Consider the following 72,089-nt stretch of genomic DNA (forward strand, 5'->3'; position numbering starts at 1 on the left):
TAAAGACATAAAAAAAGCTACCGGTAGAGAGGAAAGAAAGGGTTATATGTCCCATCCACACAAAAGGTGATGAGCTGGAATGTGAGAACTTTCGAGCGATCACCATCCTTAATGCCGCCTACAAAGTGATATCCCAGATAATGTTCCGTCGTCTGTCACTATTAGTAAATAAGTTCGTGGGAGGTTATCAAGCCGGCTTCGTTGTCGGCCGCTCGGCCTGGGAAGCAGTGTTACGATAGATGGAGATATCTTCGAGGTGGTTGAGGAATTCATCTACCTTGGATCCTTACTAACGGCTGATAACAATGTTAGTCGTGAAATACGAAGGCGCATCATCTGTGGAAGTCTGGCCTACTACGGGCTCCAGAAGAAACTGCGGTCAAAAAAGATTCGCCACCGCACCAAATGTGTCATGTACAAGACGCTGATAAGACCGGTTGTTACGACGGGAATTCATCCCGCCGCGTTCGTTTTCGGACGTTGGACAGAAACGTGTTTTCCAGTGTTGCGTTCCGCCAGACACTCGAAACTGTAAACATTTATTAACAATTATTAATTACAAATATAACAACGGACAAGCACTTACACTTTTGGTTTCGTCCAGACGTCAGTACAGTACGGATAATTAATACAAATTTCTTCATACAAAGACAATCAAATCTACAGTGAGGTCTGAACATATTGGTACGAGCGAACATTCCCCCGCCCGTAAACCAAGTTGAACTTCCATAACAGTTAATTGGTTTACTCCGCATACATTCAACACTCTATATACAATACATTCACTAATATGCATTCAGTTTTACATTACTGAAAATATCGAACTTAAAAAATATCACAACCAAAGCACAAACAACTTGCAGATGACTCCGCCATCTCACAAGTAATCACGATTAGAGTTCACCAACACAGATCGATTACTCCTTTTCCTCGAAACCGATTTAGCGCTCTCCGAGAGTTCTCCGAACTGTTGATCTCAACCACTAAACTGCGGCCAGGCTAATCAGATGGAATATTTCTGCATCATTTGGTCCACTCGATTGGTCTGGTTGCGATTAATCATTCGGAATATTCACCAGATAGCAGCTCGACTCCGCCGACGCCATCTTCCAGCAATAATTGTTCCGGCTGTTGTCCTGGACGAAACCAAAAGTTTTCGAGAATGTTACGACGGGAATTGATCCCGCCGCGTTTGTTTTCGGACGTTGGACAGAAACGTGTTTTCCAGTGTTGCGTTCCGCCAGACACTCGAAACTGTAAACATTTATTAACAATAATTAATTACAAATATAACAACGGACAAGTACTTACACTTTTGGTTTTGTCCAGACGTCAGTACAGTACGGATAATTAATACAAATTTCTTCATACAAAGACAATCAAATCTACAGTGAGGTCTGAACATATTGGTACGAGCGAACACCGGTTGTCCTCTACGGTACGGACATGAAACATGGACAATGCTCGAGGAGGACTTGCAAGCACACGGAGTATTCGAGAGACGGGTGCTTAGGACCATCTTTGGTTGTGTGCAAGAAGACGGTGTGTGGCGGCGAAGAATGAACCACGAGCTCGACCAGCTCTATGGTGAACCCAGCATCCAGAAGGTAGTTAAAGCCGAAAGGGTACGATGGGCAGGGTATGTTGCAAGAATTCCGGACAGCAACCCTGCAAAGATGGTGTTCGCTTCCGATCCGGCAGGCACGAGACGGCGTGGAGCGCAGCGAGCGAGGTGGGCAGACCAGGTGCAAACGACTTAGCGAGCGTGGGGTGCATTCGAGGATGGAGAGATGCGGCCTCAATTTTTGAAAACGTCTTAAGTCCAAAAGAGAGGCTCTTTTTGTTTGCTTTCTTTTTCGATTATTACGAAGCCATACTTTAGATCGGATGGTTCAACAGAGATCTGAAGAAAATAGCTTTGTTTAGCGTGCTGAGGTGGAAATATTGCAATAAATGCAAAACTAGCTTCGATATTAGTGAAAGAGAACGTAATGAAAGAGAGTCTCTCTTTTGGACATACGACGTTTTCAAAAATCACGTGAGATTTGTTTAAAATAGGAAAAACTATATAAAGTTCTATGTACTATACTTATGCAAAGTAGCAACAAATTCTAGGGGGCTAATTAAATCCTAGGTATGGCTAATTTAGCTAATTTAAAAGCCCCCCTATAGTTACGCAACTGGCTACGGGTCCTAAAATATTCCTAAATCGAAGAAGCTAAACTTAGAATACAAACAAAGGGATTTTTATCATTTCTAATGAAACATTAAAAAAAGCCAGATACAATCATAGTTTCGATATATTTATATGCATCAATGATCCGTTCATATAGTTACATAAATGGGATAGTTTCTAATAAAGCACACCTAACATTGCATAAGTTCTAAGACACAGTTACGGTTGCTTCTATTTCGTTTTTCATTTTCCAGCACAGTAGTACTCGGACAGCCGAATATTCTTCAAATCCCAGTACCTACAATGTGTTCCAGACTCGTTCGTACCGTCACCGTCGTTTATCACTACTGAGAGGGATACACATTTACCAGACACTGACCACAGACATTCACCATTTCCCGTCCCTATTGTTTGATTTTTGCTTATGTTGTTGGACCATCGGTTGTAGAGGTGCAGACTTAGCCAAAAAAAAAAAACATTCAGTTTTGTTACGCATTTATGATATTGGCTATAAACAAGATTTAAATAATCTAAAACCTATTATGCTATTTTCAAATTGATATTTTGGCGCAGCTAAAAACAACAAACCAACAAACAGTGCAAAAATGTTTCCATTTTTAAGTTCATAAAAAATAAAGAATTCAATGCCAATGTCTTGGGTCCAGTCTCTGACGATAGTCTAAAACATATGTTTTGAGAGAAGTTTTTTGTGTTCCAATATTACACAACAGCTAGATAGACGTCAACATCTTATCACACTGTTAAAAACGAATTTCCTTCCATTATTGTTACAACGTATTCTAACAGTCTAACAGAAGTGCATTCTTTTTGTTTCTTTTTGCTTACACTAAACACTAGCGCTAGTACGTGGTACGTCGATATATCGGTTTAATGCTGTTGTGTGGTTCAGTTGCACTCGGCAATTTCCGATTCCACATTCGGCATCTGTGGTTGACTTTTGGATTTGACCACCATGCAGGAGTTGGCTACTGATTCAAACAGTCTGAAAGTAAATGTTTAGAAGTTAGTTGAGCGTTTTCTATTAAAAACGAGGAGATCTAAGAATCATACTTTTCAATTTCCGGTGCACAGTGGACGAAGTCGTGGTCCCAAAACTTGTAAGTTGGGTTTTTTATCAGCTCGATGAACGTAATCAGCAATCCCCACGGGTGCGGACGGTTGACAATGAGTCGTTCCAGCAGAACACGAGTTATTTGCTCCTGCAATAAAGTTCGAAAAAAATAACGATCAGTGCGAAGCAATCATATTTCCAGGGATGTTTTGTATAATGTTATGCATTGGAATAATCAGTACCTAAAATCAATACATTTTAACAGTTTGGGAACAGTACCCAACATGTTTAGCTCTATGGCTTATTACCTCTATTGTTTCACGTGATAAACATAATGAAAATTGAATTGTCAACTAAAATAAATTGCAAGAGTCGAATTTGCGCCTAGTGCCGGAAATTTAAACTCATCTGTACCCGCTCAACTGCAGAGGACGGCGGAGGTCCTCCGTAGCACACCCCACCGAAGAAAGTTATTACATATCTCCAAAGCATATTTTGCACAATTTTTTTTTAAATGTGCCCAATAATGGACCCCCAACAAATAGTGGACCCTCCAGCCATTTTGGCATTATTACAGCACAATGCAATGTAAACATTTTGCTATGAAATTCCATCGGAAGAACCTACCTTACAGTCCTATGATTTGATTACATGCATTGGAAATGCTATGGAAAGTAAAATTATATGATTTTTCACAATTCTATCTATCTATCTATCTATATCTATATCTATATCTATATCTATATATCTATATATATATATAAAACTCAATGTTTGTATGTTTGTATGTATGTTTGTATGTATGTTCCAGCATAACTTCTGAACGCATTGGCCGATTTCAACCAAATTTGGAACACACATTCTTTATCTTAAGGAGACGACGATAGGGGGGTTAGGGATGCTCTTTAGAAAAGTGGGAGGGTGTGGGGGGAGGGGTATTGCTAAGGTATCGATCAACTCAGTGTACCTTCTGAACCCTTAGGCCGATTTCAACCAAATTTGGAACACACATTCTTTATCTTAGGGAGACGATGATGGGGGGTCAGGGATGCTCTTTGGAATAGGGGGAGGGTGTGGTAGGGAGGAGTATTGCTTAGTTATCAATCAACTCACTGTACCTACTGAACCCCTTGACCGATTTCAACCAAATTTGGAACACACATTTTTTATCTTAGGGAGACGATGATGGGGGGTCAGAAATGCTCTTTGGAAAAGGGGGAGGGTGTGGTGGGGAGGGGTATTTCTTAGTTATCAATCAACTCAGTGTTCCTTCTGAACCCCTTGGCCGATTTCAACCAAATTTTGAACACATATTCTTTATCCTAAGGAGACGACGATAGGGGGGTTAGGGATGCTCTTTGGAAAAGAGGGAGGGTATGGGAGGAGGGGTATTGCTATGGTATCGATCAACTCAATGTACCTTCTGAACCCCTTGGCCGATTTCAATCAAATTTGGAACACACATTGTTTATCTTAAGGAAACGACGATGGGGGTTAGGGATGCTAAGTTAAGATTGGGGAGTTAAGATAGCTGTTTAGAAAAGGGGGAGGGGTATTGCTTAGCTATTGATCAACTCAGTGTATCTTCTGAACCCATTGGCCGTTCTCAACCAAATTTGGAACACAAATTCTTCATATTAAGGAGACGACGATAGTGTGGTTAGGGATGATCTTTTAAAGAGGGAGAGTATGGGGGGAGAAGTATTGTTCTGCAATCGATCAACTCAATGTATGTCTTAAATCTAATGACCGATTTGAACCAAATTTGGATCAAATATTGTATGTCCTAAGGAAACAATTTTACTGGATGTGGGTAGGTCATTTTAAAAGAGGGAGGGTGTGAGAGAGGGGTATTGTTTAGTTATCGGTCAATTCAGCATAACTTTTGAACCCATTTACCGATGTCCACCACATTTGCAACCCATATTCTCAGTTTAAGGAAGACTATGTCAGACTGGGTGGGAGTGTCATAGCTGAATAAGAGAGAGGGTATATTTAGTAAACGAACAGTTTAGTATACCTTTTCACTAAATGGGTCAATTCACACAAAATTTGTAAACACGTAATCTCTGCCCAAAACTATTATAGAGAGGCTGGGAGACACTTTTGGAATGCGGGAGGTTATTGGGGTTGGGTATTGTTTAGAAAACGACTAAATTTAAAATCCCTCTCCGGCGTTGAACTTAGTCTGTAGATTAAAAAAACACCTTAACAAAGATTAAAAAAATAAAATAAAATCCCTCTTATTTAGTTCATTCGAGGCTCTTTGACATTGGACAATGCTCCGAAAACAAATTTCCTGAATTCCTCAAAAATAGCAAATCTTCGACAATAACATTTTCCCGGTAATAACATTTCCCCGAAAATGACTTCAACGAAAATGATATTTCCCAAAAATGATTCTTACCGATACACATATCCCAGAATATGACATTTCCCTGAAAATGATATATCCTTGAATGAAGCAGGCCATTAACATAACACTATTTGGCCTAAGGTCATTCGTCATGAAGGGCATTTGGGATATTTATGAACAGCATCAGAAAAACCTTTCATAGAAAACATGCTGGGTATAGAACAATGGTAATTGTTACCCTTCATCGGAATCATGGTTTGCCCAGTGTCATTTGTTTCCTTCTGGATGGTGGATGTGATTGCTTCTTTAAAAGTAGGCATTTGCCCGGAATAAGACAATGGTGAGTGTGATCCCTTCTTTAAAAATGGGGGTTTGCCCGGAATAAAGCATCGGTGGATGTTTTTCCTTCTTTAGCAATTGACGTTTGCCCGGAATAAGGCTATTCAAACCAACGATCTCTTTTTCAAGATCAGTCAATGCTTCCAAAAGCCTTCTTTAAATCAAATGATGAAGTATCAATAAGTATCAATAAGTTACTCTGTTGACCAATTGGTTTTATCTTTTTTTGATTGTGAAAAAACTGAAAACCAAACTGGCAATTCCGAGCAAGGCCGGGTACATAATGCTAGTAAAAAATAAACACGAGAGTGTCCATTATAGGAATATTGTGGGGGGGGGGGTTTATAATAGGGAAGAAGAACGTCCCGAAACGAAACATGAAAAATTGTATAGCTTCGCGGAAATAACGCTCAGAGGTGAATCCCCGCTTAGAACAAATCATGCATAGCGTGCGTTGCATTGATGCAAACATTAAACCGAATGAACTGTCATAAAGTCCAATAATTTGAATGACATGTACCTACGTAGACATGGTAGAGTTCAACAGAGCTCATTGTGAAACCTCATCACATCTTAGGAAAGTTTCACAACTCACAGTGTCCAGCCAGGGGAGATGTAGACAAGCCCTTACTCATAGTTTCAACTTCTATTCCCCATCCCTTGAAGTTCAGTGGCAATTTGATTATTTAAGGTCACTCCTCACGGAATCCAAGTTTCAAAGTGCTCGCGTTTTCGGGGGCACAACACTCGATACGGAAGCAACGCACAACTGTCATTTTTATTATTTCACGCATTCTGCGACACAGCAAATCTATTGTCTACCCGGAATAAATTTATAATGCTTTTTATACCGAAGTTGAATTTGTCTCCGGATACAGGCAACTTTCCCAACTTCGAAAGTAGTGCGCTGGATTCGCCAAAAAAAATGCGATAAACAGCGCATCAATTAGTTTAACAGATAAAACTTCGGAAGAAAGTTCGGTTCGGAAGTCCCGACTTCCGAATTCTAACTTGGTGCTACGCCGACAATAAATCAACAAAAATGACAGTTGTGCGCCGCCTCCGTATTGAGTGGTGTGAGTGGTGTGCCCCCGAAAACGCGAGCACTTTGAAACTTGGATTCCGTGAGGAGTGCCTTTAAGGCACGTGCTCGAAATTGTATTGGAAAAAACATTAAAACATTGAGCTTTCCTAGAAAATTCCCAAAGAAAACTGAAGAATTCTCCAATTTATCAAGTTATTAATCTATTGCTTATTTGTCATCACCTTCATTATCCAAAGCCTGGAAAATATTCATTGGAGGCGCTATGAATTTTCCATGATTTCATTTTTTTACAATGCGTAATATATATTTTTTGTTCTTTATTAAAGAGGCTTTCAGCCTTTGGCGGTGTGGTGTATACCACCCTTGTATGTATAAAATATTATATTATCACCATACTGAAACACATAAATGAATAAACATTCGAGCTGGTGCTCGAGGTCTTTTACGTTTGACTCTTAAACGAAGCACACGCTTTTGCCATCTCTCATCCGAACTAAAAGTGAAACTATATTAAACAGACCAATATTCTATTTGATGAATCGATAAGTTTGAACATTATCACAAGGATATAAAAGGCTGGTCCACCTCTGGAAAAGGAGAGAAAAAAAGGAGGGGCCAGAAGGGCTCAACCTTCGCTGTCAGTCACTGTCATTTTCAGCTAGTCCGTGGTTTCGTGCCTGGTCAATATCTTTTAATCCGTGGTGGGTATATCCAGTGGAACGGGCCCTGGCCGGAGAAGTCCTTGCTCAGCCTGGAAAGCCCGTCCGAAGCCGGGACAATGCGCGTTGTTCTCTCCAGTCCGCTCGATCCTTCCATGCTCTGGTCTCTCACTTAATTTGCAGGAACAAAAAGAAGTTTCCCCACCATTCTGTTTCCCACAAATCTTTCACTGCCCTCCTTATTTCGTTTCTGGAATCTGGCCCAGGGACCTCTCGCGTGAGGTAGGCGCTGCTTCTTTGCAGGTTGGCCAGCTTATCCGCCTCCTCGTTTCAGCGGATTTCGGCGTGGCCGGGTACCCATAGGAAGATGATGTTGCTGTCAGCTGCTTACACGAGCTCCTGTGTGGCTTGGATCCACGGGTGCTTTGTTCTGGGTGTTTCCAAAGCCAACAGGGCGCTCGCTGAGTCTGAAACGATCAAAGCGGATGCCGTATTTGTATCAGATGCTGCTTTGGATAAGGCCGCTGCTTCGGCTGAGTAGACCGTACACTGGTCGGGAAGTCTCAGGTGTATCTGCAGATCTGAACCAAACCATTAGCCTTAGATCCGTCAGTGTACCGAATCTCCGCATCTTGGTATTTGTGCCGGATCCTTTCACAGAAGACTGCTTTGGCTCGAGTCGGGTTGGTACCCTTCCGCAGCTGCGACTTGATTGCCCAGTCAATGGTTGGGGCTTTGGCCTTCCAGCTTCCCGGTCCTACTCGGTGAACCTCAGCCACCGGGGGAAGCTTAGATTTGGCCACCGGACTTGGGTTTGCAGAAAGCAAGCTTGCCCATTTCCCCATGTACGTTCCAGGAATCCAACTGCTCTGCATCCGATTGTCGCTGCTAGTTTGGATCGGAATTGTAATGCTCCGGTTTCCGCGCAGGCTGCAAGTGGAGTTGATGGGAGAAGCCCAGAGATGGTCCGGATGCGCACGTTATAGGTTGGGGAAAGTTTTTGCACCATTGCGTCGAAGGCCCTGCTCGTGATCTCCGATCCATACAATAGGCGGCTATTGATAATAGTGTCCGCCACACGGCTCCGTATGTCTCGGTCACTCCTAGTTCGATTATTGGTGATTGGCCGTAGTAGATTGATCCGAGTCCTACATGCCTCCCTAATCCTCTCGAAGTCGGAAGGTCGGAATGTTAGGTACCGGTCGAGTGTCACTCCGAGAACTTTTAGGCTCTTCTTAATAGGGATCGGGTTACCTGCGTTTTTGATGAGCTCACGCGGTGGTGTATGCCTCAAGTCAGAGATGTGAAGCCTGGCACACTTACCTGCTGCAATGTCGAAACCCACATCTTGGGACTAACTGGTGACTGCTGTCACTGCTGCTTGTAGTTTCCTCCTAATGCTCCTGGGGTGCTTACCGGTGACGATCAGGAGAATATCAGCAGCATAAACTAGAATAAACGCCCTTTTTGGAAGCACCAATAAGACGCCGCTCATCGCCACGAGGAACAATGTAACCACGATCACCGATCCTCGCGGGACCCCTGTTTCTTCTTATACCACTTTGGACTTGTGGTTTCCCATCAGTACCTGACTCGTTCGTCCATCTAGGAAGTTCCGCAGAAAAGCCAGCATACTTCCAGTAATGCCCCATTTCTATTTGTTCATTCCTTGCAGGAATGCTGCTTTCCCGCTAGGGGGAGCCTTTTAAGCATTGGGTAACCGAGTTCATCTAGTCCTGTTTATTTCCTTTTCGCGTTCTGTAGGGCGAATTCCAGCTCTTCCATGGAGAAGGGACGATTGAAAACCTTCGTCGGGTCGTGAGGCACTACGAAATTCAGGGTTTGACATGGTGGTTGGAAATCTGGGCGTAGAGGTGGTTTGCTCAGTCATTTCCTGTACCATTGGCGTGGTGAACTTCTCTGGAGGGGTGAAGAAAAGAGTAAAATGAGTTCACTTGCTTGAACCACTTAGATTTAAAGGGCGAATGAGAAACGATTGGTTCGAATCTCAACGGTGAGATCCATTTGCGTTGGGGGAGCAGGTGGAGCCGGTCGTGTCCGTTTCGATTGACGAGAGGAAGAGGACGTAGTGCCTTCGTCAGAAGAAATATCGCATTTTGGACTTCTTCTTTTACTTCTTTCCTTTCGCTGGTGCGGTGGCTTCGTTCGTTTCGGACATGTGTTTTTCGAACTATTTTTCTATGTTCTCTACGGTTGTAGGCGCGTTACCTTTTGAACTGAACTGTGTGAACTGTGAGATTAGAGCGCGATTGCTATCATCAGACATAGTAGCAGCGGGAGCGATGCACTATTGAGATTCTCACGTCCGAATGTGTGAGTGGCGATAAAAGGAAAACAAACACTCCATCTAGGTTTTTGCAACTCAGCAAAAATTGGATAAAAATGAGTATATTTCCATATATTTTTTGACTCTTTTGAAATCATTGTGATGACCCGATCATTTTTAAGGTTATGAGCAGAAGGAAAACAAACATGTTTTTACACATGACGAATTGCACATTAGTGTGCGAGCGCTAAACGTCACTCATCTCTATGGGGAATTCTCATACAAATAAGTGGCCAAAAATATTTTTTCAATGAAAACTGTTTCTATGCAACATATTTTATGTGCAGAAATATTTAAGAACCTTTTTTTAACCCTTTAACGGCCATCGTTAAACCCTTCAAAAAATGTCACCCGAGAAATTTTTTTTTTTTAATTTTTTTTTTTTTCCAATACAGCATGCATAAAATAGCAAACACTAATATTTCTAGTAATAATGTTGTTCATTTTCTAATCAATACGAGGTTTAGAGAATAAAAGCCACAATTTTCAAGAAAATTTTGATTGCAGCGTTTTCGTAAACGCGCAAATATGCGCAAGCAAATCACTCACTATAACGTGGTACTAGGGTTATATTTCAATCCCCCATTTACAGATCAGAGGACATTTGGGGACATTAGGTTTGCGGGACCATTTTATAGCAAAGAATTATGATAATTAAAGTTTTTCTTCTACAACTTTTGAAATGGTATATAAAACCTTATATTTGGAGAAAAAATGACTTCATAACATACAGTTCAAAGTTAGTAATGATTTTTTTATTTTTATCAGTTTTTTTCACTTCACCAGCCAATTTCTTTTGACTGAATAAACACAGCGCTTCAATATTTTCAGATTCTCTTATCTAGGGTATATACTTTCATATGATATATAAATTAGACAAATTGGAGATAGTAAATTTTCCGATTAATGGCCACCCTTTTCCCCATAGTGCGATGGAATCAGCCTGATTCATCAGCCTCCTGATCGTCTCATCCTTCCTCACAATCAGTTCATCCCGTTATTCGAAGTCAGTCTGCATTTTTGTTCACTGTGGTGGAAAGTTCAGCAATATGCTTGACCAATTCCTCGATTGTTCCGTGCTCCTTTACTTTGTCCATTCGGTCGCCAACGCTTTTGTGGTGAAGTGCCTTCTCAGTTTCTGCAATCTTTTTGTCCCTTTCCTTGGAATCGGCAAGGATCTGTACGACCATGGCTTCCAGTTCTCCGATTTCGGTGTCCTTGCTGTTGGCGACTACATTGGCGTACGCGTTTGGACTCCGGTTGGTGGCTCAGAATAGAATTTCGTGTTCCCGGCGGACTTGTGGGTACGAGATGCCGAGATCCACACGGAGATGTTCGATAGCAACCTCCTTTCCGTATACCGGGCACTTACGGCTTGATACTGCGTGTTCATCGGTCTTACACAATTTACATAAGGTCGAGTTTGTGCAGGGCGGTCGTTCGGAACGTTGTACCTGTGCGGCAGTTGCGGGGGAAGCGGTCTGGTCGGTGGATGGGTTTTGTTCTGGGACCAATTCACGGTCCTCTTCGTGCACTTGGCTGCATTTTCCGCACATTCTGGATGGATGTGTGCATCTCTTGCCGGTGTGACCATACTCCCCGCATCGGAAGCACAGCATCGGGGACGGATAATAGTTGCAGGTTCTGCATCTTGTGTAGATGAAGTCGATATGTGGGGGAATGACTGTTCCAGCGATCGTAAGGATAATCGTAGCCGTGTTTTCGAAATTACCGCCAGGCATGCGACGTTGGATGCGCCGAACCTCCATAACGCCTTGAGGCGCCAGCTGCTTCCGGAGATAATCGTCCTTTAAGCCGACGGAATCGAAGTTTGTCACAACGCATTGCCTTTTATTTAGTTGGGGGTGTCCGGAAACATGGATGACTGTACCATCGTGCAACTTCTGCAACTGGCATAACTTGTCATACTGTGCCTTGCTACGAATTTTCAGGACGTAGCTCATGCCACGATTCTCCTTGAAGGCTCCGAAAACCTTAACAAGAAGGCGTCTTGTGGCATTGGGCCATTGGTTGCCTCCATCCTGAGGTACTGCAGGGGGCCTGCGGTACCAACGGGGTCCATAAACGCCGGTAGGCGTGGTTAAGTGAAATCTCCGTTGATCCACGGTGGCTGCTACCACCGTGGTCCCCAGGGTCTCCTGGGCGGATGTGTTGACCGCTCGCTAGCGCCATGCTGGCAGAACAGGACGGATATCGTTCTCAAGAGTATTCGCGACGCTATTGCACGTATGTCTTTATGTCGGTATTTCCGTAGGTGTCCACAAAATTTTGTTCCACACTGTGGTCGGATACTTGCGGGACACACTGTAGTACGCCATATGCGTCAATTGACAACTTGACGTTTTTTCGTATTTTCTAAAACATTTCACCCCTTTTTTTTTGGGAAAAGTTTCCTTCTGGCACACCGCAACCCACACTGCCAAGAGACTGAACGAAAGAACGTCAGCCGGGCAGTCGGACCACTTGTTGTTTTGTTTCTCGAGGCACGTTGAGCACAGAATAAACTCGCGTTTTCGAATGTTTTTGCACAGAATTTCGTCAAACCTTCACTGCGGATCACTTCTGTGGTACTTTATGAACTAGCACGGAGAGGTTACGACCACCGCGATCGCAAAAAACCGGAAAATTTGCCAGATTTTCTCGAGCGCGCGGGCAATAAGAATCGAGCTAACGACCATCAAAACATGAACTGATGCGTAATATAGTGGGTTTTTAGTAGCCTTCTCCAGTAGCCTTGCGAGCAAAGGCGTAGGAGTGCCAATCCGGAGATGGCTAGTTCGATTCTCAGTCCGGTCTAGGATGTTTTCGGGTGGGAAACATTCTCGACACCCTGGGCATAGTGTATTCAATTGCCACACAAGATACATACTCATGCAATGGCAGGCATAGCATAGAAAAGCATTGAATTAATAACTGAGGAAATGCTAGTAGAATACTAGTTGAAAAGCCGCCCAAGTTCCAGTAGGAATGTAGAGCCATTGAAGAAGAAGACTTCATCTGCGAATGTCCCGCACTGATGAATCTAAGACAACACTACGATATAGACAGCATCCCCAATGTTTGTTTCGGTTTAATAGCAATGGTTAGGATTTAAATGTAATTTATAAGTATATCTAATGTATCAGAATAGCCTTAAGGAGGCATTAATTAATTTAGAAAATTTGATAACCTAACTACTATGTACACTAATATTTACAATAAACACGGTGTGTTTGTCCGAAGAGGCTTATTTTCAAAAAATCAGTATCTCTAAAACACTCACTACACGAAAGTATAGGTTTTCCTCTTTCACGTAAGTGTATTTTTAAAATGTTCTATCGGGGGTCATTTTTCCATACATTTTTGGTAGGGTTAAATCGGCTATCATTTGAGATTTCTATGGAATTTGCACCAAAAATAGTGAAAAAAATAAAAATTGTTCTAGATCCCCCGATAGAACATTTTAGTTTACCCACTATATGAAAGAGGAGACCATCTGCTTTCACGTGGTGGGTGTTTCAGAGATACTGATTTTTGAAAAATAATGTTTCCCCGTAGACACACCGTGTAAAAATTTGATAATTTAGATTGGAACTAGCGCCCTAATTTGAGCCTGATCCGAATGCAAGCAACGGACCCTAAACTTTTCTCTACACTCACCAAAGCGTTCATGTAAGGTTTTTATGCCGGCCAGACGGTGGACCTCCGATGTTCTTGTCCTGGGAGGGGTGTTGAGGAACATCCTCAGGAATTTGTTTTGGAACCGTTGAAGTTTGAGGTGGTGGGTTTTAGCGCAGCTCTCCCAGTCCGGCATGCCGTATTCGATCACAGGGAGGATGATTTGCTTGTAGACAGCAAGCTTATTTTTCAGGGACAATGACAACCGGCGGTTGATCAAAGGGTACAGTAGTTTCAACAAAACGTTACACTTTGTCACCGTTTTGTCAACCTGTTGCCTGAAAATAAGCTTGCTGTCGAGGGTCAAGCCAAGGTAGTCGGCCTCATTGGCCCATTCCACAGTCGTGCCATTGGGGATGATTTTACAGTCCCCAGGCGGAACATGTTTAGGGGATTTAGAGTGGGAGAAAATGATGACCTGGGTCTTCGCCGCGTTGATACAGATCTTCCAGCTGGTGAGGTACTCTGTCAGGGCATCCAGGCCTCGTTGGAGTTTTGTACTAGCGCTCTGATCACTCTACAGTTGTAGACGATGGAGGTGTCATCTGCGAACAGAGACAGAATGCCACCTTCTGGAGGTTCTGGCATGTCGGAGGTGAACAGATTGAAAATCAGGGGGCCGAGGATACTGCCCTGGGGGACGCCTGCGACGATGTTGTGCGCATTGAAACTCGCTCCGCTGATTGAGACCCGGAATGTCTTTGCCGACAGGTAATTGTTGATGATTTTCACCAGGTAGCTGGGAAGATTGTAGCGTTGTAGTTTGTACACCAGGCCATCATGCCATACATTGTCAAATGCCTTCTCGACATCGTAAGGGAATGGCGGATGTTTTTGAGACGTCTGAGGACATTGGTAACTCGAGTCAGTTGGTGTACAGTTGACCGACCACGTCGGAAACCAAACTGTTCCTCGAGCAAGATGTTGAGATTTTCGGCAGACTCAAGTAACCGGTGATGAATAGCTTGGATAATCCTGAGAGAAGGCTGATGGGACGATAACTTTTGGTGGAGCAAGGATCCTTCCCAGGCTTCTGGATGGGGATGACTTTCGCTGACTTCCAGGACGATGGGAGGTAGTTGAGCCGGAGACACTGATTAAAGATCAGCGAGAGGTGCTCAAAGAACGGAGCACTCAAGTGTTTGAGCTCGAGATTCAGGATGCTGGGGTCTTGGGGCCTTCATGTTCTTCGATGATTTGATATAGGCCGTCAATTCGCCAGCTGAGATCTCCAACTCCTCCGAGAAGTCGTTGGGAATCAAATGGATGTTGTTAGCATGCTCGTTGACGGCTGCTTCGTGTGGACTGACGATGTTCTGCCCAAGATTGTGTGAGCTGATGAAGTGACGACCTATTTCAGCGACCTTCTCTGCAGGAGTTATCAAGCGATCCTTAGAGCCATTATTGTCTAGTAGGATCAAAGGTGAAATGGGCCAAGGCTTGGATTTTAGTATTTTGGTCATTTTACAGAACGGCTTAGCATAATCTGGGAGAGTGCGGATCTTATTCAAGAAGTCATTATTTTGAGGTCCACCATTCTGGCCTTGATAATTTTTGTGATTCGACTGCAGCGTGCCTTAAGCTCAGGCAGTCCAGTACGCTGAAACTGCCTGCGAGTGACATTCCGCAATCGAATCAAATCTTTGGTGAGTGTATCGATGTTTAAGGAGTTGCTTACCTTCCGAGCCGTCGGGACATGCTGCTCTCTGGCCACCGAGATTGCCTCTTCGATGGCGCACAGCTGGCGGTCGATACTTTCCGGCGTCTCCGGACGCACCACGTAATTGATAGTGTTCATTGTCTTCAATGCCACAATGACCAGGAACCCAATACAGGTTCACTTTGTTACGACTACCCAAGGTTTGGAGTGACTGAAAACATTCCCAAACGAGTTTAGATCTACATATTGCTGATTTCAAAGCATTCAATGCTGCTTGACTGTCAGACATTATGCAAATATTTGAATGCCTATAATTTCTGCGTAAGCATAATTTAGAGCATTCAAGAATAGCCTGAACTTCAGCTTGGAAAACAGTTGGCCAAATATGGGACTCCGACTGCCGACGGAACCCAGGAGGAGGGAGTGGGGGCCATTCGCTGGTGGATGGTGTCGACCATGCTAGAGCTTAGACCGATGCAGCTGCCGCTGCCAGTCGCTTGTGCGGCTGTAGCGGTGGGAGTATTGGAATCACACGACGGGGAGCCGGGATGGCTGGAAAGTTCACCTCGTTGATTACAGGAACACGGTTCTTCTTCGGCATGGTCCTGGTGGAAGCCTTCTTCCGGATTTCCAGGAACTCGGCTCGCTTTGGACAGCCCTTTGTGGTGGCCCGATGTTTGTCGCCAGTTGGCGCACTTGGGATCAGCCACCTCCATTTTGTCGCACTCGTCAGTCGGATTTGGTTCGCCAGACTTGTTGCAGTGCGGCTTCATGCGGCAGTTCCTGGTGCCGTGCCCGAAATTGAAGCAGTTGGTACATTGCGTGACATCGCGGTGCACTGGCCGATATCGCTCCCAGTCAACGACGGTGTAATTTATAGCGCCAACCAGCTTCAGGTCCTTCCAAGTAATGGAGCCGTGCTCCAGATGGATCAGGTAAAGCTGGTCGCGATATCTTCTCGCCTTGTCGTGACGAGCGATCTCATGCACGGCTACTGGCTTCAGTCCGCAACTTTCAAGCTCTGCTTTGAGCAGTCTCCTTCATGTCGTGGAGTCCTCGCAGCAAAGCCTTGATCGGCTTCGTACCGGGGTGGTCATGAGTGTAGTACTCATACTTGTGGACTTCGAGGAACTCCACGACGGATTGATGATGGTCCTTGTTTGCCGGCATCACTTTCACGCCCTCGCTGCAGAGCCGAAAAGTACATTTCAGCCCCTTAGCGATCAGCTGGCAAATTTTTGGGTGTAAATCCGGCGGATCGCCCTTTACAAACACGGGCGGGCACCTCTCCTTCCGCTCCGGTTGCACCTGCGGCAGCTGCGATTGCTGCTTCTTCCTCTTTTTCGGCGGATTGCCGGCGTCATCAAGCGGAAACGACGAGAACACGTTGCTTTTCAAAAGCTGCTTGGAGGGGTTACCCGCTCCTAAAAGAGCAGTGCGCTTAGGAGCTTTTCCAGCGACCGAATCGGCCACTGAGTCTTTCATGACGGGTCCGGGAGAAAATAACGCCAACGCGACAAAGGGAAAACGTCAACAGCGAACGAACGAGAAAAAACACTTGGAAAAAATGCGCGAGCAAAAAACACGTCCGTACGTGCTGCTGGCTCGAACTGAGATCAGTCTGTTGATTTCTTACATGAAAGACACAAGATTAATCACAATAATCTAATTTGTATTTTTGATATAAATCGCAATTCCAATTTGGGAATTATTCTCGGTGGAACTTTGTGGACACGCCAAAACTACCCCGCGCTATTATAACACACGAAGAAGGAATAAAAAATATTTAACGTGCACCAGAATACCATTTTCGCTATCAAGTTACACAAAAACTCCAAATCTGTAAAATAATAGAAACCATGAGGTTGAATCCCCAAGGTTTTTCTCCTTTTTTTTTAATATCTGTCACCTACTCATTCATGTTTGCTTTTTTATACCTGACACCCATGCCGTAGCTCTCCCATTTGAATCAAATGATTGATTCCCTTATGAGACGAAATCGACTCATCTCATTCATGTCTACTGGTAGGCGAGTCCAAATATCTAAGGTTCGCGTAGAGGACATATTTTCGTATGTACCTATTCATATTGTTGGTATAGTAATAGAGATCCTAGAATAACTTACCTGAATCGCTTCAGAGTTGGCTTCTACGAACAGATACAAGATCGCACAGCTGAAATAGTGCGTGTGGCTGTTCGGATACCGCAGCTGGTTGGCAATCGCATTCAGGAACAGATATCGACCCTCGTTGTCCAAATCTACCGCTAGATTCTGGAAGATATCCATATGGGCACTGTGGACGATGGTTGCCATCGTGGGACCCAAATTTTTCGACCTTAACCAAATAGAAACAAGCATTAGGGATCAGAATGTTTAAATTCTTTTTTTTATCCTACCTAATGTGAGCGATTGCCTGAGTGCCAACATACAATACTAAAGCATTCATCAGCGGGATGTTGTAGCGAGATCCGGGTTCGTTTGAGATTTGCAAGTTGCTACGCAGCTCCGAAAGGAACGTCACCGGTGATCGTGCTTTCAAATATGAATCTAGATCTTTCTTGAAACTGCTGGGAGTTATTGCGGCAGCATAATTCGTAAAGATGCGTGGCGAACCTCCTATGTCGGTCAACATGTCAACCTGTTTCGAAAGATAATGAAACGTTTGTATCAAAATTTGACAAAAAAGACTTGACTCTGTTTACGCAAAAAAAAATATGAAAAACTTACTTTAAGATTGGGAGTGAATGGATCCGGCAGACGCATGTTCCGTGGATATGCCGACAGAATCAGATTTCTCATCTGAATACAGTTCGGTGGTATAACGTCGCAAAAACCAAAGTGATAGTCGCATAAAAATTCTGGGAAGTCATGCAACAGAACAAGCAGCACCCGCAGTGTTCCCTTATAGAGATGTTGAACCGGCTTGGCCAGTTCGGCGTTGCGTAGGAACGGAGCCAAATACTTGAACAACTGGATCAACAACTGCGAATACATGGACCAGCCCTTCTGCTGTGGAATGGACGCCAGGATGCGTCCGATGAATACCCGGTGCGAAATAAGCTCCAACCAGGAATAGCAGAAGCCAGGGGCTAATGATGGTCGCAGAATGTGATACGTGTGACAGAAGGCAGTGATCACGCTGAGACTGATATTTTCTAGCACCGGATCATGTGCACTCAACTCCAGGAAAAGCATAATGAAGATACGGTGGTAGCCCATCTGCTGGAAAGCAGTGCCGTGCAATTCTTGATCCTGCATCAGGATGCCAACCACGATGCCTAAGACCTAAAAAGGGTACACATTAATGCCTAATTAGCTCTAAACACGCAATGCATACAAACCTTATTCAACAAATTCAATTTAGTGCTGGTGCTACCACCCTCCCCAGAATGCTTCACAAGCATAGCAATCAACCTAACGTAAGCATCGATCCACTGGAAGATTTTCGTTTTCCAGTTCGGATCGTTCATGTTGCGATAGGTCAGATCGATACAGGATTGCGTGGCATGACGGAAGAATCTCGTCAGCGGTTCGTCTCCTTTCAGTATTCCGTATACATTCATCTTGTTGACGAAACCTCCGAACGCTTTAATCATGTCCTTCGAATTGGAAGGGGTGTGAAAAATTGTAATCCAGTCTTTTAGCAGGTACTCTGCTCGTTCGGCAAATCCCGGCGGGTCTTCGATGTCGGTGGCCTGTGTTAAAAGTGCAGAATAATGCGAAGGTGATTCAATAGGATAACTAAAGGTTACTCACCCTGGCTATGATGATACCAGAATGAATGTGCGCCGTAGGTCCAGCGTGGGCTCGATCCACGAGGAATGTGTTCGGATCATGATTCGATCGAAGCATTTCCATCAAATGAGCTAAACCTTCCGGTGCTCGCGGATGAGCCGCTAGTCTGGCCAGCAATTCGATTGTATTCAGCAAATCATTGTCGGTAATAACCGTATTTTGACGCTCGTCGATAAAGTACGTCTGCACAAGCTGCATGGCAAACACAACGGCTACGTAATTGTTTCCGTTGTCCATCAGCTGCATCAACATCATATCGTATTGTGGCATGTTAACAAAACTCGAAGAGATCAGCAGATCGACCGCTTCGACATTGTAGCGGATTTCCTCTCGACATTCCAGCATGTATCGGGTGATGGCTTTGTTGGTCCAAATCGGTCCAAAGGCGCGAGGATCCTGCAGCAGCCGCATCACACGTAGGTGAATGTCGCGGAACAACTTGATTTGATCGATATGGTCCGGGATGTTCATCAGGCCCTCCATGATTCCTTCGACCGCTTTATTTAGCAGATTACATGCAGTGAGATTGTCCCGCGAACGACGTGCAATGATGAGACATTCCAGCAGCGTGTGCATGTTGTTGACGTGGACCTAAATTTAGGAAAGGATTTATGGTTATTTTAATTTTGATTTTCTGATATTTATTATCATGCGATATAAAGTATTCGTCTGTGCTTACATGCAATTGAGGTACATTAACTGCGCTGCTAATGAAAACTTCCATTTTGCTGGCCAGCTCATCGTAAAGCACTCCTATCTCATCTGGAGCAACAGCCGCCGGTGTGGGAAACTGGGCGACCGTTGGGAGCGCTTCCTGCTAAAATTTAAACAATCAATTTCCATTTCAGTTACCACAAACCTAATAAGTCTTACCAACTTAGGAGCAAACAGAGCATTGTCACGATCAGTAATCGGCTGGAATCCGGGAATATTCCTGGCAAATTCTTCATACACCGCCAGCTGACTGGGCGACACGCCACCGACGCTGAGACGAATTCTCTCCGGCATCCGTTCCGCTTGATAAGTCAGCACACTGGGATCGCAGTAGCGACGTCCCTCCTGGCGAGCCATCTTACGCATTTCATACTCCGTTGAGAGCAGTTTGTCCATTTCCGGCACAACCTTTTCAATAGCAGTCTTTTGAATAAACGCCGAAACCAGTTCCATGTTATCGGCTGCCAGTTGATTCGCGGCCGCTTCTGCCACTTCCTTCTGGGCCGGGCTAAGCGTAGTCATGAACGCCGTCTTGATGTTGTTCTGAATATTCTGCATCAGTTGATCCCGGCAGGTTATCATCGCCATACCGGCAGCCAGATTGCGAGCAAGATTGTGCGACGCCGTTCGCATCCGTAGCTCGTCGGGGTCCAGTGCAAAGTCCTTTCGGATGATTTGTTCGCATGTTTTAGATGCGATCTTAACACTGCGTTCGACTACCAGCGTGATCCAGTCGGTGATGGTTCGTTCCAGGGCGTTCTTGATGATCTGCTTGAGATGAGGATGGGTGTGCAGAAGTGCAATGTTGGGGGAGTATATGACGTGCTGATTGATGCAAGCGAAATTGGTGATGTTGATGTCCGAGTAGTGGAATCGCGGTTCCGGTGGACCAGTGACGGCTAGCGATGGATCCATTACGGGCATGGCTGGTGATCCAGATGGTCCGGCGGATGCAATTTCTTCTGTAACTTGGATAACTTGGATCGGTTGCAGTTCCTTAGCAGGTTTAGGCTGCGATAGTTGATACTCGATGTTCTGTGCGCGCTCCGGATCCTTCAGGTAGATGGCAGGTTTCAAATCTCCTACATCTATGTTAAGGTTCTTGCATAGTACTTCGATTTCGAACTTCAGATTCAGTTTTAGATCCGGCTCTTGGTGCAACTCAGCAAGAATATTCATAATTGCCATGGTCCATGGATTAGGTGGTTTGAAGACCTTACTTTTCGAGCACGATTCCAGTACCTTGGCAACAAATGGAACAACATAAAGCAGCTCCTGTTGGCCTTTATTGTATGCCTCGACAAGTAGGGATTTCATGTCAATGTCCAAGTGAAGAATAGGTCTGTTTCGACCCAAAGTCATCATTCCGAGCCAATGTCCCAAATTTTTCAGCAGACTTCTATCGGAGAAGTTGGCGATTGCTTTGTCTGATCTAAGCAGGACCTTGATGTTACGGAAAGTTTCCTTCGTTACTAGTTTGTTAACATCCTGAATCTTCAAAGCGTCCAAGAAGTTCGAGTACAGAACATGGAAATTCACTTCGATTGATGCTCGCTTCAAAACTAAATACTGGGCCAACCACACGTAGTAGTCTTTCTGTAGAATATCTTTGATTTCCTCACACTTTTGCTGAAGATTCAATTGACTGAGATTATTGAAGATGAATGCAGTTTTGTCCTGAATAGCATCCGGTGGATTGATGATCTTCTCTTCACCTTCCTGGGTAGCCACTAGCAGGGTGTCGATGTTGGTAGCATTCGCAATGGACTTGACCCTTGGAGGCTGGTTGGTAGTACCCAGTTGAGATCCAAGATTTACTTTGGGTGCGGCCGGCGGAGCAGCTGATGTGAGATTACTGGTTCCCGTGGCGGAACTGGTACGATAGAGCGGATTTCCACCACCTACTCCGGAAGGACCCGGAAGAAGTTGAGTGATTGATGACGGCAACGGTCCCGGTCCGAGGGTCTTGTTCGGGGGCTCTTGACCTTGCGCTCCATACTCGATGTACTCGATCAAGTGCGGTGGGAACTGATCAAAGTGTGGAATTCCATGGACGTACTCGCAGTATTTTGGATACAGATGCAGCTTATTTTTGAAGCGATCGAGAGCCGTGATTCCAAAGTAGTACATCTTAGAGCCTTCCGGCTTCTTGAGCGCGTCCAGCACACAACGCAACGCTAATCCGAGAGCAACGTAAGTTGTTACCAGGTTTCGTTCTACCATTCCACCGAATAATTGAGCAGTGATCTGCAGCTCTTTATCAGGATACTGGGGGAAGAATTTGTATTCCTCGAAAAGATTACGCAGCATGCATTGATACACATCACATTCCCGACGGATGGGGGAATCCTTGAATCGCTGCAACATATCCAGAACCTCATCAATAGACAGTGTGTTATGTGGCGGATGGTTGTAAATTCGTTGGAAGTAGCTATTGGCTTCATCTTCCACCTCCTTGGAAACAGCTTGCATTCCGATTTCGGCAAAATTAGTCTGCCCGGCAGTAGCCATAGCGAGTTTGTCACCAGTTGGAGTTTGTGGCAAACGTCCAATGTTTCCGACGGGTGCCGTCGGAGGCATCGACATCAACGGGAATGGACTATTCGATGGTCCGGCCAGCAGCCTAGATGGCGATGCTGGAGTCGATACCAGATTGCCAAGAGCACTTCCGAAGCTGAATGCACTGTTGCCTGGTCCTCCCAAATTGAGCCCAGCCATATTATTTGCCAACCCAGATAAGGATTCAACCGACGCCCCTGGAAATATTTGACCTCCCAATGTCGATGCACTGAAGGGAGCTTCCAATACACGATGCGGTCTTACAACTCCAGGTGGCGGTGGCTGTTGTTGCTGCGAAGCTTGCTGTGCTCTTGTCTTACTGGTCAAAAGAATGTTATATTGAGTCATGCTCATGATAATATCAGCGACTTCAGGACTCACATTTCCAACGCAGGCCTGCAAACAGGACAAAATAGTGCTCAAGGTCTCCGGAGGTAATTGGGCCGATTTAGGGATCTGCTCGTCGGCGAATTTTCCCATCATTATCTGAGGGAAACGACGCTGCAAAAACTTGATGATCGTCTTCACGAACGGTTCCCCATGCTCTCGAATCTTGTCCGCTAGCCATTTTTCCAGTTTTAAATATTCGCGACGAGATGCGAGACATGCCAAATCAATGATGAATATGAACGATCTAACGTTCAGTAAGTTAGACAAGGCTTTCAAATCTTGAGCAACGTCTAGAATCCGAGACAGTCGTGACTGATCACTCTCTCCACGCAGATACCATTCGCTCATCGAATGCAGAATAATGTGTCTCAGCGAGGGATTAAAGCTGGTGTTGTTCCATGCGTGATGCAAAATCGTACCCGAGTTTGGATGATTGCCGAGAAATATCGGGATTAACGTAGTGAACAATTCCTGGCGAGAGACAGTTACCGGTGGATTGATTTGCAGTAATGCCATGAAAAGAATGTCCGGACACAGTTGAATTGGTATCTTGAAAATCTCCATCGCCTGTGCGTAAAATCCGTTGTCAGCAATGTACAACAAAACGTCCACTAGATGAAGTGACAACCACGATGCAACTTCCTTATTATCCGTTTCCGGTGGAGTCTTCAGCAGATCAACCGAAACACTCGTGTAAATGTGGTCTGCAAACGAGTACAGATCGGGGCTCTTCAAAATCATTGTTATTAGGGACAATTGTCCTTCCACATTCGTCCACCGTTGATAGACACATTCCACGGGGAAGTTCTGCCCCAGACCGCTTGCCTGCATTCCCATTTTGACGATAGATAACAGCAATGCTAATCCTGGTCGATCCTTAATCAGAAAATTGGAGTGATCCAAACCCAAACAAACATCCTTCCAGTTCAAGCTGGGAACCACCTCTTTCAAAGCCTGCACGAATATCTCCGGCTTCCAGGTGCTGTTCTCAGAACTGGACCCGCCATTTTGGCCGTCCTTCCCTTTTCCTCCGGGATCGCTGCCCTGAGGCCAGAAGCTACTAGGCGTCGGCAAATTGATGCTGCTTTCCGAAAGCGACGCATGGGTGAGACACATTGACGAAATGATCTTTGCGACATCCTGGGCGGAAATCTCGCGACCACCGACCTTCAGCAGATGATTCTTACAATCCTCCACCGAGGCAGTGAAACCGTATCCGATCTCCATCACAAGACTTCCCCAGGCCGTATCCATGATTGAAGAAAGCAGCAGCGACTGAGTGTTCGATTTGACCGACTCGGCTGAAAGTTCCGAATTTTCCGGATACAGCAGCGGAGCGAGGATCAATGGAACCCGCTCCCGAGGAAAGTCACGGCACAGTTGCTGTACAAACTTTCCGTAAGTCGAGTCTGATAGACCGAAGTCCAGGTGCTTGTCGTGAGAAATTAACGATAGTATGTGCTGCAGGAGTTCAGGAGATACGTCGTTAAGACTTCCCTCCTGAGTTGGTTGGTTTGTGTCTAGAAAAGAATGAAAATATTTAATGAAAGTCAAACTGCAATCGAGAAATGTTTTGGACAATACCTTGGTCGATATAAGATTGAATGAGTTCGGCAATGCAACTTCGAGCGTTCTCCTCAGCACTTCGCACAATATCCGGATGCGATGAATGAATAAGTGCGAGGGCAAGTGCGGCTTGTTGAATCGGTGAACAGTTGAGGGTCCTAACGATTTGAGTTACTAGACTTGTCGATGGGGTTAGTGTCTGTTGTGAAGGATAAAAATATAATCATTGGAAATCAAAGTTAAATCCAAGATTTTTTTATGTACATGTTATCCGACTTGTCAATATCCACAACTCTTGTACAACTGTTGTACATTGCCATCTTAGATTTTTGTATGGAATTTATGCTCGTTTGTTTACGTTTTGCACTGAAAATGTATGTCCCCCCCCCTCCCCGCGCTGGTTATTCCCATCTACTGACGAAGTCGGATAACCTGTACATAAAAAAATCTTGGTTAAATCTATAATAAATTATATTGGACAATAACTCGATGAGCTCTTTTTCTTTGCATTAGAAACAAAAAAAGGTTTGTTTTATATTTTTACGTGGAATACATGTGGATTTTTTCACAACCATATTAAAAACTTGGCTCAATTTCACATTCGCTTAACTTAAGCGGGATTAATAAATTGTTCCTTAATTGGTGCTTACTCATACGCTTAATCCTTAATCGCACCACCTAAGAAGGTTGTAGTCATGTTCATTATCGGACAATCAAACAGCGAAAATGAACAAATTGAACCTTCAGACCAATTCATAGAGTTAAAACACGCAATTTCACCGTGTGCGCATGCCAGTGTATTAGTTGCACTTGGTGAATTAAAATTATATAATGGTCTATATGGTAAAAAATCAAAGAATTGAAAATTTCTCAAAAATTGTGTGAAAATTGGCAAAATCAAAAAACTAATTTTCTTCTAAACTTGATTGGTAACCCTATTTAACACTTCCATAATTTTAAGGTTAGGTACAATGCAAGAGAAAAGAAAAACAAGAACGAAAGAATTCACCCATACATGAACGGTGAAATTCCTAACAAACCCAGCAGCGAAACGGGAGTTTCTTACCCTTTGTTGCGGCAGCGGATTGTCCACGGCAAAGCAAATGTTCCCAACGAGCTGCGGTTTTGTGAGCAGCCCGACCAGTTCCGTCGACAGCAATCGGGCTTGCAGTGACAACGGTCCGCTCCTGTAGCTGTTGTGGTTGCTATTGCTGGCACTACTGCTGGTGCTGTTGCTCCTGGAATGTCCCGGGGTACTGTTGGCAGCAGCGTCTCCAGATTTCGAACCCGAGCAGGAGAAATCAACCGTAGAGAATAAACAGCGCAGCAAATGACGATCAGCTTCTAATCCAAAATCTTTTACAAACTGTTGTCGGGCATGATGCAAAAATTAAACGGGAATCGGTCGCGTTCGACCGGAAAAAAATCGCACCGAGAAAAAAAGAAGCAAAAAAGAAAAATTAGTGGGTTGGATTCGTGGAACATTTTTCTGCACTGTTTTACACTTTTATCGATATCACCAACGTTCAATAATGTTCGCCAATGAAGGATATTCCATGATGCACGGTTGAGGACGAATTTTTTTCGCTTTTTAGCCACCAAACAATCGTCCAAGCCGTAGCTGTATGTAAAAAGAAGGATCGTTTTGCTTCACTTTTACTTCCGACGATCAAACATGGCCGAATGATTCGCGAGTCGGCTGTCGCCGTCGGGTCGGTGCAGATGATGAGCGGAGACAGCAAGCACCAGTCACTTGCATTTTTTTCCATGCAACTATTAACATCAACGAACGTGCTCCGGTGAGTTCGTCCATGACAATCCAATTGGAATTTCACTTCCAAAATGTCCAGCAGTGAGAAGTTGATCTCACCAGCGGTAGCACCAACCATTAATGATTGTTAAGAAAAACATAACAAAGAAAATTAGCAAAAATGACACGGCGAAAAACATTATCGGACCAAAGCCTAAATAGATATCTCACAGATTCTTTCGAAATTAAATCCGCCTCAATCGCAACTTCGTAAACCAACTCCAAAATTTCGTATCCACCATACAAAAAATATGTATTCCTTGGGAAAGTTGACCTTAAATAAGCCATAGAATCGATTGAGCGAATACAAAGTTCCTCCAAAAATTCCTCCGGAAGTTCCTCCAGGAATTCCTCCAGAAATTTCTCCAGGAATTCCTCCGGAAGGTCCTCCAGGATTCTTTCGGAAGTTCCTCCAGGGATTCCTTCGGAAGTTCCTCCAGGTATTCCTCCGGAGATTCCTTTAACAGTTTTTCTGGAAGTTTCTTCAGGAGTTCCTCCAGAGATTTCTCCAGAAGTTCCTCCGGAAGATCCTTCAGGAAATCCTCCAGAAGTTACTCTAGAAATTCCTCCAGAAATTCCTCCGGAGGTTCCACCAGAAATTCCTCCGGAAGTTCCTCCAAGAATTCCTCAGGAGAAGTTGCTCCAGTTGCTTCCTACAAAAGTTCAATCAAAATTCCTCCAGGAATACCTAATGAAGTTTCTTCAAGTATTTATTCGGAATTTTTCTCCAGGAATTCCTTCGGAAGTTCCTCAAATTCGTCCGCAAATCTCTCAGATAATTCGTTCGGAGCTTCCTGCATTTTTTTCAGAAGTTTCTGGAGCAATTCCTCCAAAGTCCCTTTAAGCATGTCTGTGGAGTCTAGAATGTCCAAAGGAGCAATTACGATTTTTTTGTGTGACTTCCTTCAGAAACGTAAATCTATTACCGTGGACCCCCGGTAATATGACCGTTTTTAATCTGAACACTTTTTAATTTGAACCCCGTTGGTTTGAACATCGTTCAAATTAAAAATGGATCAAACGTCATTTACCACGTGGAATCGAGAGAAGAAAAATGGAACATCGTGAAATGGAACGCAGAATCAAAACAAACCAGCAAAGAGAGCAGCCAGAAACCAGTTTTTCTGATGCTTATAGAGTAACCAGAAGTTCAAATTAAAAATGAACCCCGTTAATTTGAATGAGGTACCGTTCAAATTATCGGGGGTCCACGGTATTAAGATTTTTACTAATAGTCCCGTAGAATGTCCACTAGTTTTGACGTAAACTACGTCTAAGGGGAAGACTCGGATACAGGGTGTAAAATGAAAATTTCAAAATTGGAGACCGTCACGAAATCATGTAAGATTTGTAACGTTAATAGGTCCTTCATCTTTCAATAGATTTTAAAGATTTATATATCAACCGATTCGCAAACTCTCCACCAATTCGCCAGTAGTATTGAAACTTTTGATTATGAACGCTAAACTATTGAAAATTTTAGTTCTTTCATTTTTCGCTTATACAGCGCGTTCCAATCCTTGGTAATTGCCTACTTTTAAGGTATTATCAATTATTGAACTGGGGTGTATGAATGGGGTGGCCCAGCTGCTAGACAGTGGGGTCACTACTTCCTCACAGAGTAGGAGATGTTGCTAAAGATGGGTAGTAGTGAAGGTGAGAATAATTCAAGACAAAATTTTCAAAACGACTTATCTGCTTTTGTAAACAAAGATTCAAACGACGATTTGACGAATCTGATAGCTCTCCCACGCAAACCAACACCATCAACAGGTAGCGGAATCCTTCCCTTACCTATTGATGGTGTTGGTTTGCGTGGGTGAGCTATCAGATTCGTCAAATCGTCGTTTGAATCTGTGTTTACAAAAGCAGATAAGTCGTTTTGAAAATTTTGTCTTGAATTGGTTCAGTACTATATATGATTTTACCCAGTTTACGTCGAGCGGTCGTGTCTTGTATACAACCCCAACATTTTTTTTCTTCTAGGAATTTCTCCCTAGAGTTCCTCCAGAAATTCCACCAAGAACTTTTCCTAAATTAATTTACTACTCTCCAGAAATTTCTACTGATTTTTTGCATATCTCGCATAGAATTTCTAACCCAAATCCCACCCACAGTTTCGATTTTTTCCAGAAAATGTTTATAGGCGATTAATGCTTGTTAATGGGTTAATGGGTCGTTTGCCATCCAATAATTTCTGCATACTTGGAAGTAGATAAATTTAATATGAACTTGACTGAAACTATATATTTTCGAAAGGATAAACTTACCAATTAAAATGATCTTTTTACAAAATGTACGAAACTCATTACCAGGGTTTGCAGAAATCGCTCTCAATAGATAACGAACAACGATAAAAGAGAGGCAAAAATTGTTCCAAATCATAACAAGCCATGATAACAAATTTATCAAACTTGTATATAAGTGCGAAAAAAAACTCCTCCAGAATCAGTTCTCTATCATGACAGCTTGCGAAAAAAGTCTCTCGTGGTATGCTACATATCGTATATGTATACAGAGATGATAAGTGAGAGACTTGTTCATTCTCTTTAGGATTCAATCCCTGCTTATTACCCTACTAGCCCTTCAAAAATTTCCATTCAGCTGCGCGTCGATTCACTTTTGACGGCGGCGGTAGCGTGAGAAAATCACCGGCGGCGGCGTGGCGCGGCGGCCAACAGGTCTATTTTTCGTGACTGAAATGTACCTCCATATCCGTATCGGTAACAAAAACCCAGATTAATCCACCTAGCGGTGATGGTGCCTTTCTCGACCTTCGTAAAATGTGTTTGATCTACAACTTGATCTACAATATGCTGATAAGAATTTCGACATTTTTTTTCCTTTTCCAATCTTTTTGATGTACATACCCATTTTTTTATTTTACCCAGTTATATATTTTAAGGATATCACATTTGGATGTTTGTTAAACTGAAGCTCCGACTACACAAAAAGAAAACGAAAATGTCATTCCCATCAAGCGAGCGGAGGGCAATATTTGTTATGATATAAATCTCGTGACCGTCCTTCTGCCAAACTCCCGTATGAAGAGGGAGGGAAGTGTCCAATGCAATTTGTTGTGAGTAAATCGATTGAGGGTAAGTGCATTAAAAATGAGCTAGAGTTTTTTACGCGCTTTTTTTATAACATAAAGTATTTTGGCCATAATTTTTGTGCCCATAGTCCGATCTTTCAAATTTTCAATAGAAAACAATACGACAGGATCCCGCGTCGAATGGAACTTGTTGCAAGTAAATCGGTTGAGGATAAGTACCAAAAAAGTGAGCTAAACTTTTGGTGCGCGCTCACACATACATACACACACAGAGACATCATCTCAGTTCGTCGAGCTGAGTCGATTGGTATATAACACTATGAGTCTCCAGGCCTTCTGTAAAAGTTTGGTTTTGGAGCGAACATATAGCCTTTTCGTATACTTTGTAGACAAAAGGCAAAAATAGTGTTTCGGCCATAACTTCCGATCCCATAGTCCGACCTGGCCAATTTCCAATAGGAAACAATGAGAAAGGATTCTGCGTCGAATGCAACTTGTTGCGAGCAAATCGGTTGAGGATAAGTGCCTGAAAAATGAGTGACATTTTTTACGCGATTTTTACGTATAAATTTGTATTTTGGCCATCCCTTCCGATCCCATAGTCCGACCTGGCCAATTTTCAATAGGAAACAATGGAAAAGGATTCTGCGTCGAATGCAACTTGTTGCGAGCAAATCGGTTGAAGATAAGTGGCTGAAAAATGAGTGACATTTTTAAGCGATTTTTACGTATAAATTTGTATTTTGGCCATAACTTCCGATCCCATAGTCCGACCTGGCCAATTGCCAATAGAAAACAATGAGAAAGGATTCTGCGTTGAATGCAACTTGTTGCGTGCAAATCGGTTGCCGATAAGTGCCTGAAAAATGAGTGACATTTTTACGCGATTTTTACGTATAAATTTGTCTTTTGGCCATAACTTCCGATCCCATAGTCCGACCTGGCCAATTTCCAATAGGAAACAACGGAAAAGGATTCTGCGTCGAATGCAACTTGTTGCGAGCAAATCGGTAGAGGATAAGTGCCTGAAAAATGAGTGACATTTTTTACGCGATTTTTACGTCAAAATTTGTATTTTAGCCATAACTTCCGATCCCATAGTCCGACCTGGCCAATTTCCAATAGGAAACAATGGGAAAGAATTCTGCGTCGAATGCAACTTGTTGCGAGCAAATCGGTTGAGGACAAGTGCCCGAAAAATGAGTGACATTTTTTACGCGATTTTTACGTATAAATTTGTATTTTGGCCATACCTTCCGATCCCATAGTCCGACCTGGCCAATTTCCAATAGGAAACAATGGGAAAGGATTCTGCGTCGAATGCAACTTGTTGCGAGCAAATCGGTTGAGGATAAGTGCCTGAAAAATGAGTGACATTTTTTACGCGATTTTTACGTATAAATTTGTATTTTGGCCATAACTTCCGATCCCATAGTCCGACCTGGCCAATTTCCAATAGGAAACGACGGGAAAAGAGTCTGCGTCGAATGCAACTTGTTGCGAGCAAATCGGTTGAGGATAAGTGCCTGAAAAATGAGTGACATTTTCTACGCGATTTTTTCGTATAAATCTGTATTTTGGCCATAACTTCCGATCCCATAGTCCGACCTGGCCAATTTCCAATAGGAAACAATGGGAAAGGATTCTGCGTTGAATGCAACTTGTTGCGAGCAAATCGGTTGAGGATAAGTGCCTGAAAAATGAGTGACATTTTTTGCGTCGTTTTGTGCGCACACACACACACACACACACACACACACACACAGACATCACCTCAATTCGTCGAACTGAGTCGATTGGTATATAACACTATGGGTCTCCGGACCTTCTATAAAAAGTTTGTTTTTGGAGCGATCATATAGCCTTTACCGTATACTTAGTATACGAGAAAGGCAAAACGTAGTCATACATTAAAACAAGAACAAACACATCTAAGTTTTTTCCGCGGTTATAATTTATTAGTTTCTTGTTTTACCAGATGTGCAAGCTGAGGATTAAAGGCCGTTTCTTCAACTATAGCATCAACGTGCACTGCCCACACGAAGGGAGACCCGACGACGAGAAAGAAGCGTTCTACGCACAGCTGGAGCAGACATACGATAGATGCCCACTGCGGGACGTCAAAATCGTCATCGGCGACATGAACGCACAGGTAGGAAGGGAGGAAATGTATAGACCGGTCATCGGACCGGATAGTCTACACACCGTATCGAATGACAACGGCCAACGATGCATAAACTTCGCAGCCTCCCGCGGAATGGTAGTCCGAAGCACCTTCTTTCCCCGCAAAAATATCCACAAGGCCACATGGAGATCACCTAACCAAGAAACGGAAAACCAAATCGACCACGTTCTAATCGACGGTAAATTCTTCTCCGACATCACGAACGTCCGCACTTACCGCAGTGCGAATATTGAATCCGACCACTACCTCGTTGCAGTATGCCTGCGCTCAAAACTCTCGACGGTGTACAACACGCGTCGAAGTCGGACGCCGCGGCTTAATATTGGCCGGCTACACGACGGTAGACTAGCCCAAGAATACGCGCAGCAGCTGGAAGTGGCACTCCCAACGGAAGAGCAGCTAGGCGCAGCGACTCTTGAAGATGGCTGGAGAGATATTCGATCCGCCATTGGTAGCACCGCAACCGCTGCACTTGGCACGGTGCCCCCGGATCAGAGAAACGACTGGTATGACGGCGAATGTGAATGGCGAATATGAATGTAACGGCGAATGGCGAATGATTGCTGCAACACCGCACGAGGGCAAACGAGGCACGATATAAACAGGCGCGGAACAGACAAAACTCGATTTTCCGGAGGAAAAGGCGTCAGCAGGAAGATCGAGACCGTGAAAAGACGGAGCAACTGTACCGCGCTAATAACACACGAAAGTTCTATGAGAAGTTGAACCGTTCACGTAATGGCCACGTGCCACAGCCTGATATGTGTAAGGACATAAACGGGATCCTTCTTACGAACGAGCGTGAGGTGATCCAAAGGTGGCGGCAGCACTACGAAGAGCACCTGAATGGCGATGTGGCAGACGAAGATGGCGGTATGGTGATGGACCTGGGGGAACGCGCACAGGACATAATTCTACCGGCTCCGGATCTCCAGGAAATCCATGAGGAAATTGGCCGGCTGAAGAACAACAAAGCCCCTGGGGTTGACCAACTACCAGGAGAGCTATTTAAACACGGTGGTGAGGCACTGGCTAGAGCGCTGCACTGGGTCATTACCAAGATTTGGGAGGAGGAATTTTTGCCGCAGGAGGGGATGGAAGGTGTCGTGTGTCCCATCTACAAAAAGGGCGATAAGCTGGATTGTAGCAACTACCGCGCAATCACATTGCTGAACGCCGCCTACAAGGTACTCTCCCAAATTTTATGCCGTCGACTAGCACCAATTGCAAGAGAGTTCGTGGGGAAGTACCAGGCGGGTTTTATGGGCGAACGCTCCACCACGGACCAGGTGTTCGCCATTCGCCAAGTACTGCAGAAATGCCGCGAATACAACGTGCCCACACATCATCTATTCATCGACTTCAAAGCCGCATATGATACGATCGATCGGGACCAGCTATGGCAGCTAATGCACGAACACGGATTTCCGGATAAACTGACACGGTTGATCAAAGCGACGATGGATCGGGTGATGTGCGTAGTTCGAGTTTCAGGGGCATTCTCGAGTCCCTTCGAAACCCACAGAGGGTTACGGCATAGTGATGGTCTTTCGTGTCTGCTATTCAACATCGCTTTGGAAGGGGTAATACTAAGATCAAGGATTAACACGAGTGGTACAATTTTCAATAAGTCCGTCCAGCTATTTGGCTTCGCCGACGACATAGATATTATGGCACGTAACTTTGAGAAGATGGAGGAAGCCTACATCAGGGAAGCCAAGCGGATCGGACTAGTCATCAATACGTCGAAGACGAAGTACATGATAGGAAGAGGTTCAAGAGAAGACAATGTGAGCCACCCACCGCGAGTTTGCATCGGTGGTGACGAAATCGAGGTGGTAGAAGAATTTGAGTACTTGGGCTCACTGGTGACTGCCGAAAATGATACCAGCAGAGAAATTCGGAGACGCATAGTGGCTGGAAACCGTACATACTTTGGACTCCGCAAGACGCTCCGATCGAATAGAGTTCGCCGCCGTACCAAACTGACAATCTACAAAACGCTCATTAGACCGGTAGTCCTCTACGGACACGAGACCTGGACGATGCTCGTGGAGGACCAACGCGCACTTGGAGTTTTCGAAAGGAAAGTGCTGCGTACCATCTATGGTGGGGTGCAGACGGCGGACGGTACGTGGAGGAGGCGAATGAACCACGAGTTGCATCAGCTGTTGGGAGAACCATCCATCGTTCATACCGCGAAAATAGGACGACTGCGGTGGGCCGGGCACGTAGCCAGAATGTCGGACATTAACCCGGTGAAAATGGTTCTCGACAACGATCCGACGGGCACAAGAAGGCGAGGTGCGCAGCGGGCAAGGTGGATCGATCAGGTGGAAGATGACTTGCGGACCCTTCGTAGACTGCGTGGTTGGCGACGTGTAGCCATGGACCGAGCCGAATGGAGAAGACTCTTATATACCGCACAGGCCACTTCGGCCTTAGTCTGAATAAATGAAATGAATTGTTTTACCAGAACTTTCACAGATTTTTAAATACCACCTGAATTTTCTTTGTTTTTTTTTCTGCTGTTAACTCATTGTTTCATTGACGCTGAAGGTCCTAATCGACCTAAATCAAACCGCGTGAAAAAAACGTGAAAAAAAAACTAGGGCGTAACGTCACGTAGCTTTGCTGCGCGTCACATAGCTTTGTCCGCTGGACCTGTTGCAGTTAGTACTCCAGCAACAACGGCATAATATCAATGCGTCGCCATAGCACCAAATTGGAAAGCGTAGAGCGCCAGTTGAGCAACGTTACAGACAATATTGAACGGTGTTCTAGTGTTATGAAAACTCATATGTGAATATGTACGTTATGTGGAAGATATTGATTTGGAAAATGTATTGGAGGTAACCACTTTCCCTTCGATGGGACTCGAACCCATGACCCTACAGTACGCTAGACTGGTGCTTTAACCAACTAAGCTACGAAGGACCTCCGTCGGCCTTCGCAACCTAGCGGCTACTGAACGAGCTCGAGATTCCCAAATTGGACGCATAGTCAAATCACTCGCAATTAAAGCACCAGTCTAGCGTACTGTAGGGTCATGGGTTCGAGTCCCATCGAAGGGAAAGTGGTTACCTCCAATACATTTTCCAAATCAATATCTTCCACATAACGTACATATTCACATATGAGTTTTCATAACATTGTAAATTAACGTCCAAGTCGGGTGGTTTAATCCCCAGAAATAGGCAATTACCTTTGATTGAACTGAACTTGAGTTGCGTGCTCTTGCCTACGCAATGCGGTCGGGTCTGAGCTTGACGACCGACTGGCAAATAAGCTTACACAACCTCACTTGATCAGTACCGTTGCTGATGAAGAATGTGTATAGCCGCCAGACATTCTAAATACTCACGCTCCTCTAATGTGGACGTGTACAATACACATGTGGAAGTATTGTATTGGCTTGAGAAATGGATTGCGAGTGATTTGACTATGCGTCCAATTTGGGAATCTCGAGCTCGTTCAGTAGCCGCTAGGTTGCGAAGGCCGACGGAGGTCCTTCGTAGCTTAGTTGATTAAAGCACCAGTCTAGCGTACTGTAGGGTCATGGGTTCGAGTACCATCGAAGGGAAAGTGGTTACCTCCAATACATTTTCCAAATCAATATCTTCCACATAATGTACATATTCACATATGAGTTTTCATTACATTGTAAATTAACGTCCAAGTCGGGTGGTTTAATCCCCGGAAATAGGCAATTACCTTTGATTGAACTGGTGTTCTAGTGCTACGGGACAGCAGGGACTATATTCAAGGGCTTGACGATCCCTCCTCAGGCCAACTGCGAGTTGTGGTGCCTGCCTAGAATGTGGTGGGGTTCGACAGTGGGCTCTGTTGAACTTCTATAAAAAGCAGCAAGCAGGCTCCGCCAAAGCGACGCTCAAAGCACACAAGCCCAAGTCCTGGTGCTAGGTGGATCCCTAAACAGATCTGACACGACGGCCCTCCAACGAGACAGGAGGTTTGCGCAGGCCCAATAAGCCGCTTTTAAAAACAACCATTACGAACGACATAGAAGATAATACGACTCGATACAATCGGCAACATACAATACCTAGGCAACGAGTAAAAGATCACGATTGGAAGATTGGAACATGTAACTGCAAGTCACTAGGTTTCACAGGTTGTGACAGGATAATTTACGATCAATTACATCCCCACAACTTCGACATAGTAGCGCTGCAGAAAATCTGCTGGACAAGACAGAAAATGTGGATAAGCGGGCATCGTGCGGCTACCTTCTACCAAAGCTGTGGCACCACCAATGAGCTGGGAACCGCCTTCATAGTGCTGGGCAAGATGCGCAATTAACGCAAGGATGTGCAAGCTGAGGATAAAAGGCCGTTTCTTCAAGTATAGCATCATGAACATGCACTGCCCACACGAAGGGAGATCCGACGAAGAAAAAGAAGTGTTCTATGCACAGCTGGAGCAGACATACGATGGATGCCCACTGCGAGACGTCAAAATTGTCATAGGTGACATGAACGCTCAGGTAGGAAGGGTGGAAATATATAAACCGGTCATAGGACCGGATAGTCTGCACACCGTATCGAATGATAACGGCCAACGATACATAAACTTTGCAGCCTCCCGCAGAATGGTAGTCCGAAGCACTTCTTCCCTCGCGAGAATATCCACAAGACCACATGGAAATCACCTAACGAATAAACGGACAATCAAATCGACCACGTTCTAATCGACGGCAAATTCTTCTCTGACATCACGAACGTCCGCACTTACCGCAGCGCGAATATTAAACCTAACCACTACCTCGTTGGGGTATGCATGCGCTCAAAACTCCGCGGCTTACCGTTGGGCGGGTACAAGACAATAGCCTATCCCAACACTACGCGCAGCAGCTGGATTTAACTCCCCTCTATCACTTCACACCGATCCATTGGAGTTATTTATGGCAAAGGTTCAATCACGGAATTATTTCGTGATGTAAATGGTTGGGGAGAATAGTCTTTAACGCACTTGGCTCAACACAAAAAATCTGTCATATAATCGTTTTTACTAATTTTTGGTATATTTTCGAACGCTAAAAATTAGCTGTTTTGAGTAGGATACCAATATGACAAGTAAATTTTTAATTTTGTTGTTGAGAACATTTTTAGAAATGACAAGTTCTACTTATCTACGTATTCATACGCCCACAGTTTGTACAGCCGATCATAGAACTGTCCACTTATGGTTATAATTTGGCGAAGACAACACTGAAGGGCGGTTTTTACGCGTAGGATACTTTCCGCGTAAATCCCAAAAACTACATAAACTCCTTAATTCGCAAAAGAAAAACTGCGTAAATCCCAAAACCCGCGAGATTTCCGTAAAAAGCGTCCCCATAGCAAAAAAAATTGATTGTTGAATAGTTGTGTTTTGGTACAATCAATTTTAAATTTGATTAAAATATTTACCAATGATTTTTGCAACTATTCGTTTGGGGAATGATTTTCGTCAAAGATAAACAGCACATTGATCATGAGTGGTTCTGAAATTCATGGTATTTCAATGATATTTTTCATCCGAGCAATCACACGAAAAAATCTACAAAAGCTCGAAGAAAAATCAGGTGATATTCTAAAAGTCTCACGACGCTTAACCCTTTCCTTCCCATGGTAGCTGTAGAGCTCCATCAAATGTTGCACCTTCCAACATTCATCGAATTGTTTCAACAACAAAGAGCAGTATTTGGCACAACTTTATGGTTTCATTAGAATGCAAATATAATCAATTTTGAGTAAAAATAGTGAAACTATTGAAAACAATCAAGTAACTATTGATTTACAATCAAAAACTTTTGTTTTTCGTTTTCCACTAATTCTAACTATTCCAAAAAAATTTTGTTCTAGCATTTTTTCCATAGATCATTCCTTCCTTTTGATATCTTCGAAAAAATCATGGGAAAGAGAGGGTTAAGTGAAGCGAAGATGAATGCAACGATGCCTGTGAAAGACGCAAATGTTCAGTTATTGAGCGACCCAACTGACAAGCTAAAACGCTGGTTCGAGCACTTCGAACAACTTTTTCAAGTGTCAGACAGACAGACTTTCGGAGACGAGCCAGCCTCGGGCTGAAAGTCTCCTTAATAAAGACACAAAAAAAAAGAAGTGTCAGACAGGCTACCACCACCTCGATTGGATGCAAGGAATCTTAGTAAAGGTGCCCAAAAAGGGTGACCTGACTATATGCGATATAGGGGCCCTCATGGGGCCCTCCTTAGCCGTGCGGTAAGACGCGTGGCTACAAAGCAAGACCATGCTGAGGGTGGCTGGGTTTGATTCCCGGTGTCGGTCTAGGAAATTTTCGGATTGGAAATTGTCTCGACTTCCCTGGGCATAAAAAGTATCATCGTGCTAGCCTCATGATATACGAATGCAAAAATGGTAACTTGGCTTAGAAACCTCGCAGTTAATAACTGTGGAAGTGCTTAATGAACACTAAGCTGCGAGGCGGCTCTGTCCCGGTATGGGGATGTAATGCCAAGAAGAAGAAGAAGACTCTATGCGATAACTGGCGAGGCATTATGTTGCTGTGTACCATTCTCAAAGTTCTATGCAAAGTTAACCTAGCCCGGATTCAGGAGAAGATCGATGCGACTCTCCGGCGGCAGCAGGCCGGATTCCGTGCCGGAAGATCCTGTGTGGACCATATTGTCACGCTCCGTATCATTCTGAAGCAGGTCAACGAATTCCAAGAGTCCCTGTACATGGTATTCATTGACTACGAAAAGCTTTCGACCGTCTCAATCACGAGAATATGGGGGAGACGCAAGGGGGTTCCTGAGAAAATCATCGGCCTCATCGAGACACAGTACGAACCCTTCTCGTGTATAGTGCTGCACAATGGGGCCTTGTCCGACCCTATCCGGATCGTAGCTGGTGTGAGGCAAGGTTGTATTCTATCATCGTTACTGTTCCTCATCGTAATCAACGAGATTCTGGTAGAAGCGATTAATTGTGAACCAAACCGCGGGCTGCTATGGCAGCCTATAACCATAGAGACCTAAAACGACTTCGAATTGGCTGCTGACGTTGCATTCCTCGCTCAACGGCGCTCTGATATGCAGAGTAAGCTCAACGACCTTGCTGAGCGTCCTCTTCGGCAGGTTTGGTCATCAACGTCAACAAAACCAAATCGTTGGATGTAAACACGATGACCCCTTCCAGTTTCACAGTAGCCAGGCAATCAGTGGAGAATGTTGAAAGCTTCCAATATCTTGGTAGCCAGATGGCATCAGACGGCGGTACCAAGATCGACATAGGCGCACGGATCAAGAAAGCAAGGGCTGCTTTGCGAGTTTAAGAAATATCTGGAAAAAAAAAGGCAGATAAGTGAACGCACCAAAATACGAATTTTCAACTCTAACGTGAAATCTGTGCTGTTATACGCTAGCGAAACATGGTGTGTATCAGTGGAGAACACTCAACGGCTGCAGGTGTTCATCAATTTAATTCGGGCCTGATCTGGCCTCACAACTGGATCTCAAACAACGAGCTCCATCGTCGTTGTCACCAGAGGCCGATAGCAACAGAAATTCGGGATCTGAAGTGGGGCTGGGTCGGCCACACTCTACGTAGGGGCGGAAACGAAATCTGTAAACATGCATTAGACTGGAACCCAGCAGGACATCGCAGCAGAGGCATACCTAGAGACTCATGGCGGCGAAGCCTCAATAAAGAAATAAAAGAAGTCGACCGTAATCTAACCCGGCAACAGGTTAAAACAGGACATCGCTCAGGATGGAGATCTTTCAAGTGGGCCCTTTGCACCACCGGAGGTGTATAGCATACATAATTTATTTATTTATCATCAGACTAAGGCCGGAGTGGCCTGTGCTGTACATAAAAGACTTCTCCATTCAGCTCGGTTCATGGCTGCACTTCGCCAACCACGCAGTCTGCGGAGGGTCCGCAAGTCGTCCTCCACCTGATCGATCCGCCTTGCCCGCTGTGCACCTCGCCTTCTTGTTCCCGTCGGATCGTTGTCGAGAACCATTTCCACCGGATTACTGTCTGACATTCTGGCTACGTGCCCAGCCCACCGCAGTCTTCCGATTTTCGCGGCGTGAACGATGGATGTTTCTACCAACAGCTTATGCAACTCGCAGTTCAATCGCCTCCTCCACGTACCGTCCGCCATCTACACGCCACCATAGATGGTACGCAACACTTTCCTTACGAAAACTCCCAGTGCGCGTTGGTCCTTCACGAGCATCGTTAAGATCTCGTGTCCGTAGAGAACTACCGGTCTTATAAGCGTTTTGTAGATAGTCAGTTTGGTACGGCGGCGAACTCTATTCGATCGGAGCGTCTTGCGTAGTCCAAAGTACGTACGATTTCCAGCCACTATGCGTCTCCGAATTTCTCTGCTGGTATCGTTATCGGCGGTCACCAGTGAGCCCAAGTACACGAATTCTTCAACCACCTCGATTTCGTCACCACCGATAGAAACTCATGGTGGGTGGCTCACATTGACCTCTCTTGAGCCTCTTCCTATCATGTACTTCGTCTTCGACGTGTTGATGACTAGTCCAATCCGTTTAGCTTCGCTTTTCAGTCTGATGTAGGCTTCCTCCATCCTCTCAAAGTTACGTGCCATGATATCAATGTCGTCGGCGAAACCAATAAGCACACATAAGTAAGTAAGTATTCTCAAAGTTTATGTGGTAGAACGAGAAATTGATTAACTCTTCCCCGTAACGCTGGGTAGACAGTAGACACCTGTGTTGTTACGGTGTAAGATCTACCATGGTCACATTGTCAGCTACAGGCAAATCCTGACCCAACGAATACCTTCCCCAATAACCAACTTCGTGGTAGGGTGTCGCTGAGTTGAGGGCCTCTCATTAAGTAAGCGCTACATCAACACTTCCTTCCCCTACCAAGTTACGCAAAAGATGGGCGTAGAGGCGTAGTAATCCTCATGCTTTTGTGATTTTTATCCTAGATTGAAATCAAGGACCCCACCTCATTGATTTCTGATTGCAATCTGAATAAGGATTTCAAAATAAAAACATGAGTATCACTAGTGTTTAAACTACAAAGTATACCGTAACTATGCTAAGCTAGTTGAAATGGATTAACTCCATCCGCGTAAAAGCCTTGGATTCGACTGTTTACGCACCGTTTTGGCTTCGTTCTTATTAAACCAATTGCAGTGATATCACAAGATTAGATTTTACTTTATCTTTCAAATATTTTTGAACTTAAAAAAAAGCGTAAAAATCATAAAAATTAGGGTTCATTCATAAATTTCGCCAAAATGGACAATTTTCAAACTTGACCCCCATCTACCCCCTGGTAGCTTCTTTTAGTATAAAAGTTTCCTAAAGTTTGTATTAACCGTAACGCTCTTACAGATACCTAGTCCTTAAATGGTTATGTAATTAGTGAACGAGTCCTAAGGAATATGCATATTGGATTTAAGATGATCCAACCCAGCATTAGTAAATAAAATAGTTTCTCTCAGTGCAGCTCCTTTGGCATCAAACAACACTTTCGTTTCGATCGATAGACTCGGTGCTTGTGGCCATGATTGTTTCTATACCACATCTTACCGTCACCAGTTTTCATGGAACATCCTTCGCAGACGAACGACCGCAACATTGGGGCACATTTACATTATTAGATGTTAGTCATGGTCACTTTTTCGAGGTGGCGATGTAGATTTGTTACACATGTCCGCGAACGATGAGCTAATGCGTTGATTATAAAATGACATTATTCGGCTTTGTGCACACACACTCGCTATATTTTTGTTAGCAGCACGAGACAACGGATACACATAAAAATCACGATGAAGCACTTATGGATGACAATGCAATGATTTTGTTTTACACGGATATGATGGCACGCAACACTAAACATTCGATAAGCAATATAATAGTGGGTTAGCTGATCTGATTTCTTCACTTATTTCTCACCTGAGCTAATTGTCGACTGTTTGAGGCAAAGTTTTTCTTGTTCAAGTTTGAAACCAGGTAACTGATCTGGGTTAGGGCGTATGAGCAGGGCTCTTGGTTCATGCTTCCATCCAAAGGGGCTCACGAGCGCTTCCAACGCTTCCGCGGTTGAAGCCCTCTACGATTGTTGCCACCAACTTGTTTGTATCAAAATCAATAGACGAAACCGACCGCAGCAACGACGACAATGAATATTTCCAATGCTCTTCTGTTTTGTTCTGGTGAAATAGTGCCCGGCAGCACCGACTATCGGCCTCTGCCACAGAACAGATTACGTTCGGATTCTTCTCACTTCCACCACTGATACGGGGGCTCTTCTCGCACTGCTCCTTCTGATGAGCTAATGGTGACCGATGATGACGATGACGGGGTTGGATCGAGAAAAAAATGTTCGAGGGAGGAAAACTTTCAATCGATTTTTTCTCGCTCTGGGCCCACATTGGGGCAGAGTGTTGATGACCACCAGTGGCAGTACACTTCCGGGAACACTTTACGACCACGAACGAGCGAAACCAAGCGAGAAAACGAACCGAAAATGTACGATATTGACACGCGCGCACTGATTAGCGAACCACTTCCTCGGTGAAGACGTCGAACATTGTGCTAGCTGGTGACTGGCACCTCGCGCGAGCTGACAGTTTTCACTTTTCGTAATCGCATAATCAATGATGACAGCTGAAGCGGGCATTTCGGGGTGCGTTCGTTAAAATAAATAGTTAAAAGGGTCGTAATCAGGAAACATAATTAAAATAAAAAATATTTATTACGTAAATATTATTAACATTAATACCTATATGAATATAATAATATAATAGGTATAGATGGTAGTCCCCGCCGGGTCACAATTTTTTTTTCGGGGATGATTATATTTATTTGTTACGACAGTCTATCTTGGCCTATCAGTTACAAGAATTTTACTTATAGAAATATCACCGACAAAATTACGCATTGCTGAAAATATCAGATCAAACACAAAAAGTTTTCATGAAAATAATTGCACAATGGGAGTGCTTAAAATATATACATTTTAGGCTCTAAAACATATTGCACTATACAAAATAAAGGAATTTTGAATTTCAGTTGGTTGCAATGTAAAGTAAGTAACCGACAACTGATGCCCATTTAAAATTATTTTTCGAAAAGATAGATACACCTGTGTTCAAAATAATAGCAGCGGAAGCCGTTTTTCATACAAAATGGTCAACTTTGACAAACTGTAACTTTGCACCCCGATGACAGATTGAGCTGAAATTTTGGCAGTGAGCTACAAATATGATGAATTTTACACATACTAAGTATTTTTTCAAATGACGCGTTCAAAAATTACGCACTAGGTCAAATTGTTCAAAATAATAGCAGTTTTTGTTTTTGAAATATGAGGAAAACAATTAATTGGAATGTTATCAATTTGAATTGAGGTGCTGTGAGACACTAAGTTTATAATTTAAAAAATATAAATTGTTGAAGTCTGTAGAAGTCGGGCCTACTACGGGCTCCAGAAGAAACTGCGGTCGAAAAAGATTCGCCACCGCACCAAATGTGTCATGTAGGGTAAAGTGCCCTATAGTGGACCCCCAACCAATAGTGGACCCTCCAGCCATTTTTGCATTATTACAGCACAATGTAAACATTTTGCTATGAAATTCCATCGGGAGAACCTACCTTACAGTCCTATGCTTTGATAACATGCATTGGAAAGGCTATGGAAAGTAAAATTAGATGATTTTTTACAATTCTATAAAAAATAATCTCGAGAGTGTCCATTATAGGAATATTTTGGGGGGTCCATAATAGGGAAGAAGAACGTCCCGAAACGGAACATAAAAAGCAAATGAAGTGTCGACTATAGGGAAGCAATTTCCAATTATGGACCCTCAGAGGGTCTACTATAGAGCGAATTCAGTCAGACTTTAAAATGTTAATTTCAAAGAATAACGTCGAGAATTTGAGTGTTTTATGTATGAATCGTGAAGTGGAGATGCAGAGCTTGATATTAGATATCACGCAAAATTAATATTTTAAGAATTTCCACTCTTTATGCCAGGAAGAGCAAAATTTCGCTACTAGGGGGTCCACTATTGGGCATTTTACCCTACAAGACGCTTATAAGACCGGTTGTCCTCTACGGACATGAAACATGGACAATGCTCGAGGAGGACTTGCAAGCACTCGGAGTATTCGAGAGACGGGTGCTTAGGACCATCTTTGGTGGTGTGCAAGAAGACGGTGTGTGGCGGCGAAGAATGAACCATGAGCTCGCCCAACTCTACGGCGAACCCAGTATCCAGAAGGTAGCTAAAGCCGGAAGGGTACGATGGGCAGGACATGTTACAAGAATGCCGGACAGCAACCCTGCAAAGATGGTGTTCGCTTCCGATCCGGCAGGTACGAGACGACGTGCAGCGCAGCGAGCGAGATGGGCAGACCAGGTGCAGAACGACTTGACGAGCGTGGGGCGTATTCGAGGATGGAGAGATGCGGCCTCGAACCGTGCATTGTGGCGTCAAATTGTTGATTCAGTTTTATCTGTTTAGATGTTAACTAAATAAATGAAAAATGAAATTGTTGAATTTGACATTTGAATTGGCCAATATATCAAAAATAAAAACTGCTATTTTTTTAACAATTTGACCTAGTGCGTAATTTTTGAACGCGTCATTCGGAAAAAATGATACTTCAAGACAAAATTTTCAAAACGACTTATCTGCTTTTGTAAACAAAGATTCAAACGTCGATTTGGCGAATCTGATAGCTCTCCCACGCAAACCAACACCATCAACAGGTAGCGGAAACCTTCACCTACCTATTAGTGGTGTTGGTTTGCGTGGGAGAGCTATCAGATTCGTTAAATCGTCGTTTGAATCTTTGTTTACAAAAGCAGATAAGTCGTTTTGAAAATTTTGTCTTGACTTAGTATGTGTAAAATTCATCATATTTGTAGTTCACTGGCAAAATTTCAGCTCAATCGGTCATCGTGGTGCAAAGTTACAGCTTGTCAAAGTTGACTATTTTGTATGAAAAACGGCTCCCATTGCTATTATTCTGAACACAGGTGTATAAGCTGATGTTTGTTGGCTCTTTCTCTAGGGGTACAAATTCGGACATTTACCCTACTGAATGTGAAGTATGTGTAACAGACTATATTTAAGATCATTTAGTATAAATATTACAAGGACATCGATTCGAACTTACTACAAACATATGTTTACCATAGCTTATCAGAAAATACAATTTCCTTGAAAATACTATCCTGCTTGTCGTGACTGACGGTTGTCTTCTTCGACACGATAGCATCGTGAACCTTTTCTTTTACCTCGCTTGCCTTAAAGTCATTGCGCATGTAGAACAATCGCACAACGTGGTCCTCCGTCAGCGATGGATAACTCGATAGCAGAGTGTGCAAATCCAGAACTAACATTTCTGCGTCGCATGTCAACAGGTTTGCCAGATTGGAGATCACATCAATCGGTGAATCGTTCTTGGCCACGTTCGGAGCCACCTTCTCGAAGAACATTTTAATCTGTTTTGCTTCTTTGATTACTTTCTTCGCCATGATTTCACACTCCTGTCGGGGTTTACTCAACCGCTTCGAGAGCATCGCCTTGATGTATCGTTTTGCGACTAGTCGCTGCGCTTCGATTATGACGTATTCGAAGTTGACCGAGCGCAGATGATTGTAGTCCTGCGGAAAAATGTTTTACAGTGCAATCATTATAGTCAAACTAGTTTATATAAATACCTGAAAATAATCCTCAAGCGTAACGCAAATAGTGTCTACGGAGACCGTTGTTCCGACCCACTTTAAGGTAAAAAGTTCATTGAAATGTATTTCTAAATCCAGAAATGCTTCTTCTAGCAAAAATAGGCCCGCTTCGTCTCTCAGAGCCTGGTAGGTATTCAACAAACTTTCAAATGCTTCGTAGTGCATGGTTTTCGATTTGGGCCAGTACAGTTGTTTAGTCTGTTGAGCTAACTCCTTCATCTGGGCGCAGTTATTCACGATTGTGATTATATGTTGAGTGAAAAAAGGAGCCTGGCTGCGATCTCGAAAGTGGCGTTCTTTATATTCAATTATTGCTCCACGATAGTTGTGGCCGTACTTGATCACTTGATGAATGCTCAAAATCAGCGCATTAAAAGTCAGCTCAGAATGAATCGTATTAGTAACCTGAAGATTTTGATCGATCATTTGAAAGATGATAACCGGTGCTGATGTGTGGTAGTACTGGTCAGCTGAATCCGCCGGTACGCCATTTATCCAATCGGCCTTTTCGGTCTCCAGAGTTTTGGTCATCCATTCTTGATAGTTTCGCTCCATAGTTTGTAGGTATGCTGATTCCATCTCTTTGAGAACTTCACTGCTAACAAGCGGACCTACGTTCGACAAGTCAATCATTAAATCCGGATGCTGCATTAACTCTCTACCGGGATAAGTATTCATGATCCACGATAAAATCGTAACAAACTCGTTCCCCTCCAAGCCCATCTGAATCAATTCTTCGAGCTGAAAAAACGAATTGAAAACTTAATCAATGAACATCTATGGCTACGAATGATACTCACGTATTTCGACAATGCATTATGATACATGCTGACGTACTCATTCAGAATGTTATAATGCGGAGGAAAGCATGGAACGCAAAGCGATTTTACCACCCGTAAATCTTCCAGAAGAAACTGCCTAGTCAGTTCTAAATCCCGAACCAACCACAATTTGTTATCAGCTCGTTCCTCCAGTTTGGATCCTTCAATACGTTGCATCACAGCTTCATTCAAAACCTGTAGTGCTTTTTTGCGCCACTCTTTTGGACGTCCTGGCGGAATAAATCCCGTTTGCTTCTGCTGCTGTAGCGCAAACGCATCCGCCTTCTCCTCGCGCTCGATTATACGAAGTGCGGTCACTATGACCGTTGGTTCCTTGCGAACCGTATTCAATGTACGCTGCAATATTAGTCGGATCTTCTTCTCTAGTGTCAGTGAAACCGTTTCCACTTTCTCGAAGTACCTCTTGAGAGTGATCTTATCGTGCGCATTCTGTTTAGACAACTTGTGCAGCTCAAACAACAAATCATCCCGGGAATTCTCGAGATCGGACAAGCACTGATGAGCGTGGAGCAATTTGTCTTCTTCGATCCATTGCATTGTTTTGGCCACGCTCGACTGGACGGTAAAGATGTGCTTCAGATTCTCCATAGCTGTCATGTACTGCGAATGCTTGGCATTTTCATCTCGGACGGCTTCCAGTGCGTTGTAGATTGCCGGAACGTCCGTCAATTGCGAAATGGCACCCTTCATCTGCTCATCGATTTCACCGATGTCCTCAAGAGCCGAAAGCAGCTTCCGAACACCGACCTTCACGTCGTCCGTTTGATTTTGCATGCAGGTTTTCAGCATCGCCTCAATCGATACCTTCTTCCGGTAGACACGGTGCCGATATTGATCGACCTTTTCCAGCTGACCTGGTCGCTGAAACATATTTTTGATCTCTTTTATCGCCGCTAGGCGAGCTTCCTCCTCGATTTGCTTCAGATCCATTTGGTATTTTAACTATTTAACTAGAAACTAGAGTTTAAAAATCCACTAAACTTGCTATACTTGCGGCCGAGGCGTATTAGGTTCTGCAGCATGACGTCACGAATGAATTCGGTCCTCGTCAAATGAACTTTTTTGACAGTTCAGTAGTACTTTCCACTGACTCCGACACGGTTCGAGTTCGTGATTGGTTGGCTGCCCCCGAGTCCAACGCGAAGTACTACTAATCAGTCATCAGTTTGAGGTTAGATACAGACGCTGCAGAACCTAATTATGAATCTTTTTCACATGCAATTGTGATGATGATGATGATGATGACGTAAACAGATAGGGGCACGCTCAGTGATTCCATTGAAGGTTTTCATCAAAGAACGCGGTCATGGAATGTGACATTTTCCCGAAAATTGTTTTCTGGAAACTTGCACTGAAATTATTTTCCTTCTATTTTTTATGTGCAATGCACATATGTATATTTTTGCAATCAAGCTTTTAAAATACAGTCGCCTCTCCACATCTCGATATTGAAGGGACCATCGAGATAGGGAGAGATCGAGGAATGGAAGGAGAATTGAAATGGGTACTAGATCCAAAAAAGCTCGTTGCCATGAAAAACGACAACAAAACAAATGTCATTTCCTGTTGTTGATGTGATCAGGGTTCTTATATATATTTAAAATGTTAATTTTAAAGAATAACGTTGTGTATTTGGGTGCTTTATCACAGAGAACAGACATACAAGTCCGTTCTCAATCGTGTGTAAGGAATTTAACGGACGTTTTGGAACGCAACACAAGTGGCAATCTCGTGGAGGCGCTGGCATCGCATAGTTTCTCTCATCAAGAAGCTGTCAAAATTTTAGGCCCCACCATCCATCATAGACATAAACAACAGATCCTCCTCCTCACTCTGTTTTCAATTTCATATGTGATGTTTCGTTCTCACACTAACGCAAGCGATTTCTCTGCCAAAAAGATATTTTACTTACCAGATAAAGATTGTCGCTGTCGTCGCTGCCCATCATGTTCCATCTTTTGCTGGCGAGGATAGGGGAGCTAAATCAGGCTATTGACATCCTATTGTTTAACCCATCGCCAGATCGTAGCCAGGATGTCCCGGGCTATAATTTTTTTTTCATACTGCGTTTCAATGATGACAGCGGTCTATGTCTATTGATGATGATGACACCGCGCTTGTCACCGGCTCGAGCTAAATGTCAAAGAAGGAAAATCCATACGATTTGACAGCTTGGTACCCAACATGTTCCGAACAGCAGAACAAAGGGAACCGAAGCGACAATCTTTATCTAGTAACTAAAATATCTTTTCTCTGCCATCATGAAGCGCATGGTTTGTTTTGTGATGAGAGAAGATCCATTAATTACGTAACGCCAAAACAATCATGTATGACACCTCCTCTATCCTATATTACACTTCAGGCCACCCCTCTAAGCGTTATGAAATTTATGGATGTTCCCTGAGACGTTTCGTTGGTGAACAGCAGCTACCGCCTTTGTTTGTATTTTCATTATTGTTACTTCTTTCGAATCTTTACTATCCTTTCCATTAGGCCACAGTCATCGTAACAGCCAGCTGCGCAGCACTAAAAGGATGAAAAGGCCATAATTTGTGCTTAAGTATATTAATGATTCTTCAATTTTTCATGTCCCGTTTAGTTATTCAATTCAGGTTGTGTATAAGAATATAACTAGCATTTCCGGCAGTAAATAATTGTTTTGGAACACTATCTCTCTTCGACAGTAGTTATCAATAACTAATAACTATTCGCAATCTGAAAATATTATTATAAGCATTTATGTATTAAACAATATGAGATGTTGCATTAGTAGCAGAAACTTTACTTGGCAATTGAATCAGGTTGTATGAAGGTACGAAAATGCGTTTTGCAGATTTTGTTTTTTTGGAACCAACAAGGTCCATAGTGCATGAAAAATAATAAACATCAACAGTTATCACGTGCTGGAAGAGGCGGCAAATTTGGTATCATTTTGGCGCGCAATGTTTGTTCGATGGAATATGACAGCTAGTACGCATGACGCCATGAAGGACACCTATCGCCACTAAACGACGTATTGCCACAGTCAGTATTCAAACGTACTTTGATTTACACAGCTTTTTGAGTAAAATTTGTTCTAGCCTGGATGTCTGTTATCTGTGGCTTTATGTATTACGGAGAAAAAGAAAAATTTGGAAGGCTTCGCGGAAATAACGCGCAGAGGGCAATCTCCGCATAGAACAAATCATACATAGTGTGCGTTGAATTGAATTCAATAATTAGAAGAAATTAAATGTCATTAAGTCCCAACAATTTGAATGCTGTGTACATAAACATGTAATAAATAATTATTCCAACACCAAAGACTAATTAGTCTTTTCCAGTGCCCTACCATTGTATAAACAGATTGAAGAGAGAAAAAATTGATCCCTTGGCCCGTTGTATTATTAAAACCATTATAGTAAAGTTAATTTTACCCCAAAAGTGTTCCTGATTATGTTGGTGTTGACTGCATAAAAATCTAATATACATTGGTTCAGTGCTTCAGTGTTATGGTTTCATGTTCTAAAACTCTTATATAATGATTGGTTACGGGCGGCTTAATGAACCTGGATGGACCTTCTGCCTTACCATGAGGCCACCGTATCAAGTCTGTTAGAAAATACTACCCAGCACCAGGATTCGGGCTAGTGCGCTATGAGCGAAGCACAGTCGCTAAGGTAGGGTCTGCATGTAGATGCTGCTTTTCATATAAGCCCCCCAGCTTAGGCAAGCTCCACAACTCGCAGTGGCCAGGCTTGGGGTCGTCAAGTCCTTGGGCATAGTCCTCGCTGCCCCCTAAAACCCACAATCTTTGACTTATAAATTTCATATAGTCATATAAGTCTTTTCTGTTCGGTAATTTATTCTTTCGTGCAGTAAATTATTTTTGTTTCGGAATTGTGCGATTCCCCACAGGCAAATTTCCAGTAGAAATGTAAAGCCATCGAATAAGAAGAGCCTTAAACATCCTCACTAATCCTGTTCCTCTTCAGATTGATTCATTTAGAAATGCCAAAATTATAAATATAAACAAAACATAGCAAATTTACCATAGCTGTCTTCGATCACTAGCCAGGAAAATATTCATTGGAGCCGCTTTGAATTTTCCAGGATTCCAAATTTTTCTTGCAATGCTTAATATGTTTCGTGAATAGGGGATGCAGAGCTTGTTGTTAGATATCAAGCAGAGTTAATGCGTTGAAATTTTTATGCCTTATGACAGGAAGAGCAAAATTCCGCTACTAGGGGTCCACTATTGCGTATTTTACCCTAATATTTTCTTCACACTCGTAGACCGTAAACTTGAATTTTATATATCAGATGGTTGTGGTAATTAATACCAAAGCAGCTGCAAGATTTTCTGTTCTTGAAAATTTAAGTTTGAAGACCAAATCATTTTTGCGTCCATCAGCCAGAAAAATGTTCACAAAACTGAATTCAACTTCTGTCAGCTAATTATAGCTTACCGCGATTTTTCTTAAATCAAAAAACCATAATCATTATCATAGATGCAATAAGTTGGCCGTTTTATTGGCCATGTTTCAGAACAAAGCACACATTAAATAAGAGAAAGAGACACGTGTTTGATCATTATACATCTATTTTTATATTATACATCACCGTATTCTCTACATCTTTTCCCTTCTGTACTCTGTTAATTTGTACAAAAAATAAGAATTAAATAAATTTTTATTCAAAATTTTCTTCAAAGCAATACATATTAGGTTAATTATAATATGAGTTTTTCCAAAACTAATAACAAACACAGTCAACAACCTGCTCAGACATTTTTTGTATCTTTATTGTTTTTTTTTAAGTTTTACATTAAGTCTAGACCAACATTTGAAAAGGGCGTAACAGCCAAAATTTATTCCTGCTGATTCTTCGTCTACATGTATAGCTATATATGTAGATGAAGAATCCGAAAGAATAAATTTTGGCTGTTACGCCCTTTTCAAATGTTGGTCTAGAAGTTCAACACAGCATCTGCACAGACCAAGGCACAGACGATATTCTTATACAAAATATTTATTAAAAAATCCGTCTAAACCAAAATAATTAATTCAATTCCTATACATAAAAACGATTCAATAAGATTCAATAAGATATGTTATTGAAATTTAATTTAAATCCTTTCTCAATCTAATCAAAGTTTAATTTGCGTCTGATCCAAAAGAAACCGAAGTTCAATTCAAGTTCAACCTAAATCCCAACTAAATCTTGCTCATTATCCATTGAAATTAATTATACTTAACAATACCTAATTTGCACCGTTGTTTTAAGAAAATTAATTCATATAAAATTCAGATTCCGGTCATTCAAATTCAATCCGATTCCATTTTTGTAAAAAGGAACATAAATAAAATATGGATTCATTCAAAATCTTTTCAAATATTGCTTTATACAACTGATTATCTGGATCATAATGACTTTCGGTTAAGTTTTTCTCTTTAACTCATATCAAATTCACTCTCGTGAAATTTATCTCGTTGTACATTTATTTAGGGATTTTTACTTCGAAATACAAATAGCTAGATCTCGTTCAGTTCCTTCTCAGTCTTTAATACCGCTCACTGTGGTAGGTCAGGTTAGTTTCGCGTTCAGATAAGATGCACCACATGCCCAATTGCGCGTTCATCGCCGACTACTGTATCGTTATATTGCACGATCTTTGGCCATTTGTTCCGTATAGGTACCTGTTTCAACGAACATTCAAACGTCACCACTAGTAGATTCTCTGGGGGAACAACTCACATATTCTGCTTTCCCTCAACTTTTAAACCTGCGTTCGAGGATGCACCGCCACCAGCAATCAAAATAAATGCTAAAGAACAAGCTTTCTTTTCAAAGATTATCTACTGATTCCGTACAAAACTAAACTAGTGATATCGCCAATCCAATCAAAATCCAAATTAGATGATACTTTTCTTTCAAATCAGATGTGTCAAGCATCTGTTATTTGAAACAAAATATACAAATCAAATCAATAGCTATAATCAGGTCTTTTTTGAATTTCAATTATAGCAAATTCCGAAGCCGTATACAATTCATTTTATGTCCAAAGCTTATCTTATGCTTACAAATTTAATGTGCTAATCGTTTGTTATGTTTTAAATCTATACTTTTTCAATTATTAATACTGAAAATTCAATTATTATATTTTTATTCGAATCAGATGTGTCAAGCATCTGTTGCATAAGTGAATCATAAAATATCATAAATGAAATCCATATCAAATTTAGATTGTACATTCAAAAATTTTCCAGTGTGATCGGTACACTTATCAAGCCATTTTCGTTCCAACACCATTCGCACCCTTGCTCGCTCCGGTTCCCAAACGATTTCTGTTTTCGAAACAGTTTAAAAGCTACAAACTTCATTTAGTCACGTATTGGTTTTGGAGACCTCTCGCCCAAATTTCACTCCATAGAGAGACCTCTCGCTCTGGTTTAGTTTTCTGTCAGAGACCTCTTGCTCCAGTAATTTTATATTCCACAGAGTCCTTTCGCTCTGGATATGCCTTGGATACAATTTCCAATTTTTGTTGACTTAGTAAAATATACGAAGTAGATCTTCTACTCGGATTCTTTTTTTTACACATGAAATAGCCCAAATGCCGTTAGAAGAACTTACACACTTATTGTTCTGAGAGCTTGTACTGCGCCATGTGGTAACCAATACCGAAGCAGCTGCAAGATTTTCTGTTCTTGAAAATTTAAGTTTGAAGACCAAATCATTTTTGCGTCCATCAGCCAGAAAAATGTTCACAAAACTGAATTCAAGTTCTGTCAGCTAATCATAGCTTACCGCGATTTTTCTTAAATCAAAAAACCATAATCATTATCATAGATGCAATAAGTTGGCCGTTTTATTGGCCATGTTTCAGAACAAAGCACACATTAAATAAGAGAAAGAGACACGTGTTTGATCATTATACATCTTTTTTTAGATTATACATCACCGTATTCTCTACAATGGTGTATTGATCTCAGTTTACAAATAAGAACTGTTCCACCTCGTCGTTGCAGATATTCGACGAAATGACTTTCGATCTAAATTCAAGAACCATATAAGCTTTAACGCACATACACAACCTTATGAAAGTCGCGTTCGCGCAACACTGATGTTTTGTTTGGAAACAAAAATATATCTGCAAGCGACTGGAGCCTGCTATCCCGCGCACACAATGAAACACCCAACCACATCGGACATCGCATGGAGAGGTAACTGTTGTTGTTGTGCTTGTAGTATTTTCCATGTATTCGCCCACAAAAGGCGAGGCGCATTCATTCTTTCGTGTTTCTCATTCATAATGGAATCGTCGTCAAGTCGGCTAACATTGTGCATATCTTATCAGTAGCATTGCAAAATTTTGCTTCACAGTCTGTTTTATTAGTTAAACCTGATCTCTTTTGTTGTTTGAAGTGAGTTACGGTATAATATCTAAACATCTTCTATCAAAACGGGCATATTTTAAGTTGAAAAGCAAGATGGTAAGTTTCCCAATGATGCTTCTGACTCAATCGTTCATATCCGGCTAAGCTTTTTTTGGTTTTCCATCTCATCTAACTGCTATTGTTGCGGATGTATCTATACTAATTTAATTTTTCCACTGGTACAGAGCGAAGCACAAATCTGCGACATCAGTTCCGAGGCCAAGGAGGAAATTAGCAAGTTTCGATTCCGACGGAATGCCACCAACACTGCACTAATTTGTGAGTAATCAATTACTGATCTATATTTTTCTGGTATTATTGTATGTGGCATTAGCTTTGAATCATGAGAGCTATCATTCCGTTTAACCCGTACCAATGATAATTAAAAGCTTTTAAGTTGATATGGTGTTTTTCTGTGTGAATCATCATGTGGAACTCTTTTTGAAACCTCGCTAGATTATTTTCCTAATACCTACAACTGAACAATGTATAACTGTGGTCAATTTGGTTTTAGATATTTAAAGCCGTCTCAATTAGTATAATAAAAAAAAGAGATGGTTGCAGTGTCGTCCATAACTATATCTCCAGTCCTATAACAAAAATGGTGTTTCATTTAACTAAGTGGAGTAAAAATGCATCGTAGTTTTACAGTAAAAATGTCTGCTATTTTCAAACGCTACTGTAGTATATTTGATGAAATTTAAATTAAGGGTTTCTGTAGTATGATTGGGGAAAACATGCTATAAATCCCCCGTTCCTGTTATTTCGAGATTCAAAGTATTTTGTTATACCTAGCATATTGTTTTACAATAGAACTTCTAGACAAAAGACTCATATGTAATGACTCATGTTTTGGCACGATAATTGCATTGCTGCTTTGGTAGCTTGTTTGTTTTGACTCCTCTACTAATAAATAGTATTAGTATTTCATTGCTATTTTCTAAGGCTTCTTGCACACGGAACTCAAACTTAATGTACACTGGTGTACAGGTTGGTACAAACCATCGTTGGTCGAGTTTATAAGCCAAATGTGTGACCGGCGTATATACCTACTTCACATACTGAGAAAATTTAGGACAATATTGAAAACATGCTACCTGTGTGGTGGAGATCAAGCAATGACAGAGCTTTCCAAATTAAAAAAGATCTATAGACTCAACTTTTTTAACATTAGGTCATTACGTTGTTGCCGGTAAGCACGTAGTCAAAAAGTCTGGTTGATGAAAATCTCCAATTATTGTAAAAATCGCCAAGATTCATTGGCACTATGATCTTCTCCTTGACAAATGAAACTTGTTAAAATGCGAAGTGCCGACCTCGAGTTCAAATTATAGAATTGAAGAGTATTGGAACCAGTTTTTTGAAAGTAAAAAGTAGAAAACGGCTGTCTAAAGTAGTGAAAACATCGCATGGCAACGCCGATGTCGAGCAATGTTTCTCTACGTCTGGAAGAATAATAAGCGATGATAGGGCGACGATGACGGAAAGAACATTACATTCGTTTTTGATTGATAAATCCGCCATGTGATCCAGGACGTGGCGGTTCCCATCCCCAACCCAAAAGACCTTTTGTTTTGAGTAATTCTAGCACAGGCCATGCTAGAAGGCGTTTCGACCGTACGTAAAAAACGGAATAGTCTTCACTAAAAAGAGCTGCGCACCAAATTGACCGCAGGCTTCTCACAAAAAAAATCCTTGAAGTGTAAACTATGTTATCAACTTACATACTTTTATTATTTTTATTATATTACTTATCCATGAATCCAGATATCAGCTCTGTACTAATGGAAATAACAACATTTCAATGTAAAAAATCACTTCTCTTATTCATTCGAACATTTTGCGAAAAATATAGAAATATAAAAGTGTTCTCGAATGCATAATTTTTGTAGAACAAACCGTGTACGAACCGAACGAAAAACTTGTGAGAAATCAATGAGCACCTTCCAAGTTCCAACTTTGATCAAACAAGTTCTCTTCTAAAAAGTTTCCCCATTCTTCCCTATCTACTACAATGCGCATGATTCATTCATTTAGAATGACGTAAGAGTAATTTTTTTTCTTGTATTTCAGATAATTGTACCTATTATATTTGAGAATCAATTCATTACTAAATATGAATAAAAGTTGAAACATGCAGCAAACACAATAGCAATTCAGCTATCCACTTAAAAATCCAAACTTAGTCATAAAAATAAAATCTAAAATAACTTTACGTCATGTGACCATGGACTAAGAATTAACGTTTTTTATAACTTTCCTACAAATATGTAACATTATTGTTTTCTACACTCCAGTAAAAATCGACCGCGAGAAGCAGTTGGTCACGGTAGACGAACTGCTGGACGACGTTTCCATCGAGGACCTACAGGAACAGCTACCCAGCCACCAGCCCCGATACGTCATCTACAGCTACAAAATGGTGCACGACGATTCTCGGATATCCTATCCGATGTGTTTCATCTTCTACACTCCACGGGACAGCCAAATGGAACTCTGCATGCTGTACGCGAAAACGCGTATGGCACTACAACGGGAGGCGGACCTAACAAGATACTACGAAATCCGAGAGCTAGATGATATGACCGAGGATTGGCTCAAGGAGAAACTGAAATAAGCTGCCGATTAGATGATAGACGCATTTAAACAATTTTGACAATTAACAAAATTTGAAATTTTGATAAAACGATTCTAAACGGAGTGATCCACATATGACGTCTCGCAAAAAAAATGGCCATTTTTAAACCTACTTCCCTATTCGTAACCAGTTTTATATGAAACCTCTAAACGATATATGAAACCAGCCCCTGCCCTAGAATCATGACGTGATTTATGATCACTCCTCAAATAAATACAGTCTATAGCAAAGCACCAAGTGCATTTGGTATTTATCAGGTAGTACGACGAGCTAAGCATTTTACTTTCGCTATGAAAATTGACCCAGCACACCTTATCACTTCATAGGATGTGAATAATTTAGCATCCAAAATCATCTTTTTGATTGGTTTCAAAGTTATTACAACAAAATTTTAGATATTAGCGATTAGAGATTAAACAAGCGAATCAAAGGACATTTTATTGCTGTTATGCATTGGCATACGCCTGTTGTATTCCTATATAGAAAGGCATTTTAATAATTGGGATATACTCATTCAATTCTTGGTCTCGCATATTTTTATTTTTACATATAAAGATAGATAGTGGATTTTTCGATACAATTGTGGTCAAAAATCTGTAACTAGTTGGATGTTCCCATCACATAATAAATTTTATTGATAACCATTAGAGTTCAGTTCGATTAGCTGTAGTGATAAGTACGCACGTTGCATAATACGCGTGGACAAATGATAAAACATAATCAACAAAGACCCTGAGACGAAATCTGTATGTAAGCTATAAGACAGTACAAGTAATAATATTGAGATACTATTATTAGTAGCTTGTGAAAAGTAAAAGCGCGAATTCTGTTACACCCGGAATTTAATCATATATTATGCAATAAAATTGAAAACAAGTATGTAGAGAAAAGGGTTTTTATATTGTTAAAGAAAACAAAAACAATAGACTTCATCAAATTTAGAAACTTTTGAAGAATAATGCTTGAATTATACAATTATTGGGGTATTTATCGATCAATTTATTTATCTCCATTCTAATTTGACAACCCTATTTGATGTTAGCAGTAACGGCTATATATTACGGCTTTAAAAATGATTTCACCTATATTTCTATCTATTCCGTTCCTTATTTTATAAAGGGTAGTATGAACTTCAAAAGTACTGTGCAAATAGATAGGACAAGGAATGGTCAAGTAACGATTCCGCTACTGAAACTACTTGAGCAATACGGAGCCTGCAAGTAGAGCAAATTTCGTAACGCAAATAGTGCCTACTATGTAAGATTAGAAGAGTTCCTTTCCATTATTCCGCAAGGAAAAGTGATATTAACATTTACCCCATTCTTCCACAGCGTTTGGCCGAGTATGGAGCCTTGTATACAGCCTGCCGTAACCCTGAATGGCTTCTGTCCCGAATTCGTTTCGTAAACCAGAATTCGGCTCTGGCAGTAGCTGTTAAGGATCCTACACAGACAGTCAGGGAATCGCATACTGTGCAGTGCTGCGGCGATGACCTCCCAGCTGGCATTGTTAAACGCGTTTTTGTCGTCTATATATAAAAAATGAGTTTGCATATCCTTTGAGGCAATTATAACTCACGGACAGGAGGACAGATTTGAAAGGTTTTCCCACCAATCGAATCGTTTTGGGGCTCTGCTGTGTTTGTACATACTAAGAGTTGATCAATTTTATGGGGAAAGTTGGATAATTGTCCACGTATACCTTGCGTGGACCTTGCGTGGACGCGGTATGCACGTAGCTTGAAAAAAATGCTACGTGGGCATCGGCTCCTACTTTATGATTTTTGTGTGGACAGCTGTTATAGGAACCTAAATCCGAGCCTAAATCCTGTTAGCTTCCCTGATTCTTGTCTAGTCGCTACTATACTGCCTGAGACTGGTGATCGCTGCATTTTCTCCCTTCTTGCAAACATATCTCGCCTGCTCCTTCGTTATTTATTTATTTCAGGAAATCGTAACATAATTCTAGCCTTTTCAATTGCTACTACAACTAATACACATATGAGACTTTAGTTGAAAAAAAAACAAGGGAACCCCCTCATCAAGAAAAACAATACTGACTAATAATTGTGCCAGCAACTGGCAAAAGTATCAGTCAGTAGCCTGCCGTGGAATGAGAGGGAACTCTAGGATTGTTATTCTATGTGAGTGGGTTCCTTTGTTCTGCCCAACAGGTTATGGGCCCATGGACGGTTCCAGATGTACTTCTTAGTGGGATGGATCGACCGTCGACGTGTGGCACAGTGGGATCATGGATCGGTCACGTAAGTCGTGAGTAGCGCCGGGCGCAATTCATCAGGAGATCGGAATGTTCGGTTGGTTGCTGGCTGGTCAGCAGGAGTCCAGGAGGAGCTACGGGTCGAAACAGGAGCTGGTCGGTAGAGTATCGAGAGGCGTCCTAGCCCAAGTAACATTTTAAGTTTTATAACGCTCTAGAAGATTATTATTTATTCTACAAGAGTGTTATAAAACCAGCATAAAACCAAAATGTTACTAGGGAGAGAGGATGGTGTACAAACTTCGAAGTGAGGGCCATTTGTACGAGGAATTGGACCAGGAATTTCGGCGCGGAGGAGCTCAGGACTAGAGGCTCAGTGTTAGCAGGATCCAGGACAGTAGCGAGGCGTGCACACTAAAGAGGGATGTTGGAATATCAGGTTATGTGCGGCGCTTCGCGCACTATCTGATTTTCCAACTACTTTATGTTTTTAGTTTTTTCCTCATCTAACTGATTTACATTGCCGAATGCAGCTTAAGGTTCCTTTTAAAGTTGAACATAGAAACGTAAGACTTAATATTTAAAGGCAACTGATTTCAATATACAACGCCTCGTGCGAATAGCGATTGATAATAATAAATAGATGGATGCTGTGGAAAAAGGTAATTTCTATTTCGAACACTTCGCATGGGGTTAAGCTTAGAGAATAAATAGTAAAGCTTTTGCGACAGCATAAATTTAAATAATGTATCGCATGATCTATACATGAAAAAATTATAAAATTTACATCCGATGAGAACCTTATATAGATAAGAAACTCCAGAGTATCTAGACGCAAGCGTTCAGGGCACACCTAAGTTTATCAATTAAGGAAACCAAAGCCTTAGTATACCTAAATGAAATCACGATGAATGAAATGAGGTAAAATTAACGTTTTAAACAGCCAAACAAAGCTTCAATATCCAAACAATTATATCAATTACACTTCCTGGGAGGTCTACGAATATGGTAAGATAGTTTTGAGATATTCTGGGCAACCCAAACTGTCCTTGAGTTCGAGTCTTCAGATCTACGGCTGTTTAGAAGCTCTTTTAGATATTCAAAGTTTCAATATGTATTCAATTATATTTATTACACCTCCCGGGAGACCAACGGATAAAGTAAGATAATTTTAAGCTCTTCTGGGCAATCCAAACTGACCTTGAGTTTGAGACTTGAGATCTACAGTTACTTAGAAGCTCTTTCTGATACTCAAAGTTTCAATATGAATCCAATTATATCCATTACACCTTCCGGGAGGTCAACGGATATTGTAAGATAATTTTAAGATATTCTGGGCAATCCAAACTGTTTTTGAGATTGGGATTGGGTTCTACAGCTGCAAAAAAATCTTTTTTCAGTACTGAAAGCTTCAACATGCATTCAATTATATTCATTACCTCTCTTGGGTGGTCAACAGATATCGTAAGATAGTTATGAGACATCTGGGCAATCTAGGGTCTGCCTAGGATGTGGTGGGGTTCGACAGTGGGCTCTGTTGAACTTCTATAAAAAGCTGCATGTGTCCCCAAGCAGGCCCTATCAAAGCGACCGTGTTTCGCTCAAGGCGCACTAGCCTAGTCCTGGTGTTGGGTGGGACTTTAAACAAATTTGACCCGACTGATCGAGCGTCAGTTCACCAAGGAGGTGCGGCTCCAATAGCATCTGCCCTGGCATCCAGCGGCTTAGTATGAAATGCTATTCCCCGGAAGCTATACCTAAGATGGCAACCCCATCCCGGTGGATAGGGAACCTTGAGCCAACAACCTACTGTTCCCGAAACATCAATTTGTTCGAGAATCCGATAATGAAAGAACACGGACTGATTTTACGGCGACGACTTTTTTTTACAAGGGAGAATGCATTTACACACTACCCGCAAAAAAAAAGCGTTCATGAATTCGTGAACTAACGAGTTCATGGTGTATTTTTTCATGAACAACAGTCACGGATTCGGGAACACCAGTCACGTTTTTCAGAACGTTCCAGAAAACGTGACTGTATTCCCGAATCCGTGACTGTTGTTCATGAAAAAATACACCGTGAACACGTGAGTTCACGAATTCATGAACGCTTTTTTTTGCGTGTAACCCAGCACACGTGCATTGTAGTTGCCAAACTACCACACGGAAGTGTACTGGAGTGTCGGACTCGACCGTACCGGTAATAATACCGACTAAACTCCCTTGGGCTCCGCCATCGTTTCCCCCAGGAACTACCTCCCAGTACTACTTCTGGGGGATGGCAGTACTAAACGTACTTGCTCATTCTCGCTCACACAGGCACCCGTCCCATGCGAGTCTTACTTGGGTGCTCACTCTATCGCACCCTCTAACACACCCTACATGCTCTGTTGCACCTCTAACATGCCGTGTGGGTCTGACTTGTGTGCCCACCTTTATCATACCATGTGAGACTGCTCACCTCTTTCATTTAGTTCGAGCTGACACATACTACTCTAGTCATTCGACCTAACACTCGGTCTGGCATCCCTTGTGGGACATTTCACTTAGGTTCCCACTTCTGACATACCATGTGAGTCTGACTCACCTCGCTCATACCATATGAGACTAGCTCAACTCAACTCAACTCATTCCTTTCGTACCATGTGAGACTGACTTGGATGCTCATCCACACTCCTCTGCCACGCCGCGGGGTATCAGTAGTCATAGGAACCAACATTCCTGCGCTACTCCCAGCGCGGCGTGTGCAGTCCATACACACACCTATTCATTCACACTTCTGCCATGCTTCGAGGTGACGATCTCGGTTGCCACCCGCTGCGCCATTACCTCTGCATGGTCAGACCATTCACACACTTCTCCGCGTTCGGCACTTTCGCTCTAAAAAGAAATGAGCAAAAACGGAGAGCTGTTCGCAGAATTTTGAGGTAATAACGACATGGTGATCGGGGCATCGCTCTTCCCTCATCGACCGGTTCACAACGTCCCGTGACGGCTTTACAGAAAATCAAATCGACCACATCTGCATCAGCCGAAAATGCAAACAGAGTCTTCTTGATGTACGGAATAAACGTAGTGCCGATGTGCCGATGTCGCGTCTAATCATCACCTCCTCATCGGCGAAATACGCCTGCACATTGCGCGGATTCGTCGGCAGGAGGAAAGAGTTGGACGACGGTTCAACACACGCCGACTGGCAGATGCCACGGTGCAACGGTCCTTCGTTGAAGAACTGGAGACGCATGCTGCAGATATTCCGGAAGGTGGCAGCGTGGAAGACCAATGGACCGCTATCAAGAATGCCTTTATCGCCTCCAGCGAGAATAATCTGGGTGAACTGCGCACCCAGAGAAAACAATGGATCACCGGTGAGACCTGGAGGAAGATAGAGGGGCGAAGAGAGGCCAAAGCCGCGATAGAGCGATCAAAAACCAGAGGCGCCAAAGTCTTGGCCCGTCAACGATACGCGGCTCTTGAGAAGAGAGCCACCGCAACCGAAGACATTCACCTCCTCTACGATATCTCACGACGCTTAAGCGGGGTGAAGATGAATGCAACGATGCCTGTGAAAGACGCGAATGATCAGTTATTGACCGACCCAACTGACCAGCTGAAACGCTGGTTCGAGCACTTCGAACAACTTTTTCAAGTGCCAGCCAGGCTATCACCACCTCGGTATGATCTGCCTAGGATCCGACGTATAACACGCGTCAATACCGAAGCTCCATCACTGCTAGAGATTCAAACAGCCATCCAGAGCATGAAATCGAATAAAGCCCCAGGGGTCGATCGCATATCAGCCGAGATGCTCAAAGCTGACCCCATGACATCCGCTAAACTACTGCATTGTTTATTTCGTAATATCTGGGACACCGCAACTTTCCCGGTCGACTGGATGCAAGGTATCTTAGTGAAGGTGTCCAAAAAGGGTGACCCGAAAACTGGCGAGGCATTATGTTGCTGTGTACCGTTCTCAAAGTTCTATGCAAAATTATCCTAGCCCGGATTCAGGAAAAGATCGATGCGACTCTCCGGCGGCAGCAGGCCGGATTCCGTGCCGGAAGATCCTGTGTGGACCATATTGTTACGCTCCGTATCATTCTGGAGCAGGTCAACGAATTCTAAGAGTCCCTTTACTTGGTATTCAGTGACTACGAAAAAGCTTTCAACCGTCTCAATCACGAGAATATGTGGGGCGCCCTGAGACGCAAGGAAGTTCCTGAGAAAATCGTAGGCCTCATCGAGGCACAGTACGAGGCCTTCTCGTGTAGAGTGCTGCACAATGGGGTCTTGTCCGACCCTATCCGGGTCGTAGCTGGTGTGAGGCAAGGATGTATTTAATCACCGTTACTGTTCCTCATCGTAATCGACGTGATTCTGGTAGATGCGATTGACCGTGAATCAAACCGCGGGCTGTTATGGCTAACTATAACCATGGAACACCTAAACGACTTCGAATTGGCTGATGACGTTGCAGTTGCGCAACGGCGCTCTGATATGCAGAGTAAGCTCAACGACCTTGCCGAGCGCTCCTCTTCGGCAGGATTAGTCATCAACGTCAACCAAATCCTTGGATGTAAACACGGTGACTCCTTCCAGTTTCACAGTAGCCGGGCAACCAGTGGAGAATGTTGAAAGCTTCCAATATCTTGGTAGCCAAATGGCGTCAGACGGCGGTACCAAGATCGACATACGCGCACGGATCAAGAAAGCAAGGGCTGCTTTGCGAGTTTAAGAAATATCTGGAAAAACAGGCAGATAAGTGAACGCACCAAAATACGAATTTTCAACTCTAACGTCAAATCTGTGCTGTTCTACGCTAGCGAAATATGGTGTGTATCAGTGGAGAACACTCAACGGCTGCAGGTGTTCATTGCCTGCTGCAGGTGTTCAGATGCCTGCGGTATTTAATTCGGACCTCACAATTGGATCTCAAACAACGAGCTCCGTCGTCGTTGTCACCAGAGGCCCATAGCAACAGAAATTCGGGATCGGGAGTGGGGCTGGGCCGGCCATACTCTACGTAGGGGCGGAAACGAAATCTGTAAACAAGCATTAGACTGGAACCCAGCGGGACATCGCAGCAGAGGCAGACCCAGAGGCTCATGGCGGCGAAGCCTCAATAAAGAAATAAAAGAAGTCGACCGAAATCTAACCGGGCCACGCTCAGGATGGAGATCTCTCAAGTCGTCCCTTTGCACCACCGGAGGTGTACAGGATCCATAAGTAAGTAAGTAAGTGGGCAATCCAAACTGTCCTTAAGTACGGAACTTGAGATCTACAACTGCGAGAACATCGTGTTTCAGTACTTAAAGCTTCATTATCCGTTCAATTATATCCATTACACTTCCCGGGAGGTTAACGGATATCGTAGAATAGTTTTAAGATATTCTGGCCAATCCAAACTATACTTGAGTTTGTGATTTGAGATCTACAGCTGCTTAAAATCTCCATTTTTCTGGCTACGCCACTGAATGCTACAAATCTTACATGATTTCGTGACGGTACCCAATTTTGAAGTTTTCATTTTACACCCTGTATCCGAGTCTTCCCGTTAGACGTAATTTACGTCAAAAATCATACATTTAGCTGAACACAAAATTTGTTTTGTATTTTTTGCCAGAATACGTATTTTTGGACGAGGATTCAGAATATATAAAAATTTTATTTTGGCCAAAAATGTAACATATGCAGTTTCTTTAACAAATGGTTCAAATGTATTCAATTGTACAGCTTCTGGATGGTCAATATACATCGTAAGATAGTTTTTATATTTTCTGCATCATCTACAGCGCTATAGCTGTTTTGAAGGCTTCTTCTGTTACTCAATGTTTCGATATGTAACCAACAATGTGTGATACATCTCATGAAAGACCAAAAGACATTGTAAGATAGTTTTTAATATTCTAGATTGTTCAAACTTTTCTTGAGTTCGGGACTTACAATCTTCATAAATATGTTATGGATATGGTTGAATACATATCCAAACTTGGAGCGACGAAAAAAGAAAATGTCTTGTGGTCTTCTGGAGTATGTTATGGGCATGGTGAAATACATATCCAAGCATCTATTGGCGAAAAAATCTAGTGTCGTGCCAGTAGATCGCAAGTTCTGAACTCAAGGACATTTTGGATGACCCAGGATATCCCAAAACCATCTGACCATGTATCTTGATCTTTAGGAATATATTATGGTTATGGTTGAATACATATCCAAGCTTAGAGTGACGAAAAAATATTGCACGGTAACTGTAGATCGCAAGCTCCGGACTCAAGGACAGTTTGGATGATCTAATACATCCCGAAAAAATATTTTTCAACTTGTTTTGTCAGTTCTCCATTTTTAATTACGAAAAGAAAACGGAACATATCAAATTCGCTGCGTAATACCGCTTAGAAAAATTTGGGTCTGAAAGGGCTAAATTAACGTTTCAAAGTCTGACTGAATTTGCCCTATGGTTTTCCTATAATCGACACTTCATTTGATTTTCATGTTCCGTTTTGGGATGTTCTTTTCCCCTATTATGAACCAGCGAAAATATTCCTATAATGGACGCTCTCGTGTTTATTTTTTACAAAATTTTAATTTACTTTCCATAGCATTTCCATTGCATGTTATCAAATCATTAGAATGTAAGGCAGGTTCTCCCGATTGAATCTCACAAAAACATGTGTATATTATGATGTAATAATGCAAATATGGCTGGAGCGTCCACTATTGGACATTATACCCTTTATTCCAGACGAAATTATCACAAATTATCATTGCTCATCACTCGTGGAATTTCATGTGACAGCTATAGATAAAGAAGATATTTAAAACAAAACCGTAGTCCTACGTATAAAATCTAAATTTTCATCAGCACTTAGGAGAAAGATTTACCGTTAAAAGTATTGAAGTAAGATTTATTTAAAAATGTATAATAAATATAATGGCTGTTGCTTCGAGACCCTCCTCAGCCGTGCGTTAAGATGCGCGGCTACAAAGCAAGACCATGCTGAGGGTTCGATTCTCGGTGACGGTCTAGACAATTTTTGGAATGGAAATTGTCTGGACTTCTCTGGGCATCATAGTACCATCATGTCACCCTCATGATATACAATTGCAGAATGGTAACTTGACTTAAAAACCTCGCAGTTAATAACTGTGCTTAATGAACACTAAGCTGCGAGGCGGCAATGTCCCAGTGGAGGATGTATTGCCAATGAAAAAAGAAGAAGGGCAGCTTTAACAAATATCCATTCTTGTCCAGAGCACAGGAGGTTGCTAAAACTGGCACGCCTTACGTTAAAATTTGTCAATGAATTGCCTAACATCGTTGTTGGAACACATCTACATAAGACCTTTTCATTCTCAAATTAGCCATATGGGTACCGATTCCATTCAATCGAAATTTGTTTTGTTAAAAGATTTGAAACCGCCACCATCGCCCTTTTCCAGAAGAAGTATAATCCAATCGGTGACGACACCTGACGACTGTTTGATGAAGTTGTGTGTAAAATCCGTAACCGTTTCGCGTTTGAAACAAAACGAAAAAAAAAACGCAGATTATAACACTTTGCAGCACCTCTGGACAATGACGACGACAACCGGCATCGATAGTGCGAGTTATTGTCTGCTATACACAGCGCTTCATGATCTTGAATTGAACAAGCAGTTCACTCATTGATGCGATCGTGGGGCGTACATTGCATTGGATGGACGGTGGAGACGGTTATAGATCATACTGTCGAGAAGTTGTACAAAGAGGGCTGGAGCTATCGCCATTGATGGAGCCAAGCGTTGAGAGATTAATGACTGATGACTGGTAAATCACTTTCAACTAGCACGGGTGACATCAGCCTTCGTATGTATGCGGCCCCTCCTCTCAGGTTATTCGTTCTGTTTGTATATTAACCATCTTGTTTGCTTGAATTCGACTAGTTCTCGCTCAGCCTTGCGTTAGTACATAAACTTTTGTGGACAAATTTCCATAAATAGTTTATTGCATGCAGTCAAAGGCAGATACCTAAAAGCCAATAGATAATAATCTTGTTAACACATTAAGCAAAGAGCATTTGCATAATATTGATCTGCTTCCTGGCGATTAATATGGAACTTCGATGCAAAATTGGCTACCTGAGACTTGCATGTGTCGTAAGATTTAACAATGGCTTTTCAATATTCGCTATATGATTTATCTTATTTTTATTCTTATCAATAATTTATTATGTTTCTTTTCTTATTGGGGCCCTAGTTGTAAATCTCAAACGAATTTGTGTATAGAAATATTTTGTTTTTCTTATTTGTTGGTGATACATCCCCACCCAAACTTGTACATTTCCGGGAACGCTCCCAGCTTCAGCAACCAAGGATAGAGCTGATCATCTAGGTATTCAGAGTTTGACTTGACAGATTTTTCCAACAACTAATTGCAGAAATAGAATTTTGAAATCGGTTGTATATTGGACTTGCGTTGCTCTCTGACACCGCCTTGATGAAGATAAAAAAGTTTTCGAGACATTCAATCTGTTGACAGTTGAGGATTTCTAGAAATATTCTTTCTATTTTAGAAATATTTCTATAAGATTGATCTCTTGTTTAATAGAAGGTGTCCCACATCAGATTGCATCACGAAAAAAAAACTTGTATTATATTCAGAGTTTTTATAAAAGTTCAGAATAATGCAATAATTCCAATGCAACATTTTTGTAGCTTTTGCCAAAACTACGATTCAGAAGACTTGAAAAAGAAGAAGACCTGACTTGCATCCACTAGGATCTGTCGCCACTATATGGCCAAATGGACGCTCGGATTGTCTCTAATATATCGAATTTACGAATTGTCGAAATTGCGTTAATTAACTACATTTTATTTAGCTTACTCGACTTTGATAATTTTATTTTACATTAAGGCTTATAAAATATCTAAATTTTCTGTTTGTATCGTTGAGGTGAAATTTTAGATTATGAGACGCCAAAGCGTATGAAATGGAAAGTCTTTGAGCGTAGATGCAGAGGAACACTTCCATCGGGGTGCAGATTAAGAAGGTGTGAGAATGTATGGAAAACGGTAGAGACAAAATTGCATTAGCTATACATAATTTAAATATGCAAACATAATTTGATTCAACTGTTCTTTTATAGTTCAACACAGTACCTACGTGTTTGACGTTTTGATTGAATTTTGATTTTTTGGCTGAGCATTGACGCGCATCAGCACCGCGGTGAGTGATATTGGTTTATTAACGCGCGTCAACGCATTTACTGCGATTGAATAGTTCGACCGCCATTCGCTGGAGCGCTCCAATGCGTGTTCGCCTGTTTTTCGCAAGAGTGGGCTATATTGTTAATATATAATATTTGCTCTGGGGTTTTCCAACTACCAGGAGAGTTATTTAAATGCAGTGTTGAAGCACTGGCTAGAAAGCTGCACTAGGTGATTAACAGGATTTGGGAGGAGGAGGGTTTGCCGCAAGAGTGAATGGAATGTGTCGTTGTGTGTCCCATCTACAAAAAGGGAGATAAACTGGATTGTAGCAAATACTGCGCAATAACATTGCTGAACGCCGCAATAACATTGCTGAACGCCGCAATAACATTGCTGGAGCTAGTCGACGCTTGATTTTCAAGCCGTCGACTAGCTCCAACTGCAAGAGACATCGTGGGGCTGTACCAAGTGGGATTTATGGGCGAATGCTCTACCACGGATCCGGTGATCGTTATACGTCAGCTACTGCAGAAATGTCGCAAAACATCGTACCCACACATACTTTTTTTCGTCGACTTCAAAGCCGCATATGATACAATCGATCGGGACCAACTATGGCAGCTAATGCACGAACACGAATTTCCGGATAAACTGATATGGTTGATTGAGGCGCGGATGGATCGGATGATCTGCGTAGTTCGAGTTTCAGGGGCATTCTCGAGCTCATTTGAAACGCGCAGTGGGTTACGGTTACGGGCCTGTTATACAATATCGCTTTGGAGAGATTAATACGAAGGTGAGGGATTGACACGAGTGGTACGACTTTTACGAAGTCCGTCCAGCTATTTGGTTGCCCTGAAGACACTGATATTACGTACGGCACGTCAAAGACAAAGTACACAAAAGGAATCCGAAGACAACGAAATCGTAGTGGTTGAAGAACTCGTGTGCTTGGACCCACTGATGACCTCCGATAACGATACCAGCAGAGAAATTTTGAGATGCATCGTGGTAGGACTCCGTAAGTCGCTCTGATCGAATATAATTCTTTGTCATACCAATCTAATTATGTACAAAACGCTTATTATACCGATAGTTCTCTACGGACACGAGACCTGGACGATGGAGGCCAAACGCACACTTGTAGTTTTCGAAAGAAAAGTGCTGCTTACCCTCTATGGTGGGGTGCAGATGATGGACGATACGTGGAGGAGGCGAATGATCCACGAATTGTATGAGCTTTTGGGAGAACCATCCCTCGCTCACATGGTAGTGAAAATCGGACGACTGTGGCGGGCCAGGTACGTAGCCAGAAGGTCGGACAGTAATCCGGTGAAAATGGTTCTCGACAACGATCCGATGGGCACAGTGCGCAGCGAGCAAGGTGGATCGATCAGGTGGAGGACGATTTACGAACCCTCCGTAGGCTACGTGGATGGCGACGTTCAGCCATGGACCTTGCCGAATGGGGATAACTGTTATGTACTGTAGAGGCCATTCTAGCCTTAGGCTGACTAAAAAATAATACATAGTAATATTACCGAACAAAACCAGTAAATTTATTTCAATAACTGTTATCGTCAACAGTTTCGAATTGCTTTGGGCTCAGCAGGTTGATGCAAGTTTCTGAAGCGGGATGATCGGCATCAAGATTTATCGATAGCTTCTTGAACCGAACATTTGGAAAAGTGGGTTGGTTTGGGTGTAGTAGATGACTATTTCTGTTAAGTTTAAGATTTACTTGGGTAAAACCATGTAAGTTGAAACCATCCAGGCAGGAACCTGATGTGCAAAGCGCGTTGAGCAGAGCATGAAATATTCACTTTCATGAAGCATATTCACTCCGACTTTTGACATTCGTGTTTTGATTATTCAAAACATAGAATGACTTACTCAGTTTACTTCTTCATAAATTCATTCAATTGATTACCACTGAGTATGGTAACTGCGCGCGAAAAAAGCAAAATTAGCCTTGATTATATTGACATTTGGCGCTAAAAATGCCCCTCAATTGAACGTCGGGATTAGATCTATGCGTGTATTAATTTAAATCATCAAACATGTGTTCAGTTTTATGATTATTTAATAATTTGTGATATTCAAATAAATACTCACTGACCCATATTCATTCTGAAAATTGACGGTGCAGAGCCGAATATGAATATGTTCAAGTGATGTTCAGTGACAAAGAAGGCTGATGGACTTCATAAAAAATACTCGCTCATTCTCGCTCACACAGGCAACCGTCCCATGCGAGTCTTACTTGGGTGCTCGCTCTATCGCACCTTCTAACAAACCCTACATGCCCTGTCACACCCTGAGAGTCTGACTTGTATGCTCACCTCTATCATGCCATGTCAGTCTGACTTGTGTGCTCACCTCTTTCATTCAATTCGCGCTAACACATACTACTCTAGACATTCGACCCAGCCCTGCCGTCCTGATTAGTCACGCTTAGTCGACAACTAAGAAGCTTTCTACTAAAGCAAAAATTTGTTTTGGTCTATTTTAGCTAATTGAAACTCAGATTCGCCTACATAGATCTCAGTATGATAGTTACTATCAACTGTGTGTGCAAAAATAGTAAACCAATCGGTTTTACGGTACGACTTCGCACTACCGGCGCTCTCATGTGTCGCAGTCGAGCGCTGTTAGTTACTATCAACTCCCCCAAAGCCAACATGTTGTGCATCCGCAAGTACGGCTTCGCACTACCGGCGCCCTCATGTTTCGCAGTTGAGCGCTGTTAGTTACTATCAACTCCCGCAAAGCCAACATGTTGTGCATCCGCGAGTACGGCTTCGCACTACCGGCGCCCTCATGTGTCGCAGTTGAGCGCTGTTAGTTACTATCAACTCCCCCAAAGCCAACATGTTGTGCATCCGTGAGTACGGCTTCGCACTACCGGCGCCCTTATGTGTCGCAGTTGAGCGCTGTTAGTTACTATCAACTCCCCCAAAGCCAACATGTTGTGCATCCGCAAGTACGACTTCGCACTACCGGCGCCCTCATGTGTCGCAGTCGAGCGCTGTTAGTTACTATCAACTCCCCCAAAGCCAACATGTTGTGCATCCGCAAGTACGACTTCGCACTACCGGCGCCCTCATGTGTCGCAGTCGAGCGCTGTTAGTTACTATCAACTCCCCCAAAGCCAACATGTTATGCATCCGCGAGTACAGTTTTGCACTGCCTTCTCTAATATGGGTCTTGATTCTGCATCGAAAGTTTCTTATTGCTCACCTAAAATCGCATTCCAACATCCCCTGAAAAACATATTTAATTTTGGGATACTTCGGATCATACAGCCCTGCTGTCCTGATTAGTCACGCTTAGTCGACAACTAAGAAGCTTTCTACTAAAGCAAAAATTTGTTTTGGTCTATTTTAGCTAATTGAAACTCAGATTCGCCTACATAGATCTCATAGTATGATAGTTACTATCAACTGTGTGTGCAAAAATAGTAAACCAATCGGTTTTACGGTACGACTTCGCACTACCGGCGCTCTCATGTGTCGCAGTCGAGCGCTGTTAGTTACTATCAACTCCCCCAAAGCCAACATGTTGTGCATCCGCGAGTACGGCTTCGCACCACCGGCGCCCACATGGGACGCCGTTGAGCGCTGTTAGTTACTATCAACTCCCCCAAAGCCAACATGTTGTGCATCCGCGAGTACGGCTTCGCACTACCGGCGCCCTCATGTGTCGCAGTTGAGCGCTGTTAGTTACTATCAACTCCCCCAAAGCCAACATGTTGTGCATCCGTGAGTACGGCTTCGCAACTACCGGCGCCCTTATGTGTCGCAGTTGAGCGCTGTTAGTTACTATCAACTCCCCAAAGCCAACATGTTGTGCATCCGCAAGTACGACTTCGCACTACCGGCGCCCTCATGTGTCGCAGTCGAGCGCTGTTAGTTACTATCAACTCCCCAAAGCCAACATGTTGTGCATCCGCGAGTACGGCTTCGCACTACCGGCGCCCTCATGTGTCGCAGTCGAGCGCTGTTAGTTACCATCAACTCCCCAAAGCCAACATGTTGTGCATCCGCAAGTACGACTTCGCACTCACCGGCGCCCTCATGTGTCGCAGTCGAGCGCTGTTAGTTACTATCAACTCCCCAAAGCCAACATGTTGTGCATCCGCAAGTACGACTTCGCACTACCGGCGCCCTCATGTGTCGCAGTCGAGCGCTGTTAGTTACTATCAACTCCCCCAAAGCCAACATGTTATGCATCCGCGAGTACAGTTTTGCACTGCCTTCTCTAATATGGGTCTTGATTCTGCATCGAAAGTTTCTTATTGCTCACCTAAAATCGCATTCCAACATCCCCTGAAAACATATTTAATTTTGGGATACTTCGGATCATACAGCCCTGCCGTCCTGATTAGTCACGCTTAGTCGACAACTAAGAAGCTTTCTACTAAAGCAAAATTTGTTTTGGCTCTATTTTAGCTAATTGAAACTCAGATTCGCCTACATAGATCTCAGTATGATAGTTACTATCAACTGTGTGTGCAAAAATAGTAAACCAATCGGTTTTACGGTACGACTTCGCACTACCGGCGCCCCCATGTGTCGCAGTGGAGCGCTATTAGTTACTATCAACTCCCCCAAAGCCAACATGTTGTGCATCCG

General features: G+C 42.7%; 3 protein-coding genes across 5 annotated transcripts; 1 reads left to right on the forward strand and 2 right to left on the reverse strand.

Moving 5' to 3' along the window:
• Nucleotides 1-2,282: 2,282 nt before the first annotated feature.
• On the reverse strand, nucleotides 2,283-41,993 carry LOC134212843 (CCR4-NOT transcription complex subunit 1). Of its 3 annotated transcripts, none has more exons than XM_062691063.1 (12): nucleotides 41,348-41,993; nucleotides 25,424-25,723; nucleotides 24,376-24,556; nucleotides 20,002-24,311; nucleotides 19,808-19,942; nucleotides 19,090-19,719; nucleotides 18,675-19,028; nucleotides 18,061-18,618; nucleotides 17,730-17,971; nucleotides 17,458-17,668; nucleotides 3,248-3,396; nucleotides 2,283-3,179 (listed from the first exon to the last, which is right to left on the reverse strand). In XM_062691063.1, exons 1-12 carry the CDS (start codon nucleotides 41,447-41,449, stop codon nucleotides 3,083-3,085), a joined length of 7,269 nt encoding a protein of 2,422 aa, XP_062547047.1. In that variant the 5' UTR covers nucleotides 41,450-41,993; the 3' UTR covers nucleotides 2,283-3,082. The 3 variants fall into 3 exon arrangements, with proteins under 3 accessions (XP_062547047.1, XP_062547046.1, XP_062547048.1); XM_062691062.1 differs by having other exon boundaries at nucleotides 19,808-19,945; nucleotides 41,348-41,992; XM_062691064.1 differs by lacking the exon at nucleotides 41,348-41,993 and adding an exon at nucleotides 25,861-26,003 and having other exon boundaries at nucleotides 19,808-19,945.
• A 2,513-nt stretch (nucleotides 41,994-44,506) lies between these two features.
• Nucleotides 44,507-47,113, reverse strand: LOC134216998 (exocyst complex component 3-like). Its single transcript, XM_062695754.1, has 3 exons — nucleotides 45,950-47,113; nucleotides 45,126-45,890; nucleotides 44,507-45,068 (listed from the first exon to the last, which is right to left on the reverse strand). The coding sequence occupies exons 1-3, from the start codon at nucleotides 46,919-46,921 to the stop codon at nucleotides 44,592-44,594; spliced, it is 2,214 nt and encodes a 737-aa protein (XP_062551738.1). The 5' UTR covers nucleotides 46,922-47,113; the 3' UTR covers nucleotides 44,507-44,591.
• A 6,103-nt stretch (nucleotides 47,114-53,216) lies between these two features.
• On the forward strand, nucleotides 53,217-57,045 carry LOC134216999 (glia maturation factor gamma). The gene is made up of 3 exons (XM_062695755.1): nucleotides 53,217-53,466; nucleotides 53,595-53,688; nucleotides 55,707-57,045. The coding sequence occupies exons 1-3, from the start codon at nucleotides 53,464-53,466 to the stop codon at nucleotides 56,024-56,026; spliced, it is 417 nt and encodes a 138-aa protein (XP_062551739.1). The 5' UTR covers nucleotides 53,217-53,463; the 3' UTR covers nucleotides 56,027-57,045.
• The last annotated feature ends 15,044 nt before the right edge of the window (nucleotides 57,046-72,089 follow it).

Source organism: Armigeres subalbatus, chromosome 2 (genome assembly GCF_024139115.2).
Source record: "Armigeres subalbatus isolate Guangzhou_Male chromosome 2, GZ_Asu_2, whole genome shotgun sequence".
Classification (NCBI taxonomy): Eukaryota; Metazoa; Arthropoda; class Insecta; order Diptera; family Culicidae; genus Armigeres; species Armigeres subalbatus.

Coding starts and splice junctions, on each gene's coding strand:
- LOC134216999 (XM_062695755.1), top strand. Junction 53,689..55,706: donor CACCAACACTGCACTAATTT/GTGAGTAATCAA, acceptor TCTACACTCCAG/TAAAAATCGACCGCGAGAAG.
- LOC134216998 (XM_062695754.1), bottom strand. CDS start 46,921: ATGGATCTGAAGCAAATCGAGGAGGAAGCTCGCCTAGCGGCGATAAAA. Junction 45,891..45,949: donor ATAATGCATTGTCGAAATAC/GTGAGTATCATT, acceptor TCGTTTTTTCAG/CTCGAAGAATTGATTCAGAT. Junction 45,069..45,125: donor CGCTTGAGGATTATTTTCAG/GTATTTATATAA, acceptor ATTTTTCCGCAG/GACTACAATCATCTGCGCTC.
- LOC134212843 (XM_062691062.1), bottom strand. CDS start 41,449: ATGAACCAAGAGCCCTGCTCATACGCCCTAACCCAGATCAGTTACCTG. Junction 19,946..20,001: donor CTCTGTTTGCTCCTAAGTTG/GTAAGACTTATT, acceptor TTTAAATTTTAG/CAGGAAGCGCTCCCAACGGT. Junction 17,669..17,729: donor CAGGCAATCGCTCACATTAG/GTAGGATAAAAA, acceptor TATTTGGTTAAG/GTCGAAAAATTTGGGTCCCA.